This window comes from Ammodytes marinus, assembly GCF_949987685.1.
Source record: "Ammodytes marinus genome assembly, chromosome: 15".
Lineage (NCBI taxonomy): Eukaryota > Metazoa > Chordata > Actinopteri > Uranoscopiformes > Ammodytidae > Ammodytes > Ammodytes marinus.
The window spans coordinates 17,823,342-17,895,430 of record NC_137219.1 but is presented as its reverse complement, the minus strand read 5'-3'; the positions used below and the strand labels follow the sequence as shown (position 1 = coordinate 17,895,430).

At 41.4% G+C, this 72,089-nt stretch overlaps 1 protein-coding gene across 1 annotated transcript; it reads right to left on the bottom strand.

Annotated features, from left to right (window-relative positions):
• Positions 1-32,981: 32,981 nt before the first annotated feature.
• Positions 32,982-66,491, bottom strand: LOC307261983 (CD109 antigen; the record flags this gene model as incomplete). Its single annotated transcript, XM_080042716.1, has 38 exons — positions 66,188-66,491; positions 65,413-65,571; positions 63,003-63,617; positions 62,718-62,770; positions 53,364-53,872; positions 52,974-53,070; positions 52,783-52,849; positions 52,026-52,086; positions 51,571-51,667; positions 50,663-50,779; positions 50,505-50,564; positions 50,286-50,371; positions 47,226-47,349; positions 46,727-46,960; positions 46,476-46,598; positions 45,119-45,233; positions 44,897-45,006; positions 43,806-43,979; positions 43,408-43,512; positions 42,306-42,476; positions 42,045-42,197; positions 41,442-41,511; positions 41,198-41,282; positions 40,926-41,043; positions 39,005-39,118; positions 38,605-38,823; positions 38,237-38,378; positions 37,268-37,444; positions 37,117-37,192; positions 36,697-36,928; positions 36,450-36,621; positions 35,705-35,895; positions 35,360-35,515; positions 35,131-35,196; positions 34,305-34,444; positions 33,974-34,130; positions 33,299-33,401; positions 32,982-33,166 (listed from the first exon to the last, which is right to left on the bottom strand). The coding sequence occupies exons 2-38, from the start codon at positions 65,450-65,452 to the stop codon at positions 32,982-32,984; spliced, it is 5,514 nt and encodes a 1,837-aa protein (XP_079898842.1). The 5' UTR covers positions 65,453-65,571; positions 66,188-66,491.
• Positions 66,492-72,089: the final 5,598 nt, after the last annotated feature.

Genomic DNA, 72,089 nt, shown 5'->3' with positions numbered 1-72,089 from the left:
GGAGGTCGGCTACACTCTTGTGATCTATCCCCCAGACTGATCTGAGGTGAGAAGTCTTATTTTGAAATAGTATTTTGGGCCCACATTCTTCCAAAAAAATTAAAATTATTTTCCCCTCTATGGCAGGTTCATTGCTATCTAAATGACTCCAGCATAATATTTGTCCAACACAAACTGTCATAAATAACTTAGGATGGCAGTGTTATGCCATCAACAACTCATTAATCCTCAGTCTGGTCTCGAGCAATTCAATTTGTTACGCAATGGCATTAAAGGAGAGGCTCCATATTTGTGGCTATATAATGCTTTCGGCAGCACACTGTTTTTGGTCTCTGGGTCAGGCTGATCTCTGTTCAAGATAGTATGTTTTCTTCTTTAGAGCCCATGCAGACCAGGCCCCCAGGATGCTGCCTTCTCCGAGCAGCCAGCATGGACTAGTGGCCAACCCATTGGTACTGCATGCTGTGAATGGGAGCTTATTTTCCATGGAGCCCAGAGGCAGATTTCCCCGTCCACACAATACAAGCGGCGAACAAGATTGTGTCTCCGCAAATTGTTTCTGGATATCAATCATAGGCTCATACTTATCTTTAGACCATGTACTAATAAAACTGACGTTTTCTCATTTAAAAACGCCACCTCAAGCGTTTTATTAGCCCAACGGCTTTCAACGTCTTTCAGTTTGTTTTCGCGGGAGGAGGAGGCATGGGTTACACTCGGTTACACTGCTTTCTTCATCCAAGAACGTCAGTGAAACGTACACTGCGCGTCACGCTTTAGGGGCGTGTTGGCACCGTGTAACGCGGAAGCCGAAGCCAGGAATACTTCCTGTATAGTCGCCCTGCGCCAATGAGCAGCTTTCATAGGAATGAATGGCTTCAACGTTCCAACGGTTTTCAGTCCGCTGTCCATTTCTTTATAGGTCCATGATGCAGACTAGACTTTTTCGTATTTAATACATATCATTCATCGATAAAATGGCAGATATAAAAAGTGCATCTTTACTTTAGTGTTGGGTGCTCAATTCCATGCATGGACAGGTAGCAGATCTAGAGGAAATATTAATAATATAATAATATAATAATATATAATATACAGTGATTTCGACAACAAGCCTTCTCCAGAATCCCTAAAAGGGAAATTTCAACTTTAATATTATACCATTATTATTCCATTTGGGAAAAAACAGTATGCCATTAGTGCCGTTTCACTACTTTGGTATTTTTGAAATTAAAAGTATAGTAAACGTGTTAAAAGGGACTCAAACAACTGAGGACAGATGGTTAATTACATTTGGACCAATGTGGGAATCATAAAGAATTATTTATTTATTATTGCAAGATCTGCATGTGGACATCATTTTGAGTTGGCATGGAAGGGACGCCCAAGTTAACTGCCTATTTATTTTATATTTCTTGTTATATAATGGGTTTTCAGTAAAGTAACAAGCCCAATGTGTACAAAGGCTTGTTTCAGTGCACAGTGATACTTAAAGGATGAGCTGAACTACAGTTTAGTGCTTGTGTCCTCTTTTCCCCCCAACAACATATTGTCTGCACTGTATCATGTGTCCTCTAAGATAAATTCAGAGATTACTTAATGGCTCCAAATCAAGGCACTTAGTGCAAAACTTGTGTGAGCCCTCAGTCGTGAAGCCAACATGTCCTTGTGCTTTGGTTAAGTTACCCAGCAAACCTCACATTTCAAAAGACCAATAATTCAATATAATGCTTCATGCTGAACTGCGTTGAACGGATCAGTCTGCATCTGTTCCAATGTTCCACGGACCTCCACGGGTATTATTTCAGCACGACAATGGACAGAAAAATGTGAAAGGCTGTGTACCCTTCCTGAACGGTATTTACCCAGTGGATTTACTGATGGAATTGAAACAGTCACATCTGGACTTTTAAAAATACACCATACATCCTCACAGCTGTAGCAAACAGAGGGAGGGAGACATGCAACACCAATTATTGCAGCGTTTGTACAGTAGATAGATGGAAGTGATTACACACTATTGTCTTGCCAGTTATTAAATGAAAGACCCACAGTGTTGGGAAAACTGTGGGATAATGAACACATTTCTCCTGTAGCATGTCTAAACAACTCATAGTGTAAAGTTTTCACTGGCGGGCGGCTCCAACAAATGTAAAAAGATCCGCTGTAAAATCTGCTCAACATTTTCCCCATGAAGCAATTTAAAATGTTGAAATATAATCGTCTTTCGTTGATATACGTAACTAGGCGCAGATGAAACTGTCTGGGCTCCGGCACTCGTCAGCTCGGGGGGGTTGTGATAGTCAGTCTTTGCATAATGACATCTGACAGTCACGATCTCAACTAGCTGAAGGAAAACATGGGGGGGGGGGGGATTGCAGGTTTTGTGTTTCCTCCTCAATGAGCAACAACAACCTGCTTTGAATTTATAACTGGGGCTCGGCTGCACAGGCTGAGGTCAGAAATGCTGGCAGAGGTGTCATGTGGAAAAATTGAGTCCACTTGCACCTGATGCTTTGAAACTCGCAAGCATTTGATTTATGATAAACATGATGTGCATTAATGCAAGATACCCTTTGACTCTCTCTCTGTCTCACTGACAACCATGCAAACAGCCATGGATCACATAGGAAAGCAACCAAACAGCATGCACACAAGTAGATACCACCAGCTGAAAAAACAAGATTCGGGTGTCTCGGCAAAGTCACATGACTGAATGTGCAGCGAAGTTGTTTTTTAACTGTTGACGTCTCCTCCATCCGGTTCTCGTAGATGAGGGGAGTCCTGATCGAAACAGTTTAGTGGATGAGGGATGCAGAGATCCCAGGGCCCACCAATGAGGACAAAGTGGAACCATGTTTTCCTCATTATATTCTCACGTTATCCCATCCAACTTCTGCTGACAGAGGTAGGCTATTGCGTTATACGCCAACATACAATTTTAGAATCACTGATAGAAATCACACTATCGGTTAGAGGTCTGGCATATTTGTGGAGATGCTGCTCACGACATCGGAAAACTGTGATGCTCGCTGTGTAAATAGTCCATGTGGGGAATGTGGTTTTAAGAGCATTTAAACTGAGTGAGGTTATCAGAAAATGTACATATTACAATTAAAGTTTAACAGATGTGTCTCACTCCTTGTTGTAACTTTTTCTTTGCTTCTGGCTCTACTTCAATTATTGTCTATCTTGTTCCAGTATGAACATAGCATAGGCTCTCAACGACGAAAGATAACTGGGTATAAGCTAGTGAAGGTAATACTGGTTTAAACACGCAAACTAATCCTTACATGATGATGATCATTTTAAACTATGCACACTGATAACTTTAACGTGTACCCAAGCCCCAACCACAGCGAGTTCTGCCAGCATCCAATAGGGAAGTGACAAAAATTGCAGTGACCCGAGTGGCCACTAAGGGCAGGTTTCAAAACAGAGCAATTTCTCATTGACTCCATATGCCGTTTTCACAGCATTATTAAACCTATTTAAGGCCTGGTACAAAAAACATTCTAGTCTATATGTTTAGTTCATATCTCCAAGACAACACTGAGGGGGGTGATTTTTTTTCTAGCAAGCTAGTTTTTATTCTATTGGAGGTTAAAATGTATGAATAATTAGGGGCGCGGTCTCTTGAGTGACAGCTAGCCGCCCGTTGGCCCTCATTTCGCCTCAGAGGTATACGTCAGCTGGATGGGCGTATCTCCCTCCACCCAACGTCACATCAATGCCCTTTTTCGGTAAGAGGAAATGAGGCGGAGTAAAAATCTGACAAGATGGCGACGCGCATAGGCCAGGATGATTGGATGCAGTTGGAACTGAGGTCAGCACGGATACTACATCCATTTTATATATCTATGAGTGTACCTTATGCATAGCCAGATGAGTCAACTGAAAAAACTCACATTAGCTTGCTAATATACAGTATAACCCTTTTCGATTAAAGAGAAGTATGAATAGAAACTATGTTTGGGCGACCTCTCGCTTGATTAAAATTCTATTTAATAATTTTATTTTAAAATTGAATTTGACAAAAAGAAGACAACATAAGGAGAACGGGGTAATCTGAGCCACTTTTTACATTTGCTCCCCTCTAAGCGAGCTAAAATGATTTATCACTCAAATTTACACATTTCCCATTAATTCAGGATGTTTCCTAGAAATGGGCATTAGCAGAATTTTTTCAAGACAAAGGGCAGTGAAAATATGATTGTTTTAAAAAAAGTTGTGATGTGGCTCACTTTACCCCAGCTGTGGGGTAAACTCCTGAAAGCTATCCACACATTCCAGAACTAATGTCGGACTAGTAAAAGAATGATGGGGTTTGGTCAATTAAGCAAAGCAAATTTTCTAAACACTTGAAAGTAACTCTGAACAAAATACAAAATCAAATACAACATATTATAATTCAAAAGGTTTTAATAAGATTCAAATGAAAGATAGAACCAGTTAGATTAGAACACAGTCTGGGGGTCAGAACACAGGACCCTTAGAGCCAGCTAGTGTCTGGGGGTCAAAGCATAGGAAAATCAGAACCAGCGAGAACAGCCTGGGACTCAGAACACAGGAGAAGACCCAACTGGATTATAACATCAGCCTGTCATACTCTACAACTAGGCCTATTCTACATTCCAGCCCTGAAGGTTACAGGGAAAGATGAGAAGGTGCTCTTTCTGTGTGGTTGCCCCAAGTCGTCTTCCTGGTGTATTTCCTTGGCATGATGGCTTTTCCACAATGTGTATGACATTAAAATAAAAGATGTGTCATGTAATATTACATTAAAATATGTTTAAGACTAAACTTAACTTGTGCCTTATGGTGGGGGAAAGTGAGACAGTGGCTCACTTTCCCCCACAGCATTTGGCTCACTTTCCCCCACCACCACAATTTGAGAAAAAACTACCTCTCTTAGCATTTCAGGCTAATCTTCAGTTATCAGCATCACATGGTTTCATATGTTGGTAGTTCATCAACACGTATGATATAAGTTTTTCTACGTGAATACATTTGCTTTGGCACAACAGTTGATTAAGTTGACAGCAAGAAAATTTACTTTTACATGCTAAATACCTATTTTGGTGAAAAAAACATGCTTACCACAGCACCATGAGGTCCTCTCTTTCAGGGCCAAGGGGAAATGAGAGGGGCTTGAAAACATATATCTCACATGACCACAAATGTTTTCCGTTGCCTAGATACAGGGCGTGGCTCACATTACCCGATGCCTCAGATTCCCCCGTTCTCCCCTACCTCAAACTATACAACATTTCAATAACATTTTGCTAAATGACCAAATATTAGCTAATCTAACATAATGGGACATTTCTCACTCATGTCTTTATATTGAACTGAAAAGAACATGTTATTCACCACTGTTCTACATTTTCCACAAACAGTGGAAAATGTGTCTCAAGATTCTACTTACTCTTCATGCTTCCACAGTTTATGAGATTTAAAAAACAGGAAACAAACACATCTTGTTGCTTTGGCCGAGCATTCACCCTCTGGCCTGTTGTCAACAGTTGAGAATATATGAAGGTAAATTGGGGTGAAACCGCAGACATTTGCTCAAACAATCGCTGTATTGTCTTTCTACTCCCTTCAAGTGACTGTCTTCCATGCAACCCCAATGGCCCAGCCGCACAATAAAACCCTCGCAAGTGCTTCACATTTACTGTGCAAAGTGGCCTCTTTCCACTGGCAGTTCTGCAGTGTGACTGGTAGGTATGAGGACGGATTCAATTTATACTCTTTAGACTGTCATTTAAAAGGGATAAGTTGCTCACTTGGGGTTAAAGGCCGTAATTGAAATTAAGCCCCAAACATCTTGAGCTTATGGTGACATTTTAAGGATCTGATGGCACACTAACAAGTGCTCATCAAAGGATTGATTTCATCTGCTGTCAAAAGCGCTCTTGTTCCGTTTGCATGTCGCCACGTTTCAGTGGATGAAAGATGGAAAACTCCCTAGTACTCCAACTGTGAGCACTTTAGCCTTGAGTGGCAGGTTTGACTACGCCAGCTCCAGACATTTGGTGTATTTCAGCTTCGGAGTTTAGAAATTCAACTAAACTATCTCGGATTATAATATGACAGTTGTATCATCTGCATCTGAGTGATGGCACCTCATCTGCTCGTTTTGCTCTCATTCCAACGGCAGCCTTTTACCCAGCCGTGACAAATTGCAATAAATACCGTACTGTTTATTATTCTTGAGATTGAATGCTCAAATCTGTATGTCCTTATGGCAAACTAGCTTTCATTATGTTGTATTTGCCATAAACAAAGTCGTTGTCCTCAGCTGCTAGTAAAATAAATAAATAGATTAAAGCTCCCACATATTATATTCATTATAACCACAACAATATGAGCAATAACAATAACAATATACTATATTTTTGGAAGGTCTGTTGGCTGTACAGACAGTTATATATCTCACCATTGTGAAACAGTAATTGATTGTAATTGAATAGGACAAGGCCTTGGAGACCCAAGCACAAAGAACTACCACCACAAGCTTTTTCTCTATGACAAGTAATAAATCCTCTCTTTGTCGCTCAACAATATTTCTGGAGACCTTGAGAAACATTTGCCAATAATGTGAGAACAATTCACATACTTTCTGTGCGTGTATCCACCCCAGCAATCACTACATTAGCTACGTTGTTTTAGTATATACAGTTACAAAATGTCTCATAATTTAAATAAGACAAGTAAATGGAAAACTGTACGTCAGCAACTGGCGAATCTTTAATATTTGCATCCCAGCCACTGGATGATTAAGTGACGTGATGGGGAGCACTTTGGAGGATATCTTGATTAGGCCCACTTGAAGAGCTAACTAGATTGTGTATAAGAGAGATTTGCACTGTAAAGCTACAGTATGTGACATCAAAGGACATATGTTGATGCAAGATAGTGCATCTAGTTCATGTTCTCATGTAGCCTGTCGCAACAAAAAAAAACATCCATGGGCCTGGCTTCTAGCATGGGATGAATAATTAGTTTTGTTTAGTTTAGTTAGTTTGTTTCACTAGATTTCAACACATTCTAAAACCTGTGTAAACTGAATTTCTTGCCATTTTGGGTTCAGCAGAAAGTAGCTACAAACACATTATCTGGACAGCTAGCTAATGTAAGTCAATATGGCCTACTATAATAGTAGGCTATGCTCTCCCTTTAGCTCTGTTTTGCTATACCCTGCTGAAATGATAAGAGCTGCTGTAGGAGTAAATCAAAGCTTGTTTGGGTCATAAAACTAAAAACTATTAGCTGAAAGATGCTTAAACTCTCCGTACAGGCAAGCGTAACTGCAGGATTAGGTGGAAATTCTCAGTGGATTCAATACATTATGATGTGAACATTTGTTAAAGGTTTAGTACTCGAAATGGTACTTTTAGCTAACTTCCTGTCAGTGACTGCAGTTAGCGGTCCCCTCCCTCGTACCTACGTCAACACATTAATGCAATGCGGTCTTCCAGCAGCGAGTTATCTAGCATCATCTCAGATCCAAAAGTGAAATAAAACATGATAAAAACCATCAAAACAGACATTGGGAAGGATTTTTACCTGCTCCGCCATCGTAGGCGCATAAACATTCACCCCTCCGTCGCTCTCTGCGGGTGCACCGGCAGTGAGACGTGCCGGATTGTAGCGTTCTCTCTTCTGATTGAAAATCAGGTTTTGGGATACCCGGAAAAGTTTATTTGCCGATTACATGCAGAGCGGGTGACTGAGAGACCTGTGTTATGAAGAGCGCACAATATATAAGAGATCACTGTATGAATATAGAACGATTTAACACGTATATTAACATAAATATATCGCTCACTTCACCTTTAATATAAAAATATTGATTAAACCAACTTTAAAGATAATATTAATCCAAACAAAACTGTTTTTTTTTATCCATGAAGTCAATTCTAGATGTGAAGCTTAAATAACATTGCTTAAAATTATGTGATTTTCAGGATCATTAACCTAATTTAAAATAAATAAAAATAAAACATGATGTAAGTGCTTACAGCAGCTATAGTTCTATTAAACAGCTAATTATCTTTAAATAGAGCTATGTTCTAAAGTGTGTCCAGAGGAAGGGAAAATCTCTCTCAACAGGCCAAACCTCATGTATGTATGACTCCAGTGTGTAGCTTTCTTCCTTATGTACCGAGGATCAGCTCACGTGCCCTGGATCCAAACCGCAAGCCAGATGAACAAACATGCAAAAACAGATCCAAGAGCAGTATATAAGAACAACTTTTTTCTATTCAATACATTAACAGAACGTTAAGAATTTAACTTTGATCCCATGAAATCTGGTCTGTTGCCCTCCGAGCATCTGCAACAGTTAACAAACTTGCTGTGCTGACAGAATCACACAGGCTTACATAGTGCAAATTTCAGGGCTTGTCTTCACTCCACCGATGAAGGATCCACTAGAAGTCCTGCCAGTGCCACAACTGAGAACTGGATGGCCGCAGATCCGTTCGGGGGTTTGGTGGCTTGATTGGATTGATGTCCCAAATATAGAAGCCAGCACAGAAGGAATACAGAGAGCAGGGCTTTCCTTTTGGCCGTTATTATAGAGTTTGCTAAATAGTGGGCGTCTGACAGAATGCCTAAGCACTGGCGTTCGGTTTCTGGTATCTAAACTCAACACTGAGAGTGAGTTGTGGCTATATAATTGTTTCACGTGACTAAGCAGTGACACACTGCCATGGGAAATGGTAGCCTGATGACCACTGACATTAATCTATCAACTCAGTTTTATATCAATTTCAGAAGGATTCTCCTGTACAGATGTTCACTGTCTGGGAGGAAAAAAAGGAAAGGACTTGAAGAGACTTCTGGAAAATGTTAAAACATCAAACATTTGAATGTTTAATTACATTCTAACAGCCTTGTTGCCCCTTCTCTCAGCCTCAGGATTTGCTTAGCATGGATTAATTAAACTGCTTTCTTCTTGTTTACCACCCAAGAGCAGGGGGCTGATGTGAAACACACCCACCATAATGGTGGTATTATAACTCAGCCCAATGAATAGACCATTGTAGTGGTGTTCAATCATTAACTAACTTCCCAATTTCCATTAATGTTTGGGCAGGCATGCTATCTTGCAACTTGATGGCATTCTGGTCAGCCCTGTGGCTTGCCTCCAACTGAAAGAGCCAGCCAATTAGGAGCCACAGCTCTTCAAACATATCGATGGGGGTTTCTATCAAGATTATTTACAATTAGATCATAGGCAGGGCCGGCGGTAGCCAGGGGCCAGGGTGACCTGTTCATTCGCTGTCCAAGAAAATGTCAAATAAAATTCAGACAATTAATTAATAGTACTAAAGAATATACCATTACCATGCATTGCTTCTAATTGTATTATTGGGTGGGCAGGACAGCCTGCCTCCAAGTTACTCACCCGCTTATAGTGGTCACTGGTCAGCAGAGCCGGCCCGAGGCATAAGCGAAATTAGCGGTTGCTTAGGGTCCCGACTGCCAGGCCCCCCCCCCCCCCCCCAATTTTTTTTTAATTTAGTTTTTTTTTTAGTTTGTGTGTTTGATATCAACATCATATTATGTAAATATAAATTATCATACAATAAAAGGAATACAATGTTTTGGTAGATAGTTAATAGCTTAATAATTGAATCAGTTCATCTGGGAGGTAATCCGAGGTTAACTGATCACATCACGTTCAAGTCCATGGCATGCACAGTGTGTATTGAGTTTATTTAAAAATATTTGAAAATGGGGCTGCCCTCAGTTGCCCATGCACTGTGTATAGTCTATAGCCTATTTCAGCCTCGTCTGTGGAAAAAAAGATAACTGGACAACAGAGTTCTTCTACTTTGTTCCTCTCACTGCATTTAAATGAAATGAGCACCAAGCCCATCCCAGAGGACCATGCATAATATTTTTTTTCAAATGTATATTTCTATGGAAAATCCATGTGTCTTTCTTCAATAGCTTCTAATTCATCCGACCCAGTGTCTCCAAATTATTTGTTCACACAAAATTCCTCAGATTTAGCCTCTTAATTTTCCTCTGAAAGTGCACCAGATTCATGCATTTCACTTCAAAAAGGTAAAAACAAATCTCCCGGGGGGGCATACCCCCGGACCCCCCTAGCAGGGTCGCGACCTCGGCTGGCTACTATTTCCACCCAGCTGGACATCGGAGGCAATAGTGGAAAGACTATATATCTATATAGTGTGTATAGTATATAGCTCTGGACTACCACCATCCAGGTTGCCCAGTCCCAAAGATTTCTCTTCAATCAACTCAGGCTGCCTACAGTTAATACTGTGATAAAAAAAAGATACATTATGTTGTATATAATGTATATTATATGTTATTCATAATTTTCTTTGGAAAAAAACATGCAAGAATCAAATCTCCCACACAGCAACACTCAAAGTTTATTTGCATATTGTGTTCTACACAATTCACTCGCACGCTCGCATCGTCAGTCTCTTTGCCCAGTGTGCCCACCTAAAATTTCTACAGGCCCACCCTAATCTAACTGTCTAGAACCGGGCCTGATCATAGGTATGCTGGGAATCCATAGTCAAGGATTCCACTCTAATTAGGCAGAATTAAAAGTTAATTGATGCCATTCAAATATCTATATTTAATTTTAAAGACAGAAAGATGGGCAAGACAACTGAGGACAATTTTACTGGAACAAAAATATTAATACAAATCATGCACATCTATGAAAGCACACATGCAGTAAATAAGGGAAAGCACGCCTGCGGTTGTGCATGTGTGCTTGTGCACATTCGTTTGTGTGTACAGGCATGTGTAAGTGTGGGTATGAAGCGCTGTTGGTGCATGTATGTTTGTGTGAGTGTTTCCTGTGTTCCCTGAGCGTGCGTCCAGATGCCCCACATGTGTGTTAGGGGCACAGAGCTTCATGTGGCTTTTGGTTTTTCGGGCCTGTGATGATGAAGATGAGAGAGACACTCCCTCCTTCCATCTTTCTTCAAAACAGACAGTGTTGTCCCACAGCTCCCCAAGACACCAGACGAGAGGATTTAGGAGAATGCTTGATAAAAGGCCCCAGATCACAGAAAACAAATGATAAAAGGCTAATTGTCCCACGAGAAATTGGAGATTTTCTTGATAGAAAAACAATGAATGACTGTATGGCAGCAAGAGGAGATCAAAAGACGGTGCTGTGTGTGACCGGAACTCTTTGCATATAAACATAGTCCACAAATGTCCCTGCAGCGGGGTGTCCATGTAATGGTGCAAATTATTCATCCAAATGCCAAGGTGATCACATCTGGAAACAAGCCCGCCTCAGAACAACAAGCAGTCTTTCTGAAGGAACCCGCAATCATCATTTAGGATCTAAAGGTTTCATAACACATACAGAATCCATGCCCCTTTGTGTGAACTTAGTGCCAGGAGTTAGCGATTACAGAGGGATCCCCTGGTGTTTCAAAGATCTTTCGTATTCATAACCATCCTGACCCATGTAACAGGCGGGGTCAATGCACATTGGAAGAATGTTTAATGAATAACATCAGTGTCATAGGAAGGAAAGCTCTTTGTCTCCCACTGTCTTTTGTATAGTTCAAACATATCCCTAAGTTTAACTTCTAATATAATAAAATCAACATGTAACATTGTCCATTTGTATCTCACATGTGGCCTCCATACATGTCACCTGACAAGAATTCGGTTGCATTTCTTCGTAATGTTTACGAGGGAGATTTAAAGTGGTGGTGCAACACAGCAGTTGGTAGAGGAGCCCTAAATGCCCCTAATTTTATTGTGTGCCATAAAATGCAGTTAAAGTTAAACTCAAATGAAACCAAATGACATAACTGCCTCAAAAATGCTGGGAAGACTGAATCGGTTACTGCTCAAGTGTTTACAACCCAGTATTTCCAGTAAACAGGAATACATCTGTAAAGACTGATAATAATTTAAAATAAACTGCTCCCAGTTATCTCCAACTGTATGACTTTGTTAAGAATTCTCCAAAAACAAAAAAACGTTAAAAAAATATGGTTGCTCTCACGTGATTGGAAAACATTATCACTCGTGTTATTAGGGGGGGACCTGACCAGTGTTGTTGCTCAGCCGGGAGTAATGGGCTTGAAGTCACTTTCATCTCCAAACACATAGTTATTTTGACACGTGCATCTGTTTTTGAGAGGAGGTCTCAGGGTCACTGTAACCATTACTTTGTAGCCATCTTTGTTGAGTCCAGTCACCATGGTTACAGTTGTATTTTCATCTGTAGCAAGGTTAGTGGAAAAGGCACTGTTTACTGGTCCAAACACATACTGTCTAACTCTCAGTATAGATTGTAGCTTATTAGCAATAAAACATTTTCATGTTCATGATTATTATGACACACTCTGAGGCTACTTTCTATAACATTTTAATCTTTTGAAAATAAAAAATAATTTTTCACAAAATCTACATTTGATGACAAGTGTATGGGCAGAGATTTGTGTCAGTAGAACTTGAATTCGAATTGATAGAACTTGAATTTGAATTGATCAACTTGAATAGGAATTGATCAACCTGCATTTGAATTATTGATACTTGAATTCGAATTTATACACTTGAATATGAATTATCCATTTGAATTTGAATTAATTGTACTTGAATCTGAATTTTATTTACTTGAATCTGAATCAGTTAATATTCCAAATGACTTTCAAATAAAAATTCAAAATTCAAGTTTTCAAATTCAAGTAGAAAAAATTCAAGTAGAAAAAATTCAAGTAGAAAAAATTCAAGTAGAAAAAATTCAAGTAGAAAAAATTCAAGTTGAAAAAATTCAAGTAGAAAAAATTCAAGTTGAAAAAATTCAAGTAGAAAAAATTCAAGTTGAAAAAATTCAAGTAAAAATGTGCACATCCGGTTTCTTTGAGGAAGAGCAATCGAGTGCAGATCTCTGATCCTAGGCTACAGCGTCTGGCCGGTGACCGTTATTTAACGTTCAGGAAATATAAAGTCATACATTAATTTGTTTAATCATCGTCTGTGTTTTTGACCTCTTGTTTTATAATCAGACGTGTCAGATGAATCGACACATTTATTGTGATTTTTTATTATTCTTCTGCAGCTGCAGTTGGTGCTGAAAATAAATTGCAAACTGCGCACTTACAGATGCCACCTCAGGCTTAATATTCACCATTTGCTTAGCTCTATTGATAATAATAAAGAGAAGCTTTATTTAAACACTGTCCGTGACGGTGGTGATTGATTCATTGTAACTTTGTTTGCTAGATAGAATCTCACAGAGGGAAGCGGCTGTCTCCCCTCACATTATGCCTACATGTTCTCTATAGGCACGCAGTCAGTCTTGCGACACAGCGCTGTGTTCTAATTAAAACCCGACAGGAATAAGTTGGCTACAATTGCCCCGCACGGCCGCCGAATAGTCGAATCTCTGGACTGAAAAGGCAGATGTGGCGGGGGGCGGCCGCTTGTAGGTTCGCTCGGTCGAGAAGGCGACTGCGCCGGGCATCACTGAGCTTCTCCCCGCGGGGAGAGTCAGCGAGTCGGGCAGGGCTGGAGCGGCTCTGCCCCCAGCTACGGCGCATGAACCACCGGGGAACATAGGACCCTTTTTTGGAAAAACGGGGAACATAGGACCCTTTTTTTAAAAAGGCAGTTGTACTGCCATGCAAGCCGCACATAGAGGCTTGGCGAGCCGCGCTATGAGTAACGCTGCTATAAACGATGCCCTTTCAAACCCAATAGGTCTAGGCCTAATTTATTTCAACTGTTCGAGATCTGACAACTGTACGTGCAGTCATGCATAAACACTTAGGCTACAATAAATAGGCGTGAAGATAAATACCTAACAATAGGCTATTAGAATTAGGCTACTAAGTGAAATGAGTGATGACAGTCAGATAGGCTAGTGGAGACTGACAGCTGAGTGCTGTCTGATAAGCCGGACAGAGAGCGTCGGAGGAATCCTCCGTCTCTAAACATGTGAAAAAATTAATAAATAATCAATTAGCTTATCTATAAATAAGTTTGCCATGTTACTGTTTATTGTATTTAGGATTTTAGCTCATTTGGACGCTGTTTGACCGTCTGTTTTCATTGATATAGCTTATTGGCGATATTATAACTACTTTAAGTTTCATTACTGAAACGTGATTAGTGTTCTAAAAGATACTTCGATTATAAAACAAGAGGTCAAAAACACAGACGATGATTAAACAAATTAATGTATGACTTTATATTTCCTGAACGTTAAATAACGGTCACCGGCCAGACGCTGTAGCCTAGGATCAGAGATCTGCACTCGATTGCTCTTCCTCAAAGAAACCGGATGTGCACATTTTTACTTGAATTTTTTCAACTTGAATTTTTTCTACTTGAATTTTTTCAACTTGAATTTTTTCTACTTGAATTTTTTCTACTTGAATTTTTTCTACTTGAATTTGAAAACTTGAATTTTGAATTTTTATTTGAAAGTCATTTGGAATATTAACTGATTCAGATTCAAGTAAATAAAATTCAGATTCAAGTACAATTAATTCAAATTCAAATGGATAATTCATATTCAAGTGTATACATTCGAATTCAAGTATCAATAATTCAAATGCAGGTTGATCAATTCCTATTCAAGTCGATCAATTCAAATTCAAGTTCTATCAATTCGAATTCAAGTTCTACTGACACAAATCTCTGCCCATACAAGTGACTGAAACTCAATATAAACTGAAACTCATCTGCAAAAAGGCTATCCCCTGGAAGCTGCCTGACTTGATAACGGACACACATGAATATAAGGTAACAAAAAAGTATGAGATTTTACCCCTTAAAGGTAAGAAAGAAAGGAGTAACAAAAAAAAACACAAACAAAAAAAACATAATGCCTCATCTTGTTCCTGAGTGGTCAAAATACAGAAGGATAGCTGCAGTTTTCTATTCAAAGGATGAAATATTTCACTATCTAGCCAGATTCTCAGACATGTCAGTGATGACATGAGAAAATGACCCAGTTTACATTTTTTGGTCTCAGTCTGGGATGAGGTGCTGCAGATGAACAGTGACCCCTCCTGGCTAAAAGCTCAAGCTCCCTCCCCCTCCCCAACCCCCACCCTCCCAAACCCAACTTCACTGAAGGCCTACCATGTGTTCTCCTGATCCAAATTTCATGCTTCAGCGGACAGATAAGTACACTTCTTGTGAGCTCATTGAGAACAGCGATTTCAAAGTGTGTCCAGATTTGACCAAGGTGTGTTGAAAACCGAAAGAGAAAGCTTTTCAAGTGGCAAGCTGGGTATCCTATTTATGTTTAAGGTAAGCCATGTATGGGCGGGAAGTTGACACGCACAAAAATGCATAGTAAAGGACACAGGAATCGCCCTTTCGTCGCCAAATCCAACCTGAAGAATTTTGAAAAAGCCTATACCTATATTCCTTCACACAGATAAACAGAAATTAAGTTCAACCTAACCCAAGTGTTTTCCGAGCTGGTGTTAAACCTGTGATCTGTCTGCAGCTTTGCCCCTCCAGATATCCATCCATCCAACACTTGCCTGTCCGTCCCCCTGTCTTTCCTCATGACATCATCCCTTGAAACTCTGGATCCCATTACCAGACCCCGATCCTCTCCCCCGAGGAGTCTGAGATGTCTCTGCGTCTCTCCACGCTCAGCTGATAACACCGCCATGTTGTTTACTTAATCAACAGGGGTCATCCCTCCCCAGCTAGTCACTTTGACCCATGACCCCTTTAAAGGTTTAGGAAGCAAAGAAAACAAATAAAAGGCTTGTTAAGTAGTGCATTACTCACAGTGGTGTCCTGCCCTGCTCCTTGGTATTGGTGGAACCCTATACATACTGTACGCAATCAGAATGAGTCGGTGCTCTTTTTGGATGGGTCAACCATACAGATTGGAGCCCTTACGAGAGGTTTTTCATTGCAGCTATCATTATGAGAAACCGCACTGGCACTGCACTGCAGCATTACAAACCAAGGTGTAATGTAAACAGTTTGGTAGATTCCAGCTCTTTCGCTCTCCTCTCCACCCTCAGAATACACGCAACATCTGTGTGTTGAGCTTACGAGATCCTCCATAAAATGCCTGCAAGCAGTTCCTCTGTCTGGCTTGACCAAAAGCTTCAGAGAGTTTATTGACATCCTGCCAGAAGAGAGAATAAAGGGCTCAGCAGCTCCAGTCTCCGCGTGGAGGCAAGCAGACTACAGAACGCCTCTAGTCACAGTTTACGAGTAATCTTCCACAGCTGAAATGATGGTGAGCTCACAATCTGAAGGAACGATGCCGATTGCTTTTCTGTTTGCCTGGCTTTGTTAAAGACTCATGACAAAAGCACAAAAGCTGCAGTCCCAAGTCCTACGATTTCAGAACTCAGGTATGGAGATACTGATAACTGGAAATGCATGTATATAGACCAAAAATGACTATTAATGAAAACTATTTGTATATAAGTTCATGAAAAAACTGAAATCCTAATGAAATATGCTATGAAATATAATTCAGGCAGCCTTTGTTGACTGGTTGCTGTTTCTCCATCTTTGGCTCACTGGTGTCTACACTTTGTGCTAAATGCTGCTGAATCATAAACATATGTCAAAAAACAAAAAGTCCTCTTTGCCTAAATTATTGTCCCTGTCAAACTATCTAACCAGTTCCATGCCATCTTCTCACGTAAGAATATTAATCCAGATTCTCTTTCGAAAGAGTCTTTTATTAAGGCCTATCCACACGAGAAATGATGGCTGGAGGTATTTTAGCTTTAGTCAGACATTTTAAAAAAAACATTTTATTTTCCTGTCCTACACAACAAAAAGCTAAACTATGGTTTATTCTTGTGATGTTAATGATGATTATAATGTACCATGCCAATTTTCTTCAACCCATTCCCTACAAAATGTGTAATTATTGGTGGGCTTTGCCACTCTAATGATCACATAAATACTTGATATTCGTCATTGTTGGACCGCTTCACTGATCAAGAGAACCACGCAAAGTGAACCAAGCTTTACATTTTGGTCAAGATTTCTGTCTGCTGTTGTGTCATCAAGCCAGTGATCTCTGTGCTACAGACTAGACTACATATTGCACCATGTTGCCTTGACTCCGCTGTGCTCATACAGGGGCAAGGATCGCACAAGACAAAAGCTTTGCATGTGACTTGACGAATGTCTGACAGAACAGGTAGACTTTCTTTTTAAAATCAACTGCATAAACTAGTGCCAAAAAAAGAAGCATCACAGAAAATATGTTGATGATCCAAGGGATGAGCAAAACTCCCTGACCCACCATGGCATTGTTTTGATGCCAGTTCTTTACAAGAAAACTGTCCAGCCACCAGTTGGGCTTTTCCCTTATTTGCATAAAGTTGAAAATGTTCAACTCTCGACCTCTGCTGTTTTTTGCATCACTGTTCAGCTTTGCAGCAGATCCCACAAGGCCTTGAGAAGCAATTCACTCATGTCCCACAGAAAAGGATTGAGCATTGTGGTCTTTACTGTTATGTGTGTGGCCACCAGCGCCTTATTCTTACACTTACACATCTATGATCTTCAATTCCTGCATATCTAAATGAACTGGGCTCTCAGCACTTTCTAAATACAGATCAACTTCACAGCAGCATTGTGTCATACGGAGCACTGAAGCCGCTGACGCGCTGCTTTCACTACTCTGCCTGCAGACATGATGTCACTCTTTTAACTGATCATGGAATGAAGCTCCCAATCATATTTCCAGGAATCGCTGAAGTATTTGGTGAATTGGAATAGTGTCACTGGTAAGGTAAAACAATAATACTATTTGTCCCTTCTTTAACCTGTGAGAAGTGGGGCAGTGGGTGAAGTGTCTGTGGGTCAGACATGGTGGGCCAGGCCTGGGACAAATTTCTAGGTGCATTTTTTCTTAACAGTCTGCGGTGACCTGGCACTGTGATTACAAACTCCTTACACAAGCCATTTATGAGCTTATAATGGTGGCCTCGGATATATTCCTTTGGGGTACGCACAGGCAAGCCAAATGAGGTCATGCTTTAAGGTAATGATCGGAGCCATTTCAGCCGACACCATTTCCGAATGGTGATTATTTCTATGCGATCACTTGTGTCTCTGCACTTAAAACATTAGTCTCACACCTCCATTATATTGACAGTGGGCTGAGCAGCACGTTTCTAAGTTGCATCACCACTGCAAACAAAGCCACAACTGAGAAATGAATATGAAAAATAGAAAAAGTTGAAGATAATGGGAGGAGAAATCTTGATGGAAAGCAACACCAGGTATCTGGAGAGCACACAACGACCAGACCACGGTGATGTAATGTATTCCTGGGTGTGTGCGTGGGTGTATATGTGTGCATGAACCCCCACCTGCTACACCCACACCTCTGAGCTGTCTCTCCAACAGTCAATAAAATGGCCCAGCCTGAGAACCAGAGGTCAAACGTGGGAAGAGGAGGAAGTGCTGAGTCGACACACTGCTGTATTGTTTCAGTGGAGAAATGTGATGAGCGGAGAGATTTGTCGTGCTGAACCGGAGTTTGGGGGCCTGTTTTTAATGAGCGGAAAGCCAAGCCTGTGAGCTGAATTTGCATGGGACGCTTGGAAAACTAATCATGGAGCCCAGCGTGCTCTGGAAAAGACAGAATCCCCCTGTGCTGTCCGTGGTCGGCAGAGGCTCAGATTCCAAAAGATTAGCCACTTTCAACACATGTATGAAGGAAGAAATTGTGACAGGACTCCATTTGGCGGAGTCAATTCGTCATCTTGCTTTTAGGAAACATCCTCTAGGCTATTTTATCATCTACGTTATTGCTATCAGCACCTTCCACTTAGGTTTGTTCACCATGTGTTGAATTAAGTATGAGGTCACTCTTTAGGCAGACAGATTGTGTCAGAAGCAAAGACTGTTAACGGGGTAGACTGGTTAATGGTGTGGAATTGAGCTGATGTCATTACTTCATGTTTTTTTTTCCTGCTGCTTTTTGCGAGACATAGAAAATAAGAAAATGACAGGCTGTTAATCTCATTATCACATTAGTATCACGGAGCCACATGTGGAGATAAGCAGCCACTGTTACTCACACCAGATGTAAACCAGAAACAGTCTCACTCTTATGTCACTGCTATACCTTTTTGCCACAATTGGAAGTGGTGATGTGTATGATTGGCCCAAATGGAGTGTGCGCATTTGAAGGGGATGACAAACCCATAAAGATGCACATACGCAATCTTCTTTTAATGGCTCATATTATTCACCAAATTATTTATAATGCATGCTAACCTTTAATGGCAAACTATGTTCTGTGACAGTGGGCAGATGGTAAACTACACACCAAATTATTTAACTGGTCTGGAGAGTGAGATGTGGAAAAATAGATGGACCATTTCCAGATCTTGAGGCTTTGGAAATTGCACAAGTCTGGAAAATGTATCAAGAAAAAGCTGCTATCCTTTGCTGACATGCAGCATTTTATGTTGTTTTATATCTGCTGTCATTTCCCATAATCGAATATTTCCTGTTGTGGTGAAAGACCCTGTTTAGTTTCCTGTAATACCAGGAACATGCTGTGCTAAAAAAGGGATGAAGTCAATCGGTGAATCCAGTTAAGACATTTTTGTTGTTTTTCCTTTGTCATTATAACTGAACAAAGACCTATTGTAATAACATGATTGAACCAGTTGTTATGCTGCAGGTTGAGCTGTGTTGAAAGTACAGCAGTTGAGAGAAATTGATTCCTATTACAGTACTCATGTGATATGATTATTTTTCCCAATTTGGAATCCTTGAACATGGTATATTTGTCCCCTTTGAGCCTCTAAAGAAGCCAATTCTAGACCTAAGAGCATCAAATCAGCATGGCCAACTATATCGAAAGACAATCTCTCACCCGAGGTCCATTAAGTAGCTGTTTTTTTATAAAGCTGCTTTGAAAGCAGTGTTTGTAATATTGGCATAATGGTGGGGGGAGAAATTGAAACTATTTAGCAATATTTATCCTTTCTGTATAAAATTCTATTTGTGCGACCAACCATCATTCCTATCAGAGTATGCAATTTCGTGAGCACACTTGAGATGTTTGTAGGTCATGCAGTGGTACTATGCTTCGTGCATCCTGTTTGTGTCTAAGGCTGTTGAACTGAATCTGTTTAGTCTGAAAAACTCAGAATTCCACGCTGGGAAATCATTTTTTACAAGTCACTTTTAAAAATAGCTTGCTAAATTTTCTTTATTTCATTTTTTTTGTCTTATTAAAACTGAGTTTCCTCATGCATTTTATTTAGCTTTCCTGTGGTGATTTTATTCCCTTGGTGTTGATAGTTTTGTCACCTTGCTTCCCAGTAGACATGTTAATTCGTCTCCAGTGAAAACATTATTTCACTCTGGAAATGTTGGAGTGCACTGACTGCGGCACTTTTTATACCAAGAATAATGTTGTCTTGGCTCTCCCATGGAAGAAAAAGTTCTGTTTTGCAATCGGGAACGAAATGACATTAAACGCGTCACTACCTATTTGGAGTCAAAGCCTTATTATCACTGTCCTCTTGAGCGGCTTTGGAAGTAATTGTGGTTAAAGTTACTGTTTCCTCGAGCCCATCAAGGTTCATCTAGCATTTACACGGTGCTCGGAATAAAAAGGCTCGGCTCATTTGCAAGTACATGTGCTGAAATACATTGAAACGCACACAGATCTCAACAAAAATATTGAGGTAAGAGTTTTAAAGCTGCAGTCAAGTCAAGTCGAGACCACAGTGAAGGACAATGAAAATATTTTTCTATGAAATTAAGTCATGCCTGCTCGGGAAATGCCTGCTCTCTGTCTGGAGCAGGTATTTCAGTCTGTTGTTTGAATTTTTGCAAAATAATGACATCAGCCCAGACGTGTCATAACTCTTCTTTGTACTGACAGGGATGGCAGTGCGCAAATTCAGGACAAGAGGATATCCTTGGATTTGGCATGCATCTGCTCAACAGCTCAAAGCCGGAGCTAAATGGATGATTAAGTGTGTTACTGTGGACTTGGCATAGTCTCTCAGTAACAACAGGGCAGATTATTACCTATTTAAAGAAATGAGAGCTACGTACATCAGTACTGAACATTCTTCTTGTGATTCCACTGCCCTACTTTCTGTGTGTACACATACATTCCTCATCCGTCCCACATTAAAAGGTGGAGCTTGTTGTCAAAATCACCTTTTGTAAGAATTAGTGATTAACGCCTCACGACCTGCTACTGACTGTCAGTACTGTGTGTGTATGCTGAAAAAAACCCTCAGTAAACTAGGATGTTAAAAAAAGGTTAACTGCCAGTTTGAAAAGTGATTTTGAAAACAAGAGTTGAAATGGGGCAGAGAGGGGAGTGACATGCAGAGAACGACCGCGGGCTGGAATCAAACCCGGGTCCGCTGCTGGCCGAGGCCCATGGGGGGGACGCCCTACCAACTGAGCTAAGGGCGCCCCTGCTGACTTCATCTTTACGACATACAGAGAAGGGCTGGTCTAAGAACTATCCCTTTTGGCAAGCCATACTCCTTGAAAGCATAGGAGTATGGCATGAGATCTCACAGGACAGTAAACCTGAACATTTCCCATTTCTGTTTCTGCTCCTTTGCTGTTCTGCGTTATTAGGGCCCACCTCAGCCCTCCGGGGACCCAAGGTCTACTGCCTTTCATAGCGCTTCAGCGCTCAAGTGGCATAACGACTTGGCCAGGAAGGAACGCTCACCTGGGTGTTCCGCCACAGAAGCGAGCGCTGACAGTAAGATTACTGCAGATGCCGCATAAGCATTGGCCCCTGAGAGCTGTGAACAACAAACCTTCGGTAGTATACGCTGAAATCATATTGGGCCGAGCATCTCTCAAGAGGTTTGTAAAAGTAAATACAGGAAGTGTAAAAGTCATATTGTTGACTTTTAACGATATCCTGGCATAGATGATAAACACTTATGTTTGAGAGGCATGGAGAATGATCGTTGGACTGTTTTACAAGAGGATAGACAAATAATGTTTTGCCCTTGACACTGATGAAATCACAGCCAGCGAGAACACACTGAAGTGAAACTGTTCCGATCAGTTTCTTGGCCCTTTGCGCATCAGAACCCATGTTTTACTATTTTGGCTATCAGTGGGCGGAGAAGTTGACAGTCCTGCTCACTGGGGACAAGACACACATTACACCCCCCAGGCAGCCCCCCACAGCCGAACACACACATCCCCCATCCCTTTCCGAGCTATATCCTCCATGACCAGTCCACCAGCATGTGTGGACTGTGGTTTAAAGTGGAAAAAATGGCTCTAAATCAGAGAACCACAAATAAATCACAAGCAGGCTACAGTTCCGTCCCAACAATCACGAGTGTGCACGTGCAGGCCCACGTACACACCTGTCCAACAGAGCCCTCTGGTTTATGTTCTCATCGATGCGTGCCGCTAGATAGGCTAGAGAAAGACGAGAGAAATAGTTGAGGGGAGCGAGGCTCACCAATTAAGCAATTACAAGCTTTGGGGCCCACATTTTCCATGACTTTATCTCTGCAGCTTCTGGAGTTCACCATGGAGGCTCCGCAGCGTCTCCTGGAAAGAGGCCTGAGACAGGGAGATGGTGGTTTCTGATATACAGATGGATGTCCATCCCCCATCACCCTGGGGTCCGGTCCGGGCGTCCATCATTCATTGGTTAAGGTCTAGACGACATAAAGGCTCCTGCCATGCCGAGCATGAAATGGTGCTCGATCTATCTTTATTGTCTTTTCTAGCCTTATGTTTCTTTCCAATACATCCTCCACTGTACCTTTTCTTTTTTTCACATCCTTTTATTTCTTCTAGCATTCTGTCAGTGCAGTGGTGATTTACTGTCTCTGTGGAAGTTAACTCTCGAAGAAAAGTTGTCTGAAAACTCGGCCCTTCACCTGGATGGAAAAAAGGCTGGGTTTTAAGGTTGGGGCAAGTTGGAATACAGCCTGTCTGGGCAGAGTAAGACTTGGCATGACAGGCTCTCACAGATCCTGCCTGTTCTCCACAGGTCGCGGCCCGCATGGCATTGAGCTTAACCCAACTATATTTAATGCCAGACTCTGCAGAAAAAGGAAGATCGTGTCTGCTGTTGCTCACTTCTGCTTGATGCTTTCTGCATATGCTGGCTCCCCCAGCATGGAAGGAACGGCTGTAAAATCTATTTAGGTCGGAGCTATTACGTTTCAACCCCTTGTTCCCTGTCTCAGCAGTTTAGGGGGTTCAGAATGCCTTCACTCCATTCGTCTCAATCCAGTAAATGTTTCTGCCTTATGTATGCTGCATAGTTTACAGGAAACAAGGAGGACAGACCTTACGATGATACAACACAGAATAGAGAATGTGGAAACTTTTTTCCCTTCTAACTTTGGAATATCTGAGGAGGTTAGCTCAGCATGCGTGTTCTTTTTCAGTAACACTTTCCTGACATCCGTCTCCAGTTACTCACATCCACACCGTCTGTTAGTCACTACTGCACAGCTCAACTCAAGAAATCCTGGGTGAAATACAATTGATGGGATATGAAAACCTTTAGGGAATAGCTCAGTATTTCCGTCAATATGCTCATTCACTTCCTTGCAGAGAGTTTGATTAGAAGACTGACCACTTAAATGTTTTGTGGTAAATATGCAGCTAAAGCTAGCAGCTGGTTAGCTTAGCTTAACATTAAAAACTGGAAACCAGGGGAAATAGCCAATAACCCTAAATCTCGTATCACATAACACTTATCTCTTTTACTAAATGTTTACAAAAACAGAAGTGTAAAAAACAACAACGCTGTCTTTTTTTTTATTAGGGTTTTGTGCTAGACAAGGTCTTGGCCGGGAGCAACAACTTCCTTAAATTCCCTCTAGTTGCCTGGCAAACTCATGCTGACAACAATATGGCCAATAAAGTACGCTGTGTTTATATGATATTGTTAAGTCCTAAAATTAGGAACAGGGAGCTGGAAAAAACTTTTATCAGCCTCCTTGCCTCCAGGAGCTGGACATATCAGGAATGTCTGATAATGACAATAGAGAATCAGCTAATTTCACAGGAGCTATACACTGTTGTTTTTATATGAAAACCACGACTTTTAGATATCTATGTCTGGTTTATGTACGGAATAAACAAAAACTAATAAATAGACTATAAGTAAGGTTTAGAGCTGTTAGTGGAATTTTGCCACCATAGGACAGAACCAGGCTCCTTGTTGCCCCCTATTTCAATTTTGACACTCAACTACTACGGAAAAAAGAAAATCATAAAATATAACAAAGCTTCCTTTGGCCGTTTCTCTGAAAGATTAGTTACATTTACAAATAAATATAAAATGCGTCACGTTAAAAAAATATATATATTTATCGTACATTGGCATGATAGAAGAATATTTTTATGGATACATTGTGCCCAAGCACAGGACTGCAATGATTTCCATCTTACTTATTTATTAAAATATCCTTTGAATGTGATCTCATGTGTGTGTATTTATGTACAATGTGCGGTGAATCACTGTGCATGGGTGTGCTGGACTGGAAGTGTTTCAAGGTCTATAGGCAGCAAAACAAAACCAGTACTTGAGAAGAATTATGGCAGCAGATGAGCAAGCAGCCTCATGTGGACCTCAGATGTTTCAAAGCGGGCTGCTAGAAAAGGAAAATTCCAAAAAACAATAATTCAACAGACACTGCAGCAACGCAGGCAAGGGGAACAACAGGACTGACAGTTGAGTGGGTGAGGACTTCAGCAGACAGGTCACCTCAGATGTGGAGGATGAGGGGCACAGAGAGGTCAGAGCTCTATCGTAACCCTGGGACCATCCACCCTGGGAATAGAAAGATAGATTGTCTTCATTTAAGAACTGGCTCTTCCTGTCGACGCAACAGCCCTCAAGATTGAGAGTCTGAGCACAGCATGGAACTGGCTAACAAGCCAGCATGTAATCACCATGACAATGTTGGCGTTGCTAAGTTGATGTCCAGATCTAGGATAAGATCCCTATATGTTTCGTTCATGATCTGAAGGTAAAGACAGATCATAAAGCTCCATAAAAGATTAAAAATCAAGACAAGAAGGATGGTCTGTCAATCAGTTACATTGAGCCTCAGCTTCACAGAAGACTCTAACATGAGTCAACACAAACCTTGATCCACATTCAAAGGACATAATGTATTTTTTATGCATCAAAGTCTGAGAAGAGACAGCCAAATGTTCTTTTTAAACACACAGGTTTTAGGAGAGTTAGATGAGGAGGTATATATCACTATATATCTGTCTACAGTAAATCCAGCAGATTAGTTAAGCATAAAGACAGGAAGCAGGGGGTAAACAGCTAGTCCGCCTCTGTCCAAAGGTTAAGCTTCACTTTCTAAAGCTCACTGGTTTACACCCTAGGTTAACACAGAATCTCAGCTGGTGTCCAGGCAAACCATGGCGACAACAGGGCTCCAGGAAGTCACTGCTTCCAGCCAAGGAAGGATATGATCCTGCACATGCCCCCCTGTAACGTAGGTTACAGGGTTTGACCCCACTTCCATTCTTTGCGCTAAGCTAACCGCCTCCTGGCTCCAGGCCGCATTTTTAACAGACAGATATGACATAAATCATCTGATCTTATTCTCGAAAAAGCTCTGCAAAAATGTGTTAGCGCAAACTGCAGGTTTTGTATTTACGTTCATCTGTAATTAAAGCTCCTTGGAAGCAGACTGGCAGGGACTTCAATAGCAACGGGTCGCCTGTATTTATTTTACACACCATTTACAAGCAGAAGTCATAAAAAGTTTATGGAATGAACAACATGACATTTATACAGCACACAAATCATCGTCCTATGCATAGAGTGTCTCCTGTAGGTAATAGAGGCGTGTCACTGACAAAACAGTGATTCAAAGCTTCTTGTTATGACTGCAGCTAGAACAGACCATTAGCTCCTGTTTGGTTTCCATCCAGCTAGTCACATACTGTATGTCGTCCTGACAGACATTCCTGTTCTGACTGTCTGCCTTATAGCAAGAGCTCGTCTCCAAACAGCACAGTCAAATGTAAAAATGAAGAGATTAGTGGGTGTGCTTCCCTGAGGTGATGAGCTGTCAGCGGCCTGGGTGGAGTGCTCATTCAATCATACAAACAATACTGTACTCACAGATGCTCTCTGGAGCCAAAGTAAAGAAAATGTTTTCACAAGGCAGCAGCACACCTTAAAAGAGCAAAAATAATGATTGACTCAGATTTGGGGCATTTCTTTAAGACTGTTTGTATTTTAACATCTAGGATTCCCACATGCAACCATTAAAAAAACAGCACTGTGGTTTTTCTACCGTATTTATTCATCACATGGCCTTATCAGGAAAACCCTAAGGGCATAATGAAAGAGCAAATTTGGCACCTAAGATTAGTGTCTATGCTGCCAAAATGAGAAAATGTATTATTGAAATCATTACGGGTTCCATTAAGGCTGCAAAAGGACAGCATGGAATTTCGCCTTGAGATTATATCAATTGAATTCTCCTTTTAAGCAGTTTGATCATCCAAATTACACCTGAATGTTTACACACACATATAGGGTACTAACCATAACTGTATTTATGATATGGACTTATGACTAGCTGGATAACACATTAGTGAATGCCAGTGCTGAGTGGACACTGGCAATATGAACACACGGAACTACATCCACGCTTATTAATGGTAATGGGGTGGCAACATTTTACACCCGCAGGAGTTACCTTTGATTATCTCGATAGTTTACCCAGGGTGCCTCCATATATAACTCTGTCACTCACTATGTTGTAGTGGGTCTAAAGTGGCCCGCTGCCCAGTAGAAAAATGGAAGGAGGTTGAGTTTTATACCATATGCCCTCCTGCAAAACTCCTTAAACTGTGACAGGAAATATTTAGACAACAAGTTCGGCTCTGTTGAAATCATAGGACAGATGGGACCAGACAGAGTTGTGGACAGACAGAAAGAAATTTGGAGAATGTGTTGCTCAACTTAGTCTGCAAAAATATAGTTATTTTTATTAAACCTATTTAATAGACATTATCAGACTTTGTCCTATAAAAAACTATGCCTCTCATGTTTCCTGTTACTCTCTCCTGTCACAAGGAGTATGCAGAAGCACCAACACTGGAGTTAGTGAGTACTTGTACAGCGATTAGTATTTTTCCATAAAGTCCTTTTGAAAAAGCAAACGTATACCAAACCCTTGATCTCTCAGGATGCAAGTAGAAGCAAGTATTTTTGGCTGGTAAATGCCACTTTCAAAACTACATATCCCAGTTTGTAATGCAGGCTTTTGGTTATAAATGTGTAGCCTACTCTAACTACTAGTGATATTTTTTCAGACTATTGAAACCTCCAGAGCTTCGAAAGAGGTGACACAACGGTAAGCACAGGCTGATTTGTTTTCCCTGTGAAGTGGAGTGGTCTTGATGGGCTTGATGGGTACAATTAATGGAGTACCTATATGTCATTTTCTGCATAATCGTCCACTTTCCGTTCTAAAAATCAAATGCCAAGTCAGACAAATCCAGAAGATTTTCTTTGTCAAACGTGATTTATCACTGAGAGGAAATATAGCCCACTTGTACTCCTCCAAGGAGGTCAGGGGTCAGGAGCTGAACACCACCTCTGGAGCATGGTAGAAAGGAGTTGTGTCCCAATTCTTTACTTCTCTAGGATTTATGATGGATGGATGGATGGATGGATGGATGGATGGATGGATGGATGGATGGATGGATGGATGGATGGATGGATGGATGGATGGATGGATGGATGGATGGATGGATGGATGGATGGATGGATGGATGGATGGATGGATGGATGGATGGATGGATACTTTATTCATCCATACAGGGAAATGTAGGCAATATTGTCCCTCAACAAAATTAACAAAATATATTTTCACTTGTATACTTAATGTAACAAATTTGACTTATATATAGTATTGAAATGGTGGATGGCTAGAGTATAGCTCATATCTTATTCTGCAGTACACTCCATCTCAACTGTGACTGGAGTATTCCCAGCAGCGTTCATGGCCACTTAAGTGTTCATGATCATCGTGCCATACGTCATTGGAATAACAGAGCCGTCGCGTTTATTTTCTCGGGCTCCCTCCATTCATCAGGCCCGTGATCCCTGCTACTGCATGAGCCCCTCGCATCACATGTGTTCAACTCAGCACGCTTGTTTCCTCTGAGCTGAGTAATCAAAGCAGTCGATCACACAAATCCAGACGATTCCGACAGTGTTTGGGTCGCAATCAGACTGCAGGAACTCCGGCTCTTGCTGTGGTTTAGACAAATAATAATCCCACGTCAGTCAGATATGTCTGTGCAAACACACATGTGCTGCTTTGAGAAGTCTCCATCTGCCTGACACACACATTAACAGTCTTGCTTCGATTTCCCCTCGTCATTTTTGTTTCTCTAACTCTCTCTGTCGTATGGGCACTGAGCATGCATACAGTAGGCCACAACACATTTGCACGTACACATATGGTGGTAGCAGCAGCAGGGGGGCACCTATTCCCACCTGTTTCCGATTACTCTAATTGGCCAATGAGGTCGAGGAAATGTGTGACAGCTGAATCTAGGCTAGCAAAATTGACCCTGGTGAAAAATGAGTGGAAAACTAGGCAATCGCCAAGGTGAGAGATGCCGTACCAGCATTTGGAGTCAGGTGTTTGCTCTGTTTGTGTGTGTGTGTGGCGATTTGGCGTAGATCGGTTAGTCTAGTCAGTCTACTACTGTGAATCATTCATTTTCTCACTCTCTCTTTAGCCCCCCCCCCACACACACACACACACACACAAACACACACAGAACCCCAGAGGTCTGGCTGATTTGACCAAGTGATGCCAAGTGCGATGCGATGCTGGCTAAATGGAGCACATAGGTGATGAGTCAAGTAACCATCACGCGCCAGGCAGAATCGATCAATCACACTCCAAGAGCTGGTACCGTTGAAGCCTTTCCCAATGAAGCCCTTTCAACACAATTAAAAACAGCTTCAATGGAGTTAATGTGCTCAGTCATTCCCACATAAGGAAATATACAGTGAGGCTATAGAAGCTGCTGTGAAATTTGTGAGGAAGGGAAATGACGAGTGTTGCAGAAAGCCAAAGAGCTTTGTGGTATTCAGACCTGATCCAAGACCCTCATACAATGTTTGACAGTCCTGCATGGCAACCTACCGGGAACTTGGACATTGGAGGTGGACTCATGAATCACTGTGCTGAATTTTATGAATGGGTCTATGTGACTGAAATGTCGAAGTTTTAGAAGACGGACCATGCTACGGTGTGTATGATTCTTGGTATTATGTCTCATTGGGCTTGTAGCAGCTCATTCCCAATATAAACCAGACACAAGAACTGCTGACACACCAAGACACTGCAGTGAGTCACATAAGCGGATGCACACGCAGACACTTATCACGCAAACACATGATCTTTGTTGGTGACAATGGACGGCACCAGACTCCTCAAGTTTGCAATCATCTCTACCTGAGCTCATTCCATAGTGATGAGATCATTGGTGGTTTCCACCGAGGAGGATGACTGAGTGGGCCCTGAGCGGCTCGGCTTTGTTCTAACGGAGTCCCCCTCTGACTGGGATAGATTTGTCTGTCTGGGCCGGCCTCTGCAGGGTCACCTGGGGGTTGTGTAAATACACATGCAACTCTGGGTGGGATGGAAGCTCAAAGGGATTTTTCCATTACTCGCACCGGTGAATGGAGCGTGCCTTGCCAAACGAAACGCATCATCCCTCTACCCAATCGCGAGCCGTTTTGGTAGAATCACTAGGGAGTTGGAGGTTTTCCCTCCGAATCATATTTGTTTTTGATGCGAGCAACCCCCTGATTTCTGTCTCGACACCAACAGCATTGGGTTACTTCCATATGATGTGGTTGTTTGTTGTGATGGTGATTCTTTCCTAGTGATGTCATCTGGAGCAATTTGTAACTCTGATTTTGGAATAAGTATTTTACTGAGTACAGCATCAAACTTGCCAGAAGCAGACCCTAACCGCATTATCTTATGATGATGACCTGCAGTAGAAATGTAAACTTTAGGGTCTTTAATATGTACTTCATCATTTTCAATATTATAATTTATCAATATATCATAATATATCTTTTTCATGAGCGACAAAGGGTGTTTTATAAGAGACAGATTTCTCTCAGTCATGCAATACACTACATTTTGAAGAATCATCTGCAAAACCTACTGTCCATATGAAAAACTTTTTTTTTTTTTAAACGCACATTCTCCATCTTGGCTTCTGTCACATTGAGTCCAACAGCAATATCGCCTCCCTAATGGCTCCCATCAGGAGATAAAACTAAATAAATAATTGTCTCCTTCGCTTTGTTTACCCCATCTGCAACTCTTTGGTGGCAGGCGAGTCGCCAATGCTATCCATCTGACAGCCACATTGACAGGAGTGAATGTTAAAGAATGTCATCAGATTCAATGGACCGGATTCATGAGTTTAGTTGTCGTGCTGTGCATGACCCAAACACAAGCTCTGGAAACTTCTGCCGAAATCTTCACATTTGTTATTTTTATTCTCAGGTTGCTCGTCTCAAGTTGAAGACAAAGCGGTGACAAAAAGATGCAGTTTAAATACATAAATCTGTTTTTCTCTCTCCCCGTAAACCTTTTGGTGTCTCCGTCAACTTATCTTTAAGTCTTTAATACTTTTACTGCACTTAACTAAGCTCTCTGTCGGTTAAGGCCACTGCATAAGCCAGTTGTCCGACATAGTGAGTGCATGACATCATGATGTGTGCCCCCAATTGATTGTCTTGCCTTTTTGCAGCCTGACCCATAACAAGACCCCTGGTTAGCAAAAGGTCATTGGTCATGACCTTAATGTGTTTGGTTTTATCCTGCACAAATACATAGTAACACCAGGGCCAGAGCATAGTCTGTAAAACGACTCCATCAAACTCTGCTGGACTCTATGAGGAGTGAACATCATCCTCCTTTCATGATAAGCATTTGTACAAAGAGGAAGCCGCAAGTTATTATCAAAGACATGTAAAATGTGCTGGCTAAAAGTGTGTTCTGTTTGTGATAGTATCAGTTTATAAGGCCTTGACAGCTCACATAAACTTTGAAACTGTTGTTATTATGATACCAAGCCTGTCATCTAGTGTTGGTGGGTGGGTACTGCAGGAAAAAAATAGTTTTTATAATGAGGAGTGCACATTATGGACACTGTATGGATTTGAGGGCTATATTTCTGGTTTGAGTCTCCCTGTTATGTTCTTTATATGCCAGTCTGGTATGCCCCTTTTTCTGATGTTGCTTAAACTCTTGGAAGTTTCTGCTATGCAGTAGCATTCAGAGGTTATGTAAGGTAATGTGTTATAACAATAACACATGTGAGCACTGTGGGAACTAGCAGGGAGAATAAGCACAAGACTGTGGGGTCGCATATGGACCAAATTTGGGATACCCAAGCATATTTACAGTAACATCATTGTGTCTAAAGATGGGGGTTCTAACCATCTTTGCTGTATCTCTGTAGCTTTTCTCACACTATGGTAAATCAACTTCACTGAATAATTCACTTTATTTTCAAGTAGGGAATTTTGGGACATCTTCTCACAAGTTGTAACCATTTATCACATCCAAATGGAGCCAAGTGTTAAAGGCCCAATTGTGAATAACTTTATCTGAAGTACTTATTTGCTTTTAGTGTTACGACAACTCATGCCCTCAGCTTCATTCCATCTCTGCTTTTGCTTATGAACAAAAAGGCTTTATTGTCCCACGAGGGAAATGAGTTTGGATAAAACATCCAACACATACAAACACTGACATGCCATTAAAACATAAACCATTGAGACAGCATTTATTCATTTGTTCAAAATAAGGCGTAAGTGTAGAGTGAAGCTGACCTCCACAGAGTTCAAAGATCGTGTTTAAGTACAGAGCAAACCTGCAAGCCCTGGTGGAATTACAGTCATTTGTTCACATTTACCTTTGGTAAAAACATCTGCAGCTTTCCATACTCTATGTATGGCATTGTATTTGGGGTAGTGGGGATTCACTAAGGGGTACAAATATTATCCACTGGACATAACTTGTTTTTATTCCTTAATTCACCACATATGGATACTATAAAGATAACATGTTTGTTGTACAATTTAAACCATGCTATGGATTGAACATACTAGGCTAAACTCTTAGAAATAAAATTCATATTTGATGATACCTCAGTAACGTAAACCTGATTAGTCTCCAGGCGATGACTTACATGTGTGTTCCCTCTGCATACTTCTGCAGGTCGGCCTGCATTCCTTTGGCTCAGAGCTTCGTTACGTGGCAGAGGGGTAAGGGGAAGCCTTTTATCTCAATCCCAATGACTTTACAGGGCATTTTCCTCCCCTGTGCCATTGTTACCTCCTTAGTCAGTGAGGTCAAGGGCAAGGACGGTAGAATATCAATATGAGTAAACAAACCAAAAAGTGAGCCATGTGCTGTCAAGCCCATTGGAGCCGTTGAACAAATCTTGCTCTAGGCAGTTTGACACGTCTGCATTTTGTGCCAAAATGGCAACAACAGGGGACACATGTGGAACTGACAAATAAATCCTACTAATTTGCTCGACTGCCAGCTGTACATGAGTTCTTCATCAAACTTTCTAGACCAGTTATCACATGGAGAATGGTATGTTTTATAAGTACAGAAGCTATTTTATTTGTTTTTCTAATGTATAAAACCAAAATATATATGAGATATATATGAGAACATGAATGAGATTTGACAGATATGTTTCCAAAGATGGCAGTTTGACGTTCACATTTTGTCCAAAGATAATACATGCTAACAGGCCTCTATAAAAATGACAATCATTTGTCAGGAAATAGTAGCTGTTGAATAAGGGTACAATTGAAGTTGCATCCAGAGCACATCAATGTGCGTAAAGACTAAAACTATGTCTCATTATCTCTGTTTATATGTTAGCCATAATACAATCTAATTAAACTACAATAAAAAAGCAGTGACTCCAAGAAGCAGGCAAATCAAGCTGTAGGTGGCGCTGCGTATAGAGTGAGATGGCACCTTGATAGTGATTCCCGGCCTGCAGCGATCACAGCCCTCGCCACAGTAGAAGCAGGAGTTCAGGCTGCGAAGAACATCTGAGTTGTATGTTCTTGTTGCTCTTCTCGCTGTGAGACAGGGAAAATAATCATGTGGTTCGAATGATATTGCCGTTTGTTTGTCCAAAAGAAAGCAAATTGTATTTCAGTTTCAGGTTTTTACATCATACTACATTATGAAATTACAGAAGCAATACTCACTAGGTTCATAGTAGTCGTAAACGCGCACCACAGCATCCTGTACACGGGCCACTTTGTAAACTCTGACGATTGGAAGTGTGATGCAAACCTCCGACTCGGTAAGCTGCGAATGGGACCAGAATTGTGATTGATGACATGTACTTAAACACGATATAGATCATTGTGAATTAAAGAATCTAGAGGTGTGAGGGGAGAAGTCAGTGAGAAGTGCAAAAACTATTAAGCAAAATATTTTCCTACATACTGTAGCCTTTTATAAATATCAAAGAACAAAAAAAACATCTTCTCTGATAAGCAAGTGGCCACTTAGCATTAAAATATACTGTATTGCTTCATCTGTGGACCTGATATTATATTATATTATATTGATATTTCTAGACTGAACACAAACTTTTTTATGTAATAAATATATACATTTGACATAAAATATGAGTATTTTGTAATCGTACACCAGAATTATATAGACTTTGAAACTCATTTTGACAATGTGGGAAATAAAGAAAATTTAAATAATTGCCTAAATGTCTCGAATTCAGACCGGGTTCTTTGGCTCCACCCATTGACCAATAAGATTGTGTCAGGTCGTTTTGGTTTCACAAAATGTTTGTACAGCTTAACCTACAACGTCAACTCGTCTTGCCTGGTCAAGAAATTATGTTGTGATGAAACACTTACCGAGTCTAGGTAGAGGATGATTTTCTCAGGCAGTATCTCCACCTGCTTGACAAGCTCTGTGGGCGCATTGGCTCCAGGGGAGAGAGTGAACCCACTGAGCATGCTCACATCCATTATAGCCATGCCTGTACGAGATATCACCTGATTGTTCTTCAATCTGGAAAGGACAAAAGCAACAGGTCACATTGTCTGCGTCCCTTGTTTTACAGGATAGTTTATACGTATGACAACACAGATTCTGATTCTGTCATAATTACAGGCATACTTTAAAACAAATGTTAGAAAGAAAATGGACTTGACATTAAGGGTCTATCTGTGTTTTAGTTCTTACCTGGTGCATATAGACAACAGCATGTGGTCGTGGTCCCTTTCCTCAGTAACATTCACATGTAAGGAGAAACCCTCCTTGTCTGTAGCGTGCTGGGGGTTCTGTGAAAAGGCTTTGCTCTCCAGGTTGTAAAAGACATTCATCTGGGAAGGATTCATGGCGGTGTTTAAAAAAAGGAACATAAAGATGATAAAGTACAAACGCCTGAAGGTCGCAACAAAAACAGTGTCTGCTGCTCTCCTTTCCATGAAGCAAAAATAAAATAAAGATCAAATCTCTCTCTCTCTCTCTTTTTCCTTGTTTGAACATCAAAGGGCACTGAATGACAATAGGTTGAAATCAGGATATGTTACAGAGAGCGGGTCTGGTGGAGGAGAGGAAAGGTTGTAATATTGAACATAGTGAAGAGTTTAAACTTCCATTCAGCCCCTCCTATTCTTCTGAGTGATATTATCAACAGGATGCACTAAACTAAAGACAGGACTTCAAGCTACAGTATGCGCTCCAGATGTTAATTGCCCGGAGTACATTGTCCTCATGCGATGTTTGCATTTAGCTGTTTCGGGTTTAGCATTTACAATACAACACATTGTGCCTCACAACTGCTGCGTTCAATTTACTGTGCTCATGCTCCAGTTGTCAAACGGTTCTTTATATTGAGCTGCACACATAGGAAGTATACAAACCTTCCTGCATTGTAAGTTTAGAGTTGCAGTGTTACCTTTTCCTACCCTAACCCATGGACACGTATAATTCATAGTAGCTAACAGTTAATACATTCAAATAATTAGCTCAGACATGGAAGAACAGTAAAATCGTATAACTGTACCTGAAATATTGCAAATCCTTTTCCTTCCATGTTTATATCTAGGTACAGATCTTTGTCAGCATTAACCTACGACACAAAAGCAGGAAAATAGATGAAGAAAAAACAGAAAAAGCACTGGATGACAGCAGTATAGTCACGTAGCAGAGTCACAGCATCATATAACATATCCAATAAATCCAATCATATATAAATGACACAATAAGCATGGGATTCACCCCAGATCTATTACCTCCCAGCTCTGATACCTCTGGTAGGTGGTGGAGTTTATACGAATCAGTGCCCCAAAGGAAGAATTGTGGGCCGATATATCGAGCGTAAGGTCAATGGAGTTGGCACCACTGAAGGCAGCGTAGTAAGACAAAGCCTGGATGGCAACTACTGTGTCCTGAGGGAGAGAAATGGTACTAGGTCAAAATACAGGAATCCGGATTGTATGTTGTGGGATTCTTCTTTTTCAAATATGGATGCAATCCATTAACAAACTGAATATGTATATTTTATATTTCAAAAGGAAACAGGTCTATGTTGTATTTGCAGCTGCATAGTTAAATTTCAGTTTCAGGTGTGGTGTCACCTGTGTGGTTCTGTAGCCTCCTAGATGGTTCATCTGCTTGCTTAACCATTTCAAGAGTGCGAATGCTTCCACAAAGCTGAGGCGCTTAAAACGAGCCAGCAGCACATAGGAAGCCATCTCGATCATCGCTGAGCGTGTCTGCCAGCCATGTGAGTCCAGGCCAGCTGAGGATGTCCACATGGTGACTCCATCTATGGAGCAAAATCAAAGGCAAGAATTTTCAATATTTGTACACATACAACACATTTACCGTGCTGCACAATTAAAAATTGTCTTTTGGAATGTACTCAGACAAAGTGCTGAAACTTTGTTTATTTTTGTTTGGCTTTTGCTCTTCTTCCAGAAGAATCTGGATCCTAACTTTTAGACTGACAAGAGTCAAGTTTTGTAGATTGGTTTGAAAATGACACCCACTGCTCAACCACAACCATGCTAACAACTGACCAGATGGTGTTAGAAAACAGAAACTACCTACCAACTGCCCAATGAAAGACATCGGAACCACTTGTTGAAACCTTTTTTTAACGAGCAGCAGGTAAAACAATGATTAGTCTGTGTTTAGTAGTCACTATAGCAACATGTTTTTTCTAGTTCCATAATCACTGGTGGTAGAAAACTCCTGTTCGACCTCTCACATGTGGCGTGCAGCAACCTCTTTGCATCAATTATTTTAAAATAATTTTGGAACCCTTGTTTTTTTAGCCACACTCCTGAACATAACACAAGACAACCTTAACATAATTACCTCTGATGTCAGCTCTCCTTCCTAGCTCATCCAGGGCAGTGTCAGCCACAGGACTATTGGCCAGAGCTAGAGCGTAGGCCACCAGACACAGGCTGTAGTTACTGACCCCTCCACTGGACACTTTGTCCTCTAGATACCCCCGGGCCAGGGATACATTCCCTTGGTACGTGTCCTTCACACAGACAAAGGATTTTTAATCAGCCGATGTCTATTTCTCTAACAGAGAATTTACAGACCCCTAACTCACCAAAAAGGTGTCATCATCCAGCAGTGCTATTAGCACATAGGCAGTGAGTGCCACTGGGCCATTGTCCAGTCCTTCCTGCATCTCCGTGTGAATCAACCTGCCCACCTCACGGAACTCTCCCTGGGGCCCCTGGCTTTTCAAGAGCCAAGTCAGGGCACTCATCCGCACACTCTGGTCTATAGACATGTAGGGCTGAGCCTGGAGGAAGCACCTCAGCACGAAGGCCGTCAACCTGGGACCAAAGAAAGGATAAGCAGCGTTAGGCAGAGAAATTGGAAAAATGTAAATCCTCAAAAAAATAGTGTGGTCTCAAAAATGGTAGAAGGTTGCAAAAAAAAAAGAGGGGAGAAGCATATTTTAACCAGGGCAGAGCATGATGAAGTGAAATAGTTCACAACTATCATTACATTGGGGACGTACCATGTGCTACCAGGGCTGGCTGCAAAAGCACTGAATGAACCATCGTCTCGCTGGTAGGACAGCTGAGTCTGGTATCCTAAAAGAAGAGGATATTATTATAATGTGTTAACATTGTACACTGTGCATTAATACTTGTGTTAAGGCTGCTTACCTTCCAGCATGAAGCCCAGAGCCCTGTTCCAGATCTCCTTATTCTCCGGAGTCGACTGGCCCAGGTACTTGAGAACATAAAGGCTTGGCGCAAAGTTGATCATGTTCTGCTCCCCACAACCAAGAGGCACCTCAACCAGTGAATCCAAGTCTTTGATGACCAAGGCCATGATATCGCCTGTGCAAAGCAAAACAGGAGGGAAGGATTTAACTGTTTCACAACAAATCATTTCTTAGTTTTGCGACTAGGTAGCCCAAATGAAGGAATGTACCCTGAATCTTAATATTTCTACCCACCTTTGCCATCATTGTACTATTTAGGGAACTGATATTTGTGTATGTTCTGGTATTAAGAAGCAGCAGTTTAACTAAATCAGAAGTGCTTTCAGGAATACTCATAAAATGTATGTTTCTCTTTAGCAGTTCCAATGTGGCATCCATTGACTTGTATCCCTTTGAAATGTCCACTTGAAAAGTTACAGCACCGATTTACAAGTTGCAAAGTCTGGAAGATCGGAGAGGAAACTATAAAACCAGTCATCACAGGCAGAACGCTACACTGGAGGGAGAATCTCCAACCTGCACACAAACTCACTATCACAACAAGTACAGAAAACCACACAGTTGGCCCCCACTGAGGAAAAATGACGAGGCCTGCCTTTTGTAGCATAACAAATACCAACCATCCCTCAACCTGAATGGAGCCAAGCCAAACAGCCCGACAGCTGTTCAGAATTTGCCCGCCATAAACATTCCTGATTGATGTCCATCATTTCCATTATTCAAAATCCAGTACATTCAATGTTTTTCAGACAGCGCTAAGTTTGATGCGCACACAACCCGTTGCTCTAAACACATTAGCCGAATTCAAGCACTTATTACACATTCCTAATTGACTAAACTGTATACATGAAGGGCACTCAGATGGAACTGACACTGGCACAACGGGGAGGACAAATGGTAGACGTACCAAACGCTGCCACATGGACCCTCTGGCTGCCCGGCAACACATCTGGTGGAAAGGAGTAGGAGACGGATCTGGAACTGTTGTCTTTCACTGGTAACAGCTCCAGGAACAGAGTCTCTGAGATGGACTGTTCAACTCCCCCGGGCTTCAGGAAAATTTAAGTAATTCACGGTTATCATAGGATTTGCCGTATGCCACGCGGCATGGTGCATTCCATGCTGCATCCTTACAGTATGTCTGAATACACTTTATTACAGAGACATGCATAGTCAGCAGCTTCTTGGCTACGGCCCTGCTATTCTCAACCTCACCAAGTTAGACATGACACAGTACATTCATAGATATTATCCAATGTTTCCATCATACCACACCTTCACAAGCACTCTCCAAACAAGGCTGTCGGAGGCCTCCGCAGATACGGCGTCCACCGTTATTTCCATCTCGCCCAGAGCCACAGGCCTTATAGGGAACATCGCTGGGGCGGACATATGACTCCATATGGTGAGTTTTTGGGCATTTATTACCAAGAAATCCCCTCTTTCTGCCAAAACAAACTCAAAGGCCTCGCTCTGTGCTAGCAGCACAATGACCTGTGGAGAGAAACATGTAAAAGAGCACAGGAAATTACTAAAACAAATAATGTAACTCTGTCTGTGCGCCATAACTAAATGTAAGGGACAGATTATTGGAAGATACTTATCAATTATCAGTTAAGAAAAGTAATACTTTAGCAACCATTTTAGCCAGAATACTCTAAGAATTTAGTCCCACCTCTATGTCGTGCTCTAAATGGTTGATGATGTTCGCCTCCAGCACAATCTCCTCGTGTCTAATGAGGTATGATGGCACATCCAGAGACAAGGAAAAATCTTTCGATACGGTCAACTGTGAATGAGAGAACATAAATGAATTGAAACACAAGTTCGACTCAAATTGTTAGCAGTGGATATTACAATTTAAGGGAGGTGGGGTCCTAACAGTAAGTTAGAGCGTTAAAGGGCCTCATACTACTGTAGACATACACTTTTAGTTTAGTCAATGAGATTAGATTTCTTTCAAAGATGTAGCTTTGTCACATTGATATACTGTATAATGGCCATTCTAGCAGTGTGGGTGTCCAGGGATGGTGATATCAGACTGTAAGACCGCCATTTTAGTCTAGATGAAACATCTGGATATGCACAACTTTTTGTGCAGACATTCAGGGTTTCATCTGTGTGTGATCCTGGCACATGGAACACACCTCCATGTCCCTTTCACGATTAATAGTAATACATTTGGGGATCCCATGATGACATGTTCTTCTTCCTTATTGGGTTAAGATTTCAATTGGTCCTTTATGAACAAATACCTGCAAAACTAAATACATTCCCATCAGCCTCAATTGTATTTAGTATTTAGTGCTGAATAGCAAATGCTAGCATGCTACACACTGAACTAAGCTCTTTTATTGTGGGTATATGTTAGCATGCTGAGGTTAGCATGTACTGTAGCTCTGTACCTTAGCTCTGCCTAAGTACAGCCACACAGAGGAACTAACATGGCTTTGGCTTTTTTATTTTTTTAACATAATTATTACCCCCAAAATTATCATCATCTTCAAAAAAATAAAAAATATATAGGGGAGAACGGGGTAAGTAGGCACACTTTTTACTCTAGTGAGAATTGCTCATCACCAAAACATCTGTCAATAGCCATTCCTACATTAAATTGAAGCTTGAGGTGTTGGCTAGAAATGTGTGTCTCTCTTTTTTTCCAACTTATTGTAATGAAGAAGTAATTTACCATCAAAGACACTCTGACACATTGTGACAACCAACCCCATCAAGGGGTCAGTTGTCACACACTATGGGGTTGTTTGTCACAATGTTATCTTAATGGGAAAAATCTTAAAAAGAAGGCAAGGAGGCAGGACCAAATTTGAATGTTTAATTGCATTGTCAAGTTGACAAATAGGCCTACATAACGTTCTGTAGCCTTGGCAGCTGGTCTAGTTTGGGATGCACTGGGTTGTTTTGATTTTGTTGCCCTTTTTTCTTTTGCTTGCTAGCTGCCTTTTCCTGCTCTATTATTTCCTTCTCTGGGGTGTCAGTGAGGATACAGCTTGACAATTTCTTTCGTTATTGGGTTCCTTTTCTGGCTGCAGCCTTGAGATAACATGTGACAACCAACCCCCCAAAAAATTTGACGACCAACCCCAACTTGAATTTCTTGCTAGCATCAAGGCCAACAACCATCTGACAACTAATTAGCTTGCTAACCACAATCTAAACTATAGTTTACCCTTCACACTTTCTGAGGGTAACAAGTGTTTTGTTATAAACCCATTGTGTAAAAGCCTAGAAGAAAAATACTGAGAAGCAAAATATTTGGAATTTGACATGAAAAACACAAAACATCCTCTCACCTGAAATGCAGCAGTCTAACTCCAAGGAAGTCTATGTATGTGACCTCTGATCCCAATTCTGGACCTTTTTTATATCAACATTTCAGAGCTAGCGCGCTCTGGTGGCGAGATATAACGAATGTGACATCCAACCCATGTGACAAATTACCCCGTTCTCCCCTACATATATGTATATATAGTAGTACATCATAATTTTTTGAAAAGGGAAACAAGATATGTGGGAAATACAAGCCCAAAATGACATTTGTATACATCACTTGTACACAAAGGCACGTCCTGAGTTACCTTTTGTGGAACATGAGTGAAACCCAAACCCAGACTGTCTGACATCACCAGTGCAACAGCTCCCAAAGAGGTAACCCCATCCGGCACTGTTATTTTCTCACTTGTCCATGTTTTATCACTGATATAAACAAAAACAAAACATAAAACACATTTCATTTCCCACGGTTTGTTTTATTTGCCCTTAATTATGTGTTTGACTGAATACTGATCCTACATTAAAGTCACCTAGCCACTTCCAGCACATGTAGCCTACCTTTCTTTTCAGCACTTACCTAACAGAAGTGTCTAACCACATCAAGGATTCAGTGGCAACCATCCAATGGCTCCAGTACTTTTTCACCATTAGGGTATCTCCTTCTGCAAACCCCAAAAAGAAGAAATTAGAGGAATCTCTGACTGTACTTAGAATAGGTAGTCAAAAAGTGAAATTGTAGGACCAATCGAGTATAATAAATGGCCACAAGAGGGACTCCTAATAGAAAGTAGATGACTAGGGTAGTGATCTATTAAGTATACCAGTTGTGGGTCCATCAGGCTGCTTTTTCGGATATAGTCTGCCATTGGTCAGTATCCTAATATTGCTTTCCTGTGGTGAGAAAGACACAACAAAAAGATGACAACACTGGTAAATATGTTAAAGTCGCTGCTAAAAACCCAACTAAAAACGGTTCATTTCTGTAGATGCCCGAGGGAGATCTGGCTTTCTAAAAATGGTGTAATCTACCAGACACGATACATGCCGCCAGTGTCTTAAGACCGCCCGGCTTTTTTCATTCATCCTGCATCGATCAATAACCCTCAGGTCCTCCAACCAACACACTAGAGTTACCAACTCAGAAACCTCACATAACAAAGCAGAAAGATAGGTTTCATACAGACTAACAGGTTCAGTGGTCACAAACTGAAGTCTAATACAGTATCTAAATGTGTAAAGGAAGGAAGGGAAATCATTCATTTCCAGCAGATTAAGGATACTTGAATGACTAATCTTAAGAGCATCTAGTCGTCTGACTTCTTAAGGGGCTCACAGAAGTTTCAGGTATTCTTTGTTGCTCTTTTGTCTAAATGTATACACTTTGAAACCGTTAGGGTTTTGGTAAAGGAATTGGGTCATCAAACCTTCTCGTCTTTCAAGTCCTGGTCAGCCTGAGGGGCGTCATGGCGGGTTCCCATTACCGCGATTCCTACCTGGAACTTGGCAACTGCAGCGGTCACACTGAGCGATACTTTCTCACCTGGCTGGGCTTTGTCTTTGCTCCAGTTCACAGATACCTGGGGAAAACCAACACACAAACAATCACAGGGCAATGTCCAGGGGAATAATGCACCCGTTGGAGAAATATTATAGGATATGTTTTAGAATATAATAAATGAAAGTACATGGTTGTGTTGGTCGATGGGTATGTGCGCTGTGTCACTGGCGATTTCTCCGTCAGGGAGCATGCAGTAGACTGTGACAAAGGCCTCAGGGGACCAGGACAGGTGAGGGGTGAGGGAAAAAGAGGGGGAAGTCTCTGTCCCGGCGGCCACCACTTGACCTCTAGAGCTCACCTGGAAGTACAACAATAAAAAAGGAAGCATTTGTTCTTCCTATTTAACCACAGACCTCTTTGAATATTTCAATTAAGGAAGTAAGGTCTATAAGTTCCTAGAAAATATAAATATAAATCTCCAATCTGGGTACCAACACAACACGCATCTACATACAGGCCAGGAAATGGAGTGCATTTGGTTGGAAGAATTGAGTTTGTGATTTCATCACACCAAACAATTATAATCAACTCTGTAGGCTACTCAATAATGTTTGATTTTGTGTAGGCAATCAATTCTAATCATTAACACATCAGAATGTTTTGTTTTCAGAATGAGGAGACCTTTCCCAGATAATGGGAGAAATGGATCACCTTCGCCGCAAAAGATGAGGACACTATCATAATTGATTCTGGATATATTATGGTCAATGGACACAAAGACATGCAAATGTACCTCACTTGGCTCCCATGCTATACTCATTTCCACTTTTATTTTGTAGAAAAAAAAGAAAAAAAGAGCTTAAATTGTTACAAATAAAAGACAACAGAAGAAACACTGCAACTATAAACAGCTAACACAAAACATTTTGGCTTTTAATCTGAAGTACGTGTTCAACTACCCCTTAATGTATCTACATTCGATACTCGCGGTTCTTGGAACATTTTCTACAATCAAGTGTGACTTCTACAAGCTACACACTTTCAGTAAGGTTCTTATGGTCGACATGCAACATGTCATTAATAAAGGTAAGGTTATTTAGTGATGACATATCATTGTTGACCAAACATACCACAAAGTGAAGCTTGGTTGGTTGAAAAGTGCTCTCCACATCTAGTTGAAAAGGCAAACCAATCTGGAAATTAAAAATGAATTATGCGCTAGAGTTTTAATGAACAACATAATTAATGGCTGTTTGCAATATTATGCCTAAGTATTTGTTTCAAGTTACCTGTGCAGGTATTGTGTTCATTGGGGAGATCTGAATATATGAGCCATTAGGAGAGGTGTAGTTATTGTAGACCCTCAGTGTCTCCTCGCTGGAATGGAATCTTGCCTGAATATACACAAGATACAGTAAATGTATGAAGTGTGTTCTCTGTGCTTAGGTGTTTTAATACATACATTAAGGACAGTAAACATCACATGGGGAAATCTGTTTTGGAGTCTTGGGATGTTTGCTCTGACTTAAGTTTATAAATCATGGGGTCATTTTCTTATTGGCAAACGTGTATAAACCTACTGTACTGAAACTACTCGTCTTACATGCACCGAAACTGTTTTTCCCGGAGGACCCACATTCCAGGTCCTGTAAATCAAAATACTAACCCGGATAAAAAGCATCTCTACTTGATCCTGTAATTCAAACTTGATGTTGATGTTCCCGTCCTCAGGCACGGGAAGTGTCAGAGTTGTTGTACGTTCAGCGTCTGTCGTGGATGTCCCCTGAGTGACTTCAATCACAGCAGAATGTTTTAGATCCGATGAGCTGAGCGGCTTTCGGTCATATGTAGTGATCCTTAGCTGTGGAATAGAGGCAGAGGAGGGTTCAGTATTTAACTTGTGGAAATAACTGTTTTAAATGGACAGAATGATAATTATTTCAGAGCCGGCCCGAGGCATAAGCGAACTAAACGGCCGCTTAGGGCCCCCGACTGCCTGGGGGGCCCTTAAAAGAAAAAAAAAAATAATAATTTTAGTTTGTGTGTTTGATATTAACATCATACTATGCAAATGTGAGTTATCATACAAAAAAAGGAATACAATGTTTTGGTCTAGATAATTAATAGCCTAAAAATTTAATCAGTTTATCTGGGAGGAAATCCGAAATTATCTGATCATGTCTCGTTCACATCCATGCACAGTGTGAATTGAGTTTATTTTAAAATAATTGGAAATGGGGCTGCCCTCAGTTGCCCAAGATACAGTAGCTGGACAACAGAGTTCTTCTGCTTCGTTCCTCACACTGCATTTAAATGCATTCACTATATTACAGAGAAATATGTCCCGTAAAAGAAAAAGAGCTCCAAGCCCAACCCATAATATTTTATTTTATATTAATATTTTTATGGAAAATCCATGTGTCCTTCTTCAATAGCTTCTAATTGATTTGACCCAGTGTCTCCAAATTATTTGTTCACACAAAATTTCTCAGATTTAGCCTCTTAATTTTCCTTTCAAAGTGCACCAGATTCATGCATTTCACTTTAAAAAGGTTAAAAAAATCTCCCCCGGACCTCCCTAGGAGGGTCTGAATCTCGGCTGTCTAATATTTTCGCACAGCCACACAGTGGAGGCACTAGCGGAAAACACTGGGTGTGTGAATTATATTTAACAAAGATCTATAGTTTCAGCAGCGCTAACATTGGAGAGGGGCCCCCTAATCATATTTTGCTTAGGGCCCCCTAAAGGCTTGGGCCGGCTCTGAATTATTTACTCACTATGGTAGAGAAGTTTAAAGATGGCTTTAGTGTAGATGGAACATCATGAAACTTGAGCTGGAACGGGTTCCTCAGAAGGTGGACTTCCACTGTTTTGTTCACTTTAAATCCTTGGGTGACAAGGGATGATGTAACAGTGAGGATGATGAAAAGAGTTGGGAGAGGATGTACCTGAGATGCATACTTTATGTAAATCAGCATAATTAAAAAAATATATCTCACCTGTGGAGTTGTCAGAAACATAGGCAGCAATATTTAAACGACCGTCACTGCTGACTGACGTATGCAGGGCTTGAAGTAGATCTTTGCTGAAGTAAAACTGTGTTGACCCGTAGATCTGGAAAAAAAACAACAGTCAAAAGATAACCCATACCGTTTAGCTGTCTGAAAGCTTCGATTCTACTTGTAGTGTCCATTCTTTGTACAAATGAGCTATAGGGACAATCAAACCATACCTCTTTGGTTTGTTTTTGCACGAATGCTTCATTGTGCATATCAGATGCCAGATTGACTGAGACCGTTACTGTTCCCGATACAGGCTGTCCACTGGAGTAACTACAGGGGGGAAAAGTACTACTGTTTTCTTGCTTAACATATGTGTAAATATCATATTATTGATTTGAATTAGCCCATTGAACTCACAGTGCTCTCACTGATCCTGTGATGTCACTTCCCACAAGGACCTGTGGCGGTGTCTTGAGCAGCAATTCAAAGTGAGGACCCTCTGCAACAACAGTCAGTTAAATAACGAGAAAGGCAGTGATTACGTTATCCTACCAACACAACCAAGATTTTATAGCCATGCTAGCAGCTCTGTGAGGCTTGGCTTAGGCACTAACATCAACATGCTAACATTTGCACAATGACAATGCAAACAAGTTGTCCTTTTGAAGGTAGGTTTATCATCTTGTTCACCATCTTGGTTTGGCGTGTTAGCATGCTCACATTTTGCTAGTTGAGACTAAGCAAAATGTACACCTGAGGCTGCTGGGAATGTCCTTAGTTTTGCAGGTATTTGGATCATATAACAAACCCAGTCCAACCATGGACAAATAAGAATTTTGACCAAGCACTAACAGAAAAGTTAGCTAAACACAAAGTAGTTAGAATGTATATTCTAGGTAACTTGGATATCAACCAAATTTCAGGGAATCCATCCAGTAGTTGTTGAGACACTTTATTAGAAGTCTACATGGAAACCATGACGGTGACGCTAGAAGAAAAGTAAAAGAGGATCCCCGAATTAGTATGATTCGTCCAATGGGGACCAATAAAATGTCTAATACGTTCATGGCGTATTTAGGTTTTGATCAAAGTGATGGACTGGCCAACCAACCAACAAACCATCCAAGGTGCCATCCTTCAGAGACACTATCATGGCAAAACTTAACATTGCAATAAACTGATATATCTGTTACCGTCATGCTCCACAATGAATTCTCTCTCTTCATTCACGCCCTGGTAAGGAAAGGAATGAGAGGCAAAATGGGAAGATGCCTTTCTCATATAATTCAAATGGCAGTTCTGTTAAACAGCAAGCAATGCAAATGTAAAACCATTTCTCTTATTTTAAGCCTACTTTCACTGTGGTTGTAATCCCCCATTGTCCAAGAGGAGACGTCCGGGATAAACTCAATTCCTGCAACACAATCCCCAGATTCCCTGTAGACTCCCACCTGTCGACAACGTTCCCACTGGGATCCTGGCATTTGAATACAAGACTGTCAGTCAGACTTCCCACATCACCAGACACTCACACACACACACAATACCTGGCTAAACAGATACACTCAGGCTTTGTTGTTTCACACAGCCGAGTCGTAGACATACCTGTATAGAGATATTCACTCTGCCTTTGTAGGGATGGTTATTTAACTCAACAGACACAATTCTGACTTTGACGGTATCGCCCGGTTGGTAGTGGGATCTGTCCGTTTGAATGAAGGTGAGGACATTCCTGAGGCTGAAGCCAAGGTTGGTGGTGTCGGTGAAAATGAGGCTGTCCCCCCTGTAGCCCCTCACCGTCAAAGTAAAGAGGGAATTCTGGGTTATGGATCCAAGAATCTGAATTGACACATTTTCATTAACACATACATCAGGCTCAACAGGCTTTTCAAACATTTCTGAGTATTACTTTCTCATCCGTGATAAAGGGTTAGGACGAAAGAAGATCATTTTGTACTCACAGGAGGTAGTGTAACAATCCTGGTCAAACCTTAAGAACAAAATGATACTTTAGCGCTCTAAGAAGTCAGTAAATATGTGAATAAACCCTAAATCTTCGTGTAAGTGCAGTGTCACCTCCTTGGAAGTCCTCTGTTTGGGATACGTTGGTGTCGCCATGTGTCACTTCAGCCATCACCCTGCCAGGGTAGTCAGCAAAGACAGTAACAGCCAGTGGGGTGGGTGTCCCAGCATGCAACACCTCTGGAGCTGAGATCATAAACAATGCCCTATAGCAGAACGATGCATATCAGAAAATATGAACTGAGTAGTTAAACAAAAAATTGATTTGATTCTTATTTTATCGATGAATCATGTCGCTCACCCGGATGAATCCTGAGTCAAAACGGGTACAACAGAACACACAACTCCCAAAAACACAACCAACGTCAGGATCCCATCCATGCTTCTGTTTCCGTCCGCTTCACCACACGTTCCACTTTTGGTTCTGAGACCAAACTGACAGCGGCCACTTCATGGAGCTATAGTGACCCGGACATACGATTTACAGAACCCCTCCTCCTGTTGCATCACATGCTCATACACACCAGGGTGAAATCCCCTGTTATCACACATATTCTTTGTCACAAACACACAAAAGGATGATGTGAAGTGGGAGATGTTCAAGCACTCTTTACGCCTTTGCCCCAGGGGGATGCGTCTCATTTGTCCATTCAGGGTCTGACAATTCCCTTGTCTTGTCCAAAGCGCATAGAGACATTTGGGTGTATCTCTATCCATACAGAAATTAAAATAAATCTCAAATGCCAGACGGAATGCAAACCTGCATGCAGTCTGACACTAAACCACCAGGGAGTTTAATTCATGGCATTTTATCTTGACATAAATATGCTCTTTGAATTTATAATGTCTTTGTAATCCTTTTAATATTTTACAAGGCCTCTCTGGAAAAACAAATCCATATCGTCACATTTTCAGCTGCATGGAGAACACGCTGGAGATTTTAATTACCTTTGTGACAACACATCACAGCATGACAGCATAATGGTGGGGTGTCAGTGAGGCTTTATCTTGGGAGAAAATAACCAAAATGCTGTCAACTTTGTTCTAACAAACCCTATTCAAAACAGCCATTACTCCTCTTAGTTTTATACTGAGAAAGGGTAGTCATACATTGTATATGTTTGTTTTGCCCTGTATGCAAACCTGACATGTATATAGAGTTCACACAAAGAGTCTGCATCAAAAAATAGCAGCATGACAGATGAGCAGAGCCGACACTGTGGGACCTCTAAGCAGTAATTAAAATGTTCACCAAGGGACATTTAGGGATAGTAAAAATGTGTATTAACTCTTTCCTGCCAGCAGGTGGTAGTAGAAGCCAGTCAAGAATAACTCACCACTTCAAACCCTGCTTCTTCTAACTCAAATGAGAACCTTGAAAACGTTGAAAAAAGATGTGAACACTTTATTTGGCTTAGTCTTGTACTCTTTTTTCTTGTTGCTTGCAAGGGTCAAATTTCCTCAAGGTTTTCTTTGGAAGTCACTGGGTTACACAATACAAAGACAGTTTCATTCAATTCATAATAATATTTTATTTCTTAGGTATACTTTATTTTCACACTAGTTACATATAAACATGTTTTACAATGGAAATGTGTTTCCAATATTTGGCACGCACAGCTTTGGCAACAAATTCAGCTTTAAACTTGTAGAAAAATGTTTTAATTTATTTCGTTTCTCAGCACCTAGTTGCGGTAGGAGGGTGCTTCTTGTGCATCTGTGACTGTGAGGATGCATACGTGACATTGGGGAGAAGTTGCAACTGGATGTGCAAGCCTGTGTGGGCTTGTATTTGCTTTTGATCAAAGTCCCTGCTGTGACGCACACCCCTGAGCACTGAAACAGCACTGGCACACTTGTGATAACATCGAGGCACTTCTTTGGATTTTTGATCATTGCCACATGCTCAGTTCTTTTCAAAAATAGACATTTGAATTTGACGAAGCTAGCCTGCTGAGCCCTTTATAGAATACAGCAGACTCTGTGTTACATCTGTACTGTATTATTATTACATTCTTACACCAACAAAGTGCTGACAAAAGTGCATATTTACAGAGTGCTAAAAAGGTCCAGGAAAAAAGTGGAATCTTTTCAGAGCATCACAGACATGGTGAAAAGGCAGAACACAGTGGCAGATTGGCAGATAAAACAATGTACAGTTTAAAGACTGATTACAGATTTCATGAAGGACTTGATGTGATACAGTACTTTCGGCCAGTGAAGTACCAGTGTGGAGACATTTACAGCAACTCTACCTGTACATACACCAAATAGGATGCTTTGAAAAAAGATCCAGATATTCTGCATTTATATCGTGACCGAAAAGATAGTCTTATTTTCCTAACATAATACCTAACTTTTTATACAAAATAAAATGTGTTAATCCTTTTTATATTTCTTAGTTGGCCACATTCTCACCTCTACTTTTTTCACTTTTTTTAAGCTGACAGTTACTATATGAAACATGTAAGAATACACACAACAACAAAACATTACTCGGGGGGGGCAATGTTAACGAACAAATACTTACAAAACATAATACTTTGCACCTCGTCATGTTTATAGACTCCATCTGATCAGGGGATATGTTCTAACAATTGAATGTTAAAGTATTTATTTAAAGAGTTCATCCAGTGTTCTAACACATCTGCTTGGCTGTAAATTTGATTGTATGTAATCATAATGCATGCATGCTTCACTCATGATACTGGATCGTATGCAATAACAGTACTAATAAAAAGTTATAAAAACTGTAAGTAGTATGTGTAATGCAACAACAATTAACACACTCATTTTACTGCCTGAGCCAGGATCTGTTAAGTCACATGTATAACTTATAGAAACCATAATGTAAAGCAGCTGTTGTTCATCTCAGCTTATGTCTTTTGGTTAGGTAGTGTTTTTGCTATTGTTGCTGTCGTTTCTATCATAACCAACACTTTTCACGAGAAATATTATGTTGATGTCAACACTTTTTTTGCTCACAGAAAGACCTCAGTTCCTTCAGTTTTCTAGACGCCTAACAAATGCACAGTATGGTACTCGGGGAACGATCATTATAAAACAGCCTATAATGTTTCCTTTGAAGAGTCCTTAAGTAAGCACTATGGTGGGATTGTCTGTCAGTACCTCCGGCAGTCACATCTCAAAGTGACGGTAGATGCTCTCAACGTGACTAAGGACCCTTTGCCAGTCAGGACCTCCTGCTCTCAGCATCTCCTCAACAGTCTGTGGATCCAGGATTCCAAATAAGTAAATATACTCCAAATTTACCTAAATAATTAACCTTTTCTGCATAGAAAAGGCAAATGAGGCTTTACTGTAAAATGTGTTTTATTAATAAAGAGTCATGCGGGCTTACCAGGGTTTGTGCGATCCCAACCGTCTCTCCTGTTTTGAATGCCAGACTGAGATTCTCCTTCTACCAAAAAAAGAAAAAAGGTGAACCAATCAAATAAGTTAACCACCATAAAGCACTTTGCCCCATCTATTAAATCAGGCACTTGGCACAGTTCCTACCTTGTTATCTGGAGTAAGTGTGCTGTAAGGGATGTGTGAGGGGAGGTATGTGTGGTACATGGCACAGAAAGCGAGACCATCGGACCAGCTGCTGCTGAAGTTGGTGATGTCAATATTCTGCATAGAGAGAGAAGACCCAGGGAAGATTACGGTATCACAAAAGAACTAGGGTTTTAAACAGTCAACTGTAACTCCAGCTGTAACAAAACTCTTTGCAGCAGGCCTTTTTTCACAGGAGAAGTTTTGACATGTAATAGCAGGAAAAGCACAAGTGTAAAAAAACAAATAGCATTGAAGAAATTAAACACCTCTTCAAGTCATGGGGGAAAGTCCGGCACCTCTCGATATCAGATAAGCAATAAAACACGCACAATACTTGCTATTAATCATAACGCCTACATAAAAGTCAGGACAAGTCAAGTCAACATTATTGTACATTTCTGCAATATGTGCAAGGCATACAGAGGAATCAAAAAATAAGTTTTGTTTCCGACCCACGGTGCCAAAAAATCCAAAAAGGTTAAAAAGAGTCTGTGCCCTTCGTTGCTGCCGTCAGCTGACATTACAGTTGACGATCTTGTATAGTTCTGTTGCAAATGATGTAACAATTGCGTCTAATCTTTAAAGGCTCCTCATGCATCTCATTACCAAATGTACTATGTGCACACACTATCAACTTAATTTATTATTTGATAACTCTTTAAAGCGATTGTTTAAATGACTCCACCCTGACTGAACCACATCAAACTGAGGCTGTCAAACATTATCATAATCAATAAAACATTAGCCGTTTGAGAAATAAATGACATTTAATGCATTATAATTTTGGTTTTTAAGACCAGAGTACATTTACATAGAAAAAAAAACTTTTACAAAATCAATGTAAACCAAAGCACATCTCGGATCACCTTGTAGCCTTGTGTTCTGCTCTGACACCAGCGGAGCAGCGAGTTTCTCTTGGAGCCTCCATGGCGACGCAGTAGCAGATTGAAACCATCCTGGGACCTGACAACAACAATATAAACTGCTGAGGGGCATTTTGGTTGAAAAGCCACAAGACTTTGTTATTAGTTGAGCTTTTGTGGAGAAAATTGTCAAATAGATGACTCTGTTATTGGAAAGAAAAACCTAATTAACGCATTGATTTAGGTGAGACAGGTGGTCTGGCCCCAATATGGAGCTTTATGAGTTTGCAAGATGAAGGTACTTGGGTCAAGACAAGTAATTTCGATTTACACGGAAGGCAGCAATTACGTCGGTCTCTTGAACACAATCGTTTGTCAGTGTGTGTGTGTGTGTGTGTGTGTGTGTGTGTGTGTGTGTGTGTGTGTGTGTGTGTGTGTGTGTGTGTGTCTGTACTCACTTGATGGGTGGCAGCTCAGTAAGGGAAGTGTTGTACTTGTTTAGGGACTCCTCACGTTTTCCTGGGGAACCCAAGCAACCATACAGCATGCTGTCATTATGAACAATCCAAGCAGTGGGGGGGAGATAAGTGTTCTAGCTACACTGCTCTTCAACATGTTAACCTCAACATGTTTAAAGCTAGATTCAGTGATTTTCAGCCTTGGGGCAGTAGAAAAATCTGTAACGGAACGTCGACATTAATTGCATAAAATAGAATACTAATTAGCAAGCAAAAGCCCATGCTCACATTCTTTATACTGTGTATACTTTGTGCATGTGGTGTTTGGGGATGACTTCAGTTGGTTATTCTGAGCTTTTTATGCTGAGAACAACCTAGAAACAATGCCATACGTGCAGTGAGAGTACAGCTTTAAAAAGGTGCCCTTTGGAGATTTCTTGTGAGAATACACGAGTTGTTAACATTCATTGTTTCCTTGAAATTGCACAAATGTTGAATGCACTCCTTTTCGTACATAACATTTGTAAAGACTATTTCTTTTAAACCCTGTATTGTTTACATTCAGGTTTAGTTACAAGAAGTCTTCTTCTTTACTTCCTTTGGTGGTTCATTGCTACATTTATTGACCTGTTGCCCCCATCAATCAAAATATTTTGTAAAAAAAAATAATAAAGAAAACTCCACAGTGTACCTCGGACAATTTTAGGAAAAAACTGGTAAATTGAAAAAATTAAAAAAAACTGCTGAAGTACCTCACCTGTATCAGTGTTTAGCCTGCTCTCTTGCCAATCCAGACCTCTTCTGCCTTTTAATGGCCCCGAATTCTTTAAAACAAACAAGATGCATTCAAAGTCAGTCAAAATCATTACACCAACAGCAAACCATGGATTTTTCTGGGTTAGTAACCAAACCTTAATGAAAGTTTTTCTTCAAGATAAGGTCTCACACCTTGTTTGTAGTTCCAAGCGTTGATGCAGCATTGGACTGGGAAGTCCCATTCTGAGTGGTGTGTGAGTCTGACGGGGATGGTAATCTTGACAGGCTTCTGTAACATCACAGCACATAGTTAGGAAAACAGACTCGACAAAACCAGACTGATATATTTTGGTGGCGTTGTTTAACAGGACAGCTGTTCCACTTGGCTCCAGCTGTATGTACATTTAGATGTTCAAACTGTCCTGAATCACTTGATCGATTTTCCGGGACGAAATTTGGTGACTGGTATCCATTTGTGACAGCTACGTCAGACAAAAAATGTGGAAGACTTTGTTTTGGGACCGCTGATTCTGTTGCAGAAATACTCCATGTTTTTGTTTACCCCAAAACTGCTCAACTCACCTTGACCTCTCTGTGGTAAGCGTTCTTCGCGTCTCACTGGATCTCACCTCCTCTCCGCCCCTCTCCTCATTGGTCACATTTCTTAGGTATCGCTTGGCCACACCTTTACAGTCTGTCCTGGCCTCCTCGCTCGCATCATTCTTCGTCATTTCATTCTGACGCCCACTCCCTGTCTCTTCTCGCCCCAGCCTCTCCCTGCCCCTGTGGGTCCCTTCTTTGCTTACAGAGCTGTTGGTTGCTTCTCCATTGGGTCTCTCTGGTTCCTGACATGGAACGTGGCTGATAGTAGCCAGTCTCTGCCTGCTTTCCTGTAACTCCGCTCTCAGGGTGACCAGTTGCGTGTCAGCCTCCTTCTGTCTCTGCTGGGCAGCAGCCAGCTCCCTCTCCACATCCTTGTGCGCCGTTCGGAGCGCAGTCAGCTCTTCTTCTGCCTCGGCTCTCAGACGGTCTGCCACGGACACCGCCACCTGCAGATCAGCCTGGAACTGCAGCCATTCCCCACGCTCAGTCTGGGAAAAGGGATACAATAGGGAGCGATTTTGTGAAGAACCATATTATTCCAACCAATTGATTATGCTTTATATGATAACATCAATTATTATTATGGTTTTCACAACAAATGTACAGTTTTTTTACGAATATACGAGATTCATGGTAACAACTCTTTACAGAAGTAAAGCTTACGGGAATGTCATCAGTTTTGCATGCATTTGGTATTAGAAACACATTTTTAACCTGCTAATAGGGTTAGGTGTAAGGTAAAAGGTAACATATTATTATTATTATTATTATTATCATATTGTTTTCAGGTTCAAAATTGTAATTTAGGTCCGTACTAGAAACTGTTTTTATGGTGTAGTGTCCACAAAAAAAAAAAACTTTATAATTCTCACAGTGCCATTGCTAAAACTCCTCTTTTCATCCACTGTCTGAAACACTCCGTTTTAGTGTCTTTAAGCCCCGCCTTCCAAAAAGCCTGCTCTGATTGGCCAGACCCAAATGGGGCCACAGTTGACGAAATCTCAATAATGCAGAGTGCCAGGGGTTTGCTTATCACAGGTGGCGGTAGTACTAAATTATGTTGGGCGTGGCTTCTCCCATTGTGACATCCTAACAGGTATAAAATTTGAAAGGAACACAGGTTTTCAGAAAGGACGGGGTGGAAACAAAGTGAGGGTTCTTTTCCTCACACTTTGGGAGTTTCTACAAACCAAGGACGATTGTTAATGTTTAAAAACCATGAACATTTTTGCATGATAGGTGACCTTTAAAGGATCACCTACAGCAATACAATTCATTATTGTGAGCCGCTAGCGTGGCTAACAAACACAATACATTCAAATGCTGTTTATCACAGTACAAACAGGAGTAGCATGCTCCTACACTTAGACAAGCATTATTGTCCTAATAACTTAATACAAAGCATACACACGAGTAAAACAGGCTATTTAAAAACCAAACTGGATATGGCTGCCAAGTGCTAAAATAAAGATAGCTGAACCCTCAAGCAATCAACATTTGGCCCTTAGTACGAAACTAATAGTTTAACTGAGCCGAGTGGCAAGTCCCTGCAAGCAGAGTGGTTAAGCTGGCAAGTCAACCATAATGAGGCACTGTGAAAAGTTTATGCTCAAGCGGTTACTCATAACATACTTCATTTTTATTCATTCATTCATTTATTTATTACGGCTCACGGCCATAGCACATGGCATGGAGCACACAATTCAACTGAAATCATTACAAAACAAAACAATGGTGCACGGCAAGGAAAAACAAAACAAAACAAAACAAAAACATCACTTAAACAATGGCAAAACATTTCTCAAAAAGGCACCTGTTTTAACAATAACCCCTGGCCTACTTGCCCTCAAAAGTGAAATCAGTTTGGTCATGGATGGAAAATAAACATAATAATTTGGCAGATACTTTTTTCTAAAATACATTACATCCACATTTTTACACTCAAAAAGTACATGGTATTCATCTCCAACACAATTAGCATCACAAAGGTTGCATATTCTTTGATTTCTTTCCAGCCCTTTGTATCTTCCTGTGACTTTAGGTATGCGGGTGTTATTGGTTCTAAAATTGCAGATGGCCTGTCTGGACTTTTGATTTTCATACAATAGATATTTTTCTAGTTTAAACTCTTGTTTAAATTCTATGTATAAGTCACAGGAAGTCATGCTTGTAAGCTCGCTCTGCCATTTCTGAATGAATTGATCTTTTAACCTCCGCTCAACAGTTCTTTTCAGCCAGTTAATGTTGTTGTATTTTTGTGTTATCCAGATGTATGACAACCCGCAGTCATCCAGTATCTGTTTCACCTGTGATACCCAGGGTGATGCATACACACCGCTGCTATGCAGGCTGTGTAGCTGATTGTACATGATTTTACTAAGTTTACTGTCTTTACTTTCTAACAGTCTCCCCCAATAACCAATTATTCTTTTTTTAACTGTAACACAGAGTGGGTACCGTCCAAGTTCCCCATACACCATATTACTGCAGGTTGTCATTTTTACTTTTAAGATGTACTTTAGAAATTTGAGATGTAGTTTTTCTAACAGATGTAGTTTTTCAAACCCCCACACTTCACATGCATACAACATAACTGGAGTAACCAATTTGTCAAAAAGGTCCAGAGTGACATCTACAGCAAGCTGAAGCTTTCTGCATTTGTTGAGTAAAGCAAACATTGCGCGCAATGCTTGCTTATGCAGTTCCTCAACAGCAGTTTTAAATGAGCCATTATAACTCATGATGACACCAAGATATCTAAAACAATGTACTGTCTCTAGACTTTGACCATTGCACACAAACTGTAGTTTACTAGTATCCGCTCTCCTAAATCCAAAAACTGTAACTTTAGTTTTATCGCTATTAACTTTTAGTTTCCATTTCTCACAGAAGTCACACATATGATTTATAGCTTTCTGTAACCCTCTCTTAGTTGTAGACAAGATAATAGTATCGTCAGCGTACATCAGTGCCATTAGTTGTATAAAATTGTCTAACACAGCATCATCAAAAGTAATGGGCTCACAACCTTTTTGTAATAAATAATCCTCTAGGTCGTTAATGAAGAGGGCAAACAGCAGTGGTGATAAGTTTTCACCCTGTCTAACTCCTGTTAAACTTGCAAAAAACTCAGATTTAGCGCCATTAACATATACACATGATTTTATATTTTTATACATATTGATAACTACATTAAGGAATTTACCCTGAATACCTATTTGTAAGAGCTTATGCCAGAGTGCATCTCTCCAGACTGTGTCAAATGCCTTACTGTAATCAATGAAACAGCAAAATAAACTTTTCTTTTTAAAGCAGTACAAATCAATAATTTGTTTTAGTAAAAATATATGATCAACGGTCGAGTAGTTCTTTCTGAATCCTGCCTGGTTCTCCTTCAGGATAGAATTCTCTTCACAAAATGTACATAGCCTTTCATTCAATACATTTGTAAATAATTTACCTAAACAACTCAAAAGTGTGATTCCTCTATAATTATCACAGTCGCTCATATCCCCTTTCTTTTTATATATGGGCACGATTAGACCAAGCACCCAGTCCTCGGGAATAACACCTGAGTCCAAGATCTTATTAAACAAGAGGACATATAAAGGCATAAAAATAGTTGAGGTGCTTTTAATATATTCGTTCAGCACTGTATCTATGCCTGCAGCTTTTCCTGGTTTTAATTTTCGAATAGCCTCATTAATTTCTTGCTCTGTGAAAGACACATTCAGAACACTACTGTCTATTAAATGTCCGTCACTTTCAAGTTCTTGGAGCTCATCTGTAGGTGTATCCCCATCAGATAAGTTTTTAAAGTGCTCATGGAATTCCTCAGCTGAAATTGGACAAACGCTTTTGATTTTACTAGAATCATTCAGCTTCTTCCAGTAAAGCTTTGGATTCTCAGATTTCATGCTCATTAACTCGTCACTGAGTTTCTTCCTATGGGCCCTCTGAGCTTTGTGCAACACTCTCCTATACTCTTTACTTTTTTCCCTTAAACATTCAGCATTAGCCACACTTCTATGCTTCTCAAGCATTCTTTTAACTTTCCTATATTCTTGTCTTTTTTCTCTACACTCACGGTTAAACCATGCTGCTTTTTTACCAGGCTTAAGGTTTTTTTTCTGCTTTTGTGTTTTTGGGAATGTAGTCATCGCACTTTTTGTCATAATATCACAAACACACTTCGTTATTTCATTTACTGACATGCTGTCTACATTACACAACAAATTATTGACCTTGTCAGAGTCTATGTTTGTTGTAAACTCAATTTCTTTTTCTTTCTCCCATTTACCAATTCGTTTTTCAGCTATTGTATCTGTGAGCCTTGGCTGGTCCCTTACTGGTGTATTTGCCCTGCAATATTCCCCTCCCTGATTTACCTCCAAGATGACTTCGACAAGGCAGTGCTTATCAGAAAATAAGGGGTCAAAAGAATGTACACATAATTGTTTTACCTTGCTTAAAACAAATGGCACCCCTATCATGTAATCAATTACACTATTGTCAACAGTTGTTGCATTACCAATGTGTTTGTCATCACCACATCTACCGTTTAATATACACATTGAAAGATTTTTACACATTTCTAGCAGTGCTTTACCATAATTGCCAAAATCTATATGTTTATCAAGGGATTTTCTTTTTAGTGGTATATTAAACATTTCTAGTTGCTCCACTGTGCTTAATTCACATCCAATATTTACATCGGGACTCTTGCCATCACTCTCTATTGGGCATACATCAAAATCATCTCTTTCTTGGGTATGGGCATTCATATCACCACAGATTAGAACGTGGTGATTTTCAATACCGATGTCAAGAATAATCTGTGCTAATTCATCAAACATTCCCACATTGGAGTATCTGGTGTTATAGGGAGGAATGTAGATTGACAGGATAAACAGGTCTTTATCATAATCCAGCAAATTTCTATTTATTTTAAGGCATACACATAAATCACTTTGTATAGTTTTTTGCACACACGCTTTTGCAATTGTCTTGCTCACGGCAAGTATCACTCCTCCTGATCGCCAGTTTGTCAACCTATGTCGGTTGCTGATAAACATTTGGAAACCTATATCTTTAAATTTTTCAAGCAGGTCAGGTGAATCTATATCGTCTGTTTTTGTCTCGCTGAAACAGAGGACATCATTCAAACAAACATACTGTAAAAATATAAGAAAACAAGGCAGAAAAATGGACTGAAGCCACATGTCTGGAGCAGGACCCAAGGTTGCCTTATTAAACTTTTTTTTGTAACCAACAAACTGTGGCTACATCTCAAATAAGGGTTTTGTTCTTGTTATCCTACCTATTACATAACCCAGCAGAATGGTTGGATGAATACCATGCTTGGTCAGACTCAGGTTTCATATCTCTGAGGATGATTGAAGTAGAAGAACATTGCCTCGTACATGCATGTACACGTGCATCAAGAGACGCATTCAGAACCAACGAAGCCAGACGGTAAACGATACCAGACTATTAAAAAAAAAAAAAAAAGTTAAAGTTAAGCAACCATCATTATAAAACGAGACAAGGAATGAAAAAAGGAGGAAAAGAACGATAAAAAGTGGTCAAAATCGTGCACGGATTTAATACAGACTGTGGAGAAATGTGAGCCACAGAGATGTAAGGAAACGCCGAGGGGCTGGGAAGTTTTGTAATTAGATGAAGAATGGATGGAGATGTGGGAGGAGGAGGCCATATCCAAGCCAAGTAGCTCCCTCGTCTGACCAGTGTCTCAAGACCACAGCTGGACCTGATTACACTGGACAAACAGACACAGGCACACACAGACACATACACACAAGCGCACACACACACATCTCATATTCCCTTCTTCTCTCCCACACATACACCTCCCTTATTCATTTACCTCACCACCAAAACCACATTGTTAAGTTTTCTCACACAAGTCTCCAAATTCAGGGTCAGTCGGAGCGCTATTTTCCTGGCAACGTAAGCCAATAGATCTCTGCTTGGGAGAGGTTCTATATTAAGTCATTCTGAAACTCCCCCTTAGACTTGAAGGAGCTTGTCTTCACAGAGTCTTTGTTATCAGGACGTGGACAGTCCAACTGGAGCATGTCTGTTTAAGGAAACAGGAAGGGGCGCTCCTCAGTTCAGAATGAGATAAGGGTGACACACACACACACACACACACACACACACACACACACACACACACACACACACACACACACACACACACACACACACAAACACATTTATACTCCCCCAAGAGCCGACCTAGTGCCCCACTGCAAGACCAGATGTGGTATCCAGCATTCACACATACACTTGCCTATACTCTTGATGCAGATCTGAGTTCCTGTCAATTCCTGGAAGGGGTCCAGCGTTGGAGATTGAGTCAGACATGTGAGAGTGTGTGTTGTGTGTGTTCCAACCATCTGTCCCTGGTTCACCTCCACACCCAGTCTCTGAAACATACTTGGGGAAACGTAATGGCTCATCTCCCCAATTTTCCATAGCATGTGGTGTGTGTTAAAAAAACCCGATTGAAAACACCGTTAACACCCATAAAGCAGCATTTCACTCCCTCTTCAACAGTCAAACACACACACACATAGAAAATGGCAAAAAACCCCACCCCCATACAGAACCGACATGTTGCACGAAAAAAGTCCCAACTGCCATTTACTCTGCACTAGAAAGTTGGACACAGCACATGCACACACAACCCCCCTCCCTCAACTCTCCCAAACACACTCAATCTTAATTCTACATGTGAGCAGCCTCCCTGGCCTCCAGAATCAGGGACTTTCTCTTTTTTTTGGGTTGCTGGGGCAGCCTAGCGAGGAGAAAAGAGAGCCGAGGGAACCTTCCTTTAAATCTTCAGCAGCATTCACCTGGAACTGATTCCAAAGCAGGACTTTGAGATCGAACACATCTCCGAGAGGAACCTCAAAATCGGACCAGCCGCCCCCACACACAAACACACCACACACATCCCAGCCATGAATGGAGTGTTTTCATTTTTGTTGGTTAAGACAATTGAAGACCGGTGGAGGACATAAGCTCAGACAGATGGTACATCGGCTCACATCCTTAGTAGTTTTGATGCACATGGGATAACCAAGAGTCTGTTTTCATAATTCAGTTTAGCTTTAGTGCACCGGATATACATTATGAATGTGGATAGACAGGAGAAAGAATTTGGGAAAGCGGGAATGAAGACAGATAAGGAGGCGCGGAGCAGAGGCTTAGCTGATACAATGTGAAACGGAAGAATAACGGCCTCTTAAATTACATGTGAAGAAAACAAGGAGGTCAGAGCTAAAGAAAAATAGCTTATGCAGCTTTGGGTCAGATGAAAAGATGGATTGAAGTAAAAAAGGACAAGGAGTTGAGTGAGTGGGATAGAGAAAGAGCGAAGAGGAGAAAACAGAGAGAGAGAGAGAGAGAGAGAGAGAGAGAGAGTGGAAGGGAGGGATGAGATGGAAAGGAGCATTGCAGCAAAGGTTCGGAGGGTAATGGCTTAAAGTTCTTGTGCTGAGGGAGGAGTGGTCAGCTCTCTGATGGAGAAAGAATGAGGGAATGACGAAAAGGCAGAGAGGCACAGCAAGGGAAGGGAAGGGATGGGAGGGGGCTTCCCTACAAAGCTATAAAAAAAATTGCGCTCGCCAAGACCTTCAATACATCTGTACGGGCTTGTGAGTCTTTTGTCTCACGTGCAGCACACACACACACGAAAACACATGGCCAGTCAGTCACTGTGAGCTGAAGCCCTCTCCCCCCCCCTCCCCTCCCCTCCCTTCCACCTCACCACACAGCACAAAACAAAACAAGTCTTGTCTCCTGAACAGCCGAATGTGAACCCCCTCCTCCGCACTGCACTCCCCTTCTCCTGCTCTCCACACAACGGCTCCCAGGACAGGCAGAGCAGACGGGAGAGGGTTCATGAAGTCGAGCCTTCGCGAGCTTATATCGTCCTACCGAGGGCCAGTATAAACACAGCTCTAGATACATGGGCGACCTCTCAGTGCTATACCGCAGTCTCCCTGAGGTTTAGCTGGGCCTGCTCAAGTCTTATATTTCCAGGTTATTTCCAGGGAAAGTGAAGGAGAGAGAGAGGGAGGGAGGAAAGACGGGAGGGCACAGTGATTGAATATCAAGCAGAGAAAGAGGTGAGACCCAAGCAGAGTGTGGGTTGGATGGAGCTGGAGTACACGACTGGCATGTGTGTCATATTGGAACTTCCTTGCAATATAACGAAATTAAAGTAATTACTGATTCTAAGAAAAATATAAAAAAGTTTTAATTAGTTTGGACACTGACAGAGGGAAGAATATAGAAGAAAAAAGACATGGGGTTGAGGGAGACATACAGAAGATCATATTCCAGCTGTTGTAATCTGTGGCAGATCTAGAGGAAGCAGGGAGCCTCTGGGCTAAAGTCCTCATAAGGGCGGGTCAGGAATCGGAACGAACGGCTGACAGGAAATTACGGCAGCATATCACCATCCTCATAAACCCATGAGCAATGGGACTGAAGAATGCTTGCAGAATTTTTAATCTTATTGTGAATGATTTATTCAACGTTTGCTTTGGAACCCCAACAATGGGCCCATGCAAAACAGCTGCTCGGTCCCTAGAGGCCAATCGTGTTCAGCTGTGGTCCAAGGAAGAGGAATACATATAAGTTCACTTCACAATCTGTAAGAATGAAGGCAACTGGTGGCCTGTTAACACCTTTCAAAAGAAGCCACAAACAGTATGCAACTATTTCGGATCAACTCGTCGAGTATGAGCCACAAGAAACGTAAAGAGAAGATGATCTCAACAGTTCTCCTCTTACGGGCCTCTCAAGAGAAGCAGAGGACAGGAAGACCTCAATTAGCAAAGCCGCAGCTCCCAGCGGGGCCCATCCGAAGGCCTATCGTGAGGTGGGGAGGGTTCAAGGGTGTTTTGGAGTTATCTTCTCCATGCCATGAAAGATCACAAGCACCGCCCTGAAGTAGTATTAAAATGGTGTATTTTGAGTGCCTGACTTCCTGTTTACATGGCAGGCTACTCATCCACTCTAGCTTTTCTAGTGTGTTGGCCTAGGAAAACATACACTGAAGTGGGAAGAGCGAATGAAACTTTGAAATGAATACTTATATACTTTAAAGTAGCCTGTAACCTCAGAGAGTAATGCTTCCTGGCTACATAATGCTTGTTACAATAGCTAGCGATGCTAACGTTTGTAGCTTACGTTAAAGCAGGTAAACACACGGTTTCATCCACGAGCATGACCTTTTCTCTTGTATTTTGCTTTTAAAATAGCTGAACCAAACATAAACTTTTTAGCACATCTCACCTGCAAAGTAGTCTTCAAAGTCTTCACTTCTGCCAGTAGATGCTTCAGTATCTCTGGGGGGGAGGAGGATACAGAAATATCAGAAGACATGCTATGCATATCAAATACAGAAAGAAAAAAGTCCCTTCTGTAAAGGGGAAAATGTTAGGTCCACAACGAATGGAAAGTTTCATTGCTTAAAACAAAAGTTCTGCAGGCCAGGCTACTATTTATCTGCAGTATTTAAAGTATATTCAGGAAAGGAAATGTAAGACTAGTACTGCTATGTCAGAACTCGACTCTTGCCTGGTGAGTTTGTTGCAGCGTCCTCAGTAGCAGAGAGACCCAGTGTTGTCCTACACTCGTCCAGCAGCTTCTCCAGCTCCTCACCCTGGCTGTCCCCAGCTTCCTGAGCGTTCACTAAAGACTGACTCAGACCACTGTCCCTTTCTCTCCAGTTCTTCCCTGAAGAGCCATCCATCACCAGAGGCGAGGCACTCCATGGGGAAGAGGGGCTCTTTGTCGGGCTGACTGCCACAGTCTTCCCCTGGGAGACCGGAGTCCGTGGTGTGGAGGTATTGGAAGGAGGACCCCCGTTTCTCCCCAAGGAAGCTTGTCTATTAACCACAGTACTTCCATTCTTGCCGTGCACAGGGCTGAGTCCAGGGCCGACAGTGGAGCTATTGGAGCGGACAGGCGTGTGTGGCCGTCGATCTCGAGGGGGACTGGACGTGGAGCTGCTGCAGCGGGCTTTCTTCACGCTGGCTGTGAGGACCGGGACCGGAGGGGGAGATGAAACCGGGGCTGCCAGGGAAGGTTGAGGCGAGGTAGGGGAAGCAAGCCGGGGGACACCGGGAAACGAAGGAGGCCCATCGCCCTGTGGAGATGCAGGTGGAGTGTGGAAACTATCCGCCTGGGACACTAAGGAGAAAGCAACGACAGAATTCATATGAAACAAGAAAATGGAAAATTCCTATGCTTAAAACACTCCTCAAGACATTATGTTCACACATTTATATTCACGATTCGATGATCTATTAGTTCAGTAGATCAACTGCTAAACAACAGATGTAGCGTAATACACTCATTTCAAAGCAAGCTTGTTGAAGTTGCACACTGGATTGTGATTGGCTTTCAAACCAGCTGTGACGTCACAAGGTCACGTGTTATGAACTAAGGGGTTTAACGTGAACACAGGGAAACTTTCCCCCCTTTCTGAAGATGGATGTGAGAACAGCTTCCTGTGTCTTCAGATAAATAATTCTGAACAGTGAAGGTTAAAAAAAACTATGTGATTTTTTTGTTTTGGGGGGGGGGGGGGGGTTAAAGATATGAAGAGAAATTAAGTATGATAGACACAACAAAACAGATAGAATTGAACTGACCGAGCAGCTGAATCATGGACAGAAAGAAGTGGTTTAAACGGTCACTAGTTTGGCATGTGGACACTGAAAACCCCATTCAGTGAGGTGACTAGACCAGCAAGGCCCTCATTAGCCAGCAATCCTCCAGGCCAGGCCATGCCCCATAAGATGAATGCTTTAATAGAGACATTCCTTTGGGACTGCTCATCCACCAATGTTGCTGTGACACTAAATTCAGGAACACATACACACACATAGGATGACAAATGTTTCATATGCAGGGACCAATTTGAAGCGGGGGGGGGGGGGGGGGTCTCAAATAAATTTCCAAACTTGACATAGTAACAACAAGACAAGGGATTTTAACTTTTTTGACTCAGCGCTCCTCGGCTATGACTGCAAGCCACCAATAATAACATAAGAAGCTATGGGAACCAGAGCCCAGTGTCTCCTTCTTTTCTTCCCTCCGTTTCCTTGTTTGGACAAGAATTTCACTGCTAGCAGAATTAATAGGTGTTTTTTTTCCTTAAATGATGTAAGAGCAGCAGTCGAACATTTACAAAGTTTATGCACCGCCAGCTGTGAGGGCCAAATCATTGGGAAGGAATGACAGGACAGTCTCATAACTTTCTCATGCCACCCGTGCGTTTTATTTCTTCATTCCAATTTTAATTTGCTTGTCCAACCATGCGCACGCTCAGGGAGGGCAGACTGACTGAATGAGCCTGTGTGTGTGTGTGTGTGTGTGTGTGTGTGTGTGTAGATATTGAGGTGTGTGTCAGATAGCATTAGGCATCCTATGATTAATCCGCTGCCCTTGTGCTGAGCCGGGGAATTCTGCCGATTCATCACAGCTGGCTCGGCGGGGCCAGAACGAATCACATAGGGACGCGAGGAGAATGACCACTCACTGAGCAACGGGCAGGAGGGCTGCCAAGATTCCTGCTTGCCGCTCAGCACACACACAGCCTTTCTGCTGGCTTCTCCTTTTGTTGCCTTCAATTTCCTGATTAGCCCTTATCCACCCCTCTTTTATACAGTCTCTACTAGCATCCGAGCTCTCTTCTTGTATTTCTGCTCTCCCTCCTACCGTATCAGAGCCCTGAGGTGTGCTGGCTTTATTTGCAGATAAATCTCCAAACATGAGGCCAACACACACACAGACTTGCTTTGCCAGGCATCTGTGTGTGCACCTCCAAACGTTTGAAATCCATTTCAGACACAGGGACAGACATGAAAGGGGATTCATTCAAAGGGAATGATTTGACAGGAGCCAGTTTAAAAAAAAATAAAAAAGGAATTGCACACTCCTGTGTGTGTGTGTGTTGATTTGTGATCATATGTTGACCTACCTGTGGGTCCATTGCCATCCTTGCTGGAAAAGTTGCCCATACTGCAGTAATGGGGTATGGGCCACTGATGGGGCCCTGCAGGTGCTTGTTGCTCTTTCACTCAGCCCACACCAGAGTGGCACGGTGGAGATGACCTACACACACACACACACACACACGCTGGCACAACACACATACACACGACCACGAGTAAAATGATGGAACAAGACAAGCACTGATATCCATCTCAGAAATAATTTCGTGCAGAACCGGCCTCCATTCCCTCAAAGTTTACGGGTGGACCGAGGGCGGTTACAAGGTACCCGGTGTGTTTACACAGCGAGGCTTATAATCACAGGGGAGGAGATCAGCTGGAGAAGCAGGACACTGTACAAACTGAACACATGTGACAAACAAAGTTGTGGGCATGTCAGGTTTAGCTGCATCCGAATGAGAATAAAATGGAGCGTGTAAATTTAGACGATCAAGCTCCAAAGTCCAAACCCCACACATAACGCGTAATCGAAACAACACAACAAGTCCAAGCTGGAAAAACAAGTTGTTGTATTATTACGTTTGAATTTTTTTTTTAAAGCAACATTTTGAGATATCTTATGTCACTGAACATCATGTTCTGCCACCACAGACGTTAACGCACGATACAAACGTGTACACTGGAGCCCGCAGCATTAATAAGCGTGTGCATCCAGGAGTTTGAAAACATATTAAGAAAAGTCTATTTTCCCGCCCACACACACATATTTACATAGAAAAGCAGCAACAAGCTGATACAAACCTTAGAAAGGCTAGACAACAATCCAAAATCCTTTTGTTCCGACTTTGGTGAACTTTTTTTCTTCTCCACGCTGCTGCTCCTCTCAGCGCTGCTCTACCGCGCGCACTGTCTGTCTGTGTCTTCACCGAGGAGAGGGAAAGGCGCACAGAGAAGTGCCACCACCACCACGACGTTCCTCGAGTACAAAGTTTATTCCGGGCAACATGTCGCTGCTAGGAACGTCTTGATAAGATGACGGAATCCTATTTGAAATGCCGCCGCACCGTCAAAACCAAAGACCGATGGCGCATGCAGACCGCTGGAAGTGTCCGCTGGAGGGCACAGTTAGGCTGTGATAGTTAGGGAGGACCTGTTGCCTCAAGGGGACCAGTGGGTGTCCTCACTTAGCCTACCTTCTGAGTCTGACGTATTATGAAGCTGACTCTGAAATGCTCATGACCCTCTGACCTATAGGCTGACAAGGCAGATGCAGCCGGACAATTCTAGTTGAACTTTTCTTTTCAACAGTTCAAATGTAGGCTATTCAAACGTTGTATTTGGCCCCGATTGTGTGGATTTTAAGATGGTGACAGTTTCAGTGCAACATCCGCATGCTTAGACTTATAAATCAAATGACGCGTCTGATTGCTCTTTGGAAAACATGTGACCGTTTGATTTGATTCATTTTCGGTCGTAAACAACGTGACACACCTTTCTGGTTTGTGAAAGAATAAAACCAAACCAGAATGTAAACAGCAATCATAAACCTGAGGCACAACACACAGGATAAAAAACACTAACAGTTGTTTTAGCAGATGTAATAATATTTTAGTCATCATACAGATAGTAGGCTACATTCTCTGAAAATGCATCTTTAATAAAGTTTTGTTTCCTTTTTTTAACATCCATTTTTAAAACATATTAATTCTGATGTCATCAGGTAAACTGTTCAGATTCTCAGCCCAGCACTTTTAAAGATTCAGACCCATTATCATGGTCCAGAGGAAATTCTGACTGACTTTTGAATGCATTGTTTTATGAGGCATGCCTGTGCTGGTGCACAAACACCTGTGCAAAGCTTATGCTTGATCCATGATGTAACTTGTTGTCTTATTTTGGAGAATCTTTTAGCAAACCTATTTATGTTATCCTGACTTCATTGCATAATCTGGTTGGGGCACGTTTAATGGTTGAGACTAAGAAAAGCAAATAAATAATTGCACATATTTGTAGACATCACGTCTGTAGCATTGACATCCAATTCTGCAACCTTGGATAGACCTATACAGTATTTTAATAACATATTTAAGTTAATTGATGCAAAAAAAATGTATCTACTGTTTTAAAATGTAAAACATGTATTGTGCATGTGAATTGTTGTAAACCGGTCGGAAAACTGTAGGGGAAGGTGGGGTGATTTGTGCATTTTGGAAGTTGCAAAACCCCTTGTTTCTAGAAAACCGTGGAAGAAATTGGAAATGTGACCACATATTTAAGAAGAGCCGTCCATTTGACTCATCCTGTAAAGAAGGGAGACACAAGGAATAAGATATAAGCACGTTTAAGCTCAAAAAACTGTGTTTTGCCTTTCAAAGTAAAATTTCCATGATCAAGGTTTTTTGATTATTGTGTCTGAACAATTATAGACACGTTTGAAAACATTTGACACATGTTTTAGTGCTTTGGTATGCTACACTTTGAGTCTATATAGTTAGCACAATGTCAACCCTAAATTGCTGCATCATGCCTATTATCCAAAATTCTGGGGATGGGGTGATTTGTGCGCAAGGGCCTGGGTGAGTTATAAGTAAGTAAGTAAGTAAAATGTATTTATAAAAGCACATTTATGACAGTTTGCACTGTCCAAAGTGCTGTACATAGTGCATTCAGTAGGTAAACAATGAAGGTACAATAACAATAACCAAAATAAAAGACGTAAAGCCCATACATCCACATAAACACAGATAGTAGTGCAGAGGTAAGATAGTTAATGGGGAGGAAACACCAGGGTGTACATATGGGTTTTGAGCCTTGATTTAAAGGCAGAAATGTAGGGGGAATCACATTTGTCAGGTGGCAGTTGGTTCCACAAGCACGGAGCAACTAGTGCAAAGTACATTTCTGAGAGTTGTGCCAGTGGCATGGCTGTATACGCTGGTCACCAAAAGAAAGTGATTGTCTACAGTAGCTCAGAAGAGAGTGACATCTCAATTCCACTTAACGACACCACTGATGAGAGTTCAGATGGCCAGAAAGATGATGATGGTGACTTTGTCATTGTGGGGTGATTTGTGCGACAAGACAACTTTTTTTCCGAAAGCTATATTTCTTAAACAGTTTATTCCAGATCCAAAGTTTTTATTGCCAGGGATGCACAACATCCTGAAATATATGTACATATTTGAGTTGGAGACATAACTGTCAAGGCCTCACTTTAAAATCACTTTGAGTAAAAAGTTGCACAAATCACCCCACCTTCCCCTATTTCTTTTTTTAACACAATTCACAAAAGATAATAACTTTAATGTGGATGTCAAGACAGCTGTATGCTCCATATATCAGTTACACTAAAGCTTTGGATAATGTTCTGTAGTTCACGATTAGGAAATGAAAATGTCTTGATGATTTACCCTTAATTACAAAGATGAGCTATCATGTGTAACCTGGGAACCACACAGGAGGTTTGGGTATCGTAGTTCTAAAAACCCAGACTGCTGAATGATTCGGCTTTTAGCAGGTTCAGTCCACTCAGTGTCCAAGCTCTTTTTAGCCTCGTTACAGCAAAACAGCATGGCTTGCACTTTGACTAATAACATATTTATTTCTTGGTATGAAAAGAACTACTTCCTCGCACAACACTGTACAAAAACCATCAGACCAACAGGAGTGACTAAGTGCAACAGTAAAGCAGCGTGGTCTCCAAATGCTTTTATTTCATCAATCACTTCCAACATCTTTTCATTACATTTGAATTATATCGCTAACAGTGTAAATCTCTCTCTTTTATTGGACACAGCTGAAGTTTACAGACCTTTGCAGATTAATATGAATCAGCACTGATGTTACACAGCCATAACCAGCTAGAAGACGAATGACGTGCTTTCAATTCCCTGCATTTTTTATTCCAAGGGCAAACATGTTTTCAGATACTCCTTTTGGTCAGTGCACTGCTTTTCAAGGCAGTTCTCCCTTTAGAAACAGCACAATGGGTGAAACAAGAAGTTTGGTGCAGTAAAGGAGACGAGCTCTCCCTCACTCTTTGATTGAGTTCAATAGGTTTCCACTGTGCTGCTTTGTGCCCACTGTAGTGTAGAGAGAATCTATCAGAACCAGCCAGGTGCATTAAACAATCTCCAGACCCCACACCCACATTGATTTAACACTCGTAGAAGTGCAATGCCTTATTGGGACTTAAGAATTCAGTTTGGTGCCAGCATGTCCAACACTTTCAGACTTGGCTTTAAGAACAAACGAAGAGCATGTTGAGTCATACTTGTATCTGAATCAGAACAAGCAATTTACCTTGTATTTTCCCCTCATGCTTAAATGCTGACAAAGGGTATCTGTTGTTTAAGTAACGACCTCATTATGGAATTGTTTATGGGTGTCAGTCTTTTCTGTCCAGAGTAAAGTGACCAATAGTTCAGTGTCTAATGCCAGTTGGAAGCATTAGCCCCCTCTGCTGAGTGTATTACGAACATTTTGTTGGCGACCTTCTGCGCTAGCGTTTGGGAGGACCACTACTGGGGTTCTCAAAACTCCCAATCTGCCACGGCTGGCTACTAATCCAATTTGGCAGACACACAAGGATGGCCCTTCAGCAATGAAAAACTGTATTACAAGGTCTGGCCGACCTGTAAGTGATGAAACACTCAACTTCTCTCATTATCCTCCTCTTTCACAACTTTCCAGAATGCTACAGTAGGGAACTTCCTCCATTTCATGCCGGCAACAAGTCATGGAATGGACAACTAAAATTCTCCGTATCATGACTTTTTGCTGTCACCTGTGTCACCACGATATCTGAAGCTCAAAACTCTACATAGTGTAGATATTCAAATTTTAGTTTTCAAAATGAGTGGCATTAAAGACAATGACAGTATGACCCCCGTGCCATTCATAAGGCACAGCACGCATTCTCAACCACACTCATTGTCTCGCCAAATCACAAGTCCCTTTTCACTGCTACATTTTATGGTGTAAACGCAAATGTTTACACCAATACCATAATGTACAAATCCATGTGTGACAGCGGGAAGAATGGTGGACACTGCAGGGGGAATAGTACAAAGTTGAAAGTTGGGATGCACAGGGATTGTCTGCCTTTCATGGTTCCTAGTCGTCTCTAATGTCAGATTATGTGATTGAGTGTGTGTGTGTGCGCGCCAGGAATGGTAATCCCCACAGAGGACACGGGTTTATCCACGAGGGAAAATGCTCTACCTTACCCTCCCGGCCACCCACTGTGTCTCAGCCAGGTAAATTAGGGTTTTTAATTCCAGTGAAGGCGTATTTGAACACGGGTTGTTTACTCAGGTTTCGAAAATCAAACACGCTTACTTCCATGTGTTCTTTAATCCACACACGCACACAGCCTCTCCCTGCTATTCTTTCGCACATAACTTTTCTGAACGCAGGAAGCACCAGTCAATTGACTCAGCCACAAAAACCTGACACAGCCACAAAAGCCAAACCCGTGTCTTCCGCCACTTGCTCGATTGACAGCCGCTGCCAAACAGTGCCAGCAAATGCCAAGGCTTGTTGATAGATGCCCCCCGCTCCTTCTCAGAGGAAATCAATTGAAGTCATGGGCAGGGATGGACTGCTAACGCACTCACACATGACTCTCTGCCTTGGGAGAGAAGAGGAAGGGTAGGCAGAGAGAGAGAGGGTTGCCAGGGTTGGCAGTGCCCCTGTGCAAAGGGGCACTGCCAAGCATCAGTCCTGTTTCAGCTATGCTTCAAAAAGACACATGTCTCCAAATTAAACATGTTAGCTCTTTCAAGCGGCATTCAGCGACAGTCTTTGGGTAGTTCCAGCATCATTACACCCTCATCCAATCATTCATATTGCTTAGTTCCCTCTCTGCATTATAGACTCTAATACAAGTGACTAATTGATACAAGCCAATAGCATTTGAGCTACTTTTATATGTTTTGCACTAGTTCCAGAATTAATTATTCTTATAAAACTTAAAAATCCTGCCAACATAAAGGTTGAGGTCAGTCAGATATCCACACATGCACATCATCAGAGAGCCAATGGGCCACACTGGTGAAGCGGGCCAGCATTTAGCTACAATCTTCGAAGTGCATTAGTGTAGTTATTGGAACACAACCTTTGATGATGGCCGATCTATATCCAACCTAGCATCACAGGTTAATTCAAGGGAACTTCTGGCCCACGAAGGAGGGAGGTGGGATCTCCTGGTAGGCACCAGCCCGCTGAGTAACATCCAGGAAGGGGCTCCTGTTGGCCGCTGTGCCAACCTGGCTGGCATCAGTGTGTGTGCCAACCAACTGCAGCACACGGGCAGAGGGCCGGTGGTGGAGGGCCAACTGCCTGGAGCCGTAGCCACACATCCCGATCCCCAGGGCCCCAAGAAGCATAGCCATGCCGGGCATGGACTTCTCAGCTGGAGGCGCCACATACACTTGACGGTAGGCCTGCGTCTGAAAGGGGAGAAATTGAAGAGTGAAGTCGGCTTTCCTTTGTATTGAGTGGGTATGAAAAACAACAAAAAGGCTATCAAAGCAGTCCAGATATAACACAACCTCCTGGCAAACAATATAAAGAGTTATGATTTGCTGATGTCCAAAGTGTAATCATGGTTCGGGATAAATGTTATGTCTAAACAGCACAAAGGGACCATGTGCCTTGCAGCCATTTTTCAAAAGATGTGTCCGCATTAAATGAGTGAGAC